Here is a 71,232-nt window from a genome sequence, read left to right on the forward strand (position 1 = left end):
TCATGAATTAACTTGTAGTACCGGAAAGCCGCTAGGCATTCGGAAATATCTAAGGATTAGGAAAGGCAAATGTGTAACCTGTCTTCTAAAAACAGGGAAATGAAGCCTTCGGTAATTACATGGGATTCATCTGTGGGATAAGGCAATTCAGTTAAACATAAGACAGAACTTCTTGAATGTACGGGTGTTTAAACACTAGATTGGGCTAGTGCTAGAAGGTTCTGGAGGAAAGCAGGAAAAAGCCAAACAGTGCGGATGGCCGTCCATCCTGGATGTTTTAGGTAGTTCCTTAACCGGTGGTAGAAGGTTTCCAGAGGTCTCCCCCACCCATCAGTCAATCAATCAATGGTATTTCCTGAGGACTTACTGTTATCCCTGTCACAGACAAAAGTCCAGATTGGTTGCCATTTGCCTGACCTCGCAATGGCATTGATGTTCCCAGCTTTTCCGTGAATAAATATCTCGGAGGTAAGAGTGATACTGGCTTTGAATAACGTACACAGGTGAATACATAAAAACCAGACAGACAAATGAGTCTGAAGTTAGCTAAGGGGACGGTATGACCGGGAATGTGAGGTGAATTACGGTTTGAATAGATGACAGAATTTGCCTTTTGTTTCCTTCCTAAGCCTTTTGTTTCCTGTGCCTTTTCTGATGGTGCTCAGCAGGTTGTTGGCCTCTTTAGCTGTTGCCCCACCCTGAAAAGCAAACACATATCAGGTGGGCATCCTTACTCGGGCCAAGCTCACCCTGTGGAGACCCCTGCGTATACCAGGATGAAGCTAGGCTTATCCACTTTCATTCATTCGCCCCTCTCTGTTAGCTCTTTCTGGCGTGGGAAGAGTGGGGGATCCAGTACTCCAGTTGGAGCAGCAGAGTGGAAACCTCATAAGATGATGGGCTGGAGGAAACGCCAGCCACGTCTGCAAGTAGGGAGGCCCGTGACCAGTCGTGACCCCACAAGTCCAGTTTGGATGAGGTAGGAGCTAAATCCAGATATAATTAATATTTATTCAATCGTATTTATTCATTCATCCATTCAATCGTATTCATTGAGTGCTTACTGTGTGCAGAGCACTGTACTAAGCGCTTGGGAAGTACAAGTCGGCAACAGATAGAGATGGTCCCTACCCAAGAGTGGGCTCACAGTCTAGAAGGGGGAGACAGACAACAAAACAAAACATATTAACAAAATAAAATAAATAGAAGAGTAAATATGTACGAGTAAAATAGAGTAATAAATTTGTACAAACATATATACAGGTGCTGTGGGGAGGGGAAGGAGGTAGGGCGGGGGGGGTGGGGAGGGGGAGAGGAAAAAGTGGGCTCAGTCTGGGAAGGCCTCCTGGAGGAGGTGAGCTCTCAGGAGGGCTTTGAAGGGAGGAAGGGAGCTAGCTTGGCGGATGCGCGGAGGAAGGGCATTCCGGGCCAGGGGGAGGACGTGGGCCGGGGGTCGACGGCGGGACAGGCGAGAACGAGGCACGGTGAGGAGGTTAGCAGCAGAGGAGTGGAGGTGCGGGCTGGGCTGCAGAAGGAAAGAAGGGAGGTGAGGTAGGAGGGGGCGAGGTGACGGACAGCCTTGAAGCCGAGAGTGAGGAGTTTTTGCCTGATGCGTAGGTTGATTGGTAGGACCTGGAGGTTTTTGAGGAGGGGAGTAACATGCCCAGAGCGTTTCTGCACAGAGACGATTCGGGAACCGGCATGAAGTATAGATTGAAGTGGGGAGAGACACGAGGATGGGAGATAAGAGAGGAGGCTGATGCAGTAATCCAGTCGGGATAGGATGAGAGATTGAACCAGCAGGGTAGCGGTTTGGATGGAGAGGAAAGGGCGGATCTTGGCGATGTTGCGGAGGTGAGACCGGCAGTTTTTGGTGACGGATTGGATGTGAGGGGTGAACGAGAGAGTGGAGTCGAGGATGACACCAAGGTTGCGGGCTTGTGAGACGGGAAGGATGGTAGTGCCGTCAACAGTGATAATTAATAATAATTAATAATTGATCATTATTAGATATTATTATAATTATGGTACTTGTTTAGCACATACTATGTGCCAAGCACTGTTCTAAGCATTAGGAATGATACAAGTTAATCAGATCGGACACAGTCCCTGTCCCACATGGGGCTCCCGCTCTTATCCCCATTTTACAGATGAGGTAATTGAAGCACAGCGGCGTTAAGTGACTTGCCCAAGGCCACACAGCAAACATCTGGCAGAGCCAGGATTAGAACCCAGGTCCTTCTCACTCCCAGGCTCATGCTCTATCCGCTAAGCCACGCTGCTCCTCATCCTACACCTGTCGTCCCGCTCTCAGCCTACACCTCTGCCTGGATAGGACAGGCCAGGATGGGAAACTGCAATATGTGCAGATATGTAGTGCACTCAGGAAGCTGGCGGATGTTCCCCCGCCCCCAAATTCACCAAATTCCATCCAAACCTTCAAGCTGCTGGGGGATGAACTGTTACTCTTCCGCTTGAGCGAGAATATTTTGAACCGATTGGAGACAGAAGAAGTCTTGTGGTTGCATAAGAGGACTGTAGACCCCAGTCTCTGCTAAAGGAAGATGAGGCCTTCAGCCTCGCCTGGCCAACGCCTTCTTCCTTAAGGACAGCCCCCGGGCATCGCTCACGGGAGCCCTGCCTTCTTGAGCGGTTCTGTAACAAGGCCACCCCTAACCCAGACCGGTTCTGTTGTAGCAGTGGATTTGAAGGTATTTTTGAATGAATAAAAAATGCTTAAGGAAAGAAATTAATTTTGGTGTGGGGCACCCTTTTCGGAAGGTTAATATCTTAATCTTTTGGGTTTTTTAAAATCCCTTTTCTATTTTCTGCAAAGAGGATTTGGGATTCTTGGTCCCAGTTGGAAATCCAAATGAGGCAGAATGATACGCCTCTGTTGGTTCTCCCTGCAGAGTTGTGGTCCTGGACTCTCTTCCTCGATCCTTTAAAGGTGTCTGAGTGCCTGATATTTGGGTCCTCTCCCTGACTCAGCCGCTGACTCACTGAGCCAAATGGGAGATTCACACGCTCACTCTGTGCTTCAGCTTTCCGTTCTCCCTTTATAGGACCAAGGTATTATTAAGGTAAAGGAATGAACCCAAGCAAGTGGGTTGGTCCAAAATGCATTTTTAAGCGAATATTCTCACATTCTCTGGCTGGGGCAAACCGAACGGTGACTAATGAAGGTTTGCAGTGAGGGCTTTGTTCTCTTCTCCCAAAGATTTTCTGTCAGCTTCACATCTCCCTCGAGCAGCCAGCCCAGCCTATAGCAGAACCCCACCACCCAAATGGTGCCTCTGGGCCAGAATTGGACTCCCAGGGTTTCTGCAACCCCAGGGACTCCTGAAACCAAAGCAGGAATACAGACCGAGTCACCAACAGGCAGAGAGGAGCGAGGGAAATCCAATATTGTGACATTTCATTTTCTATATATATTTCGCTTACACTGAAAGAATCAATGTGGCAAGATTGTTAATATAAACAGACGGATCCCCCCCACCACACCACATCAGCATTTTTCAGAAAATGGTGTGGCCCATTTTGCCCTATAGAACACATTTCCATATCTCGTCTATCTTTTTTTCTACCCCCCAACCCCCAGCTAGTTGCAGGAGGAGAGAGTCGGTCCCAGGCTTTCCATTTCCTAGTTTTTCACTTCGCCCTTGAGAAAGGAAGAAGGGAGGCCAGAGGAACTCTTTCTCCAGCTCCCACTTCCCGAAAAGTTTCTCTGGGCCCAGTGGGGCTGGACTGTCCAGAAACCCCAGACAGGCTGCATCGCTCACGGATCTTATAATTCAATAATAATTATAATTCAGGCTGCCCCTCCTGATGGCTGGAAGTGGCTGATTAGACATAATTGCTTTGCCTGGAGAGTGCTACCTGCTAAACAGGATCAGCTCTCACTAATTAGCCTGCTTTGGGACCATTTCCCTGAGGTCCTTGATCTTCAGCATTGTTGCTGGATACTACCCAGCGTGGCCATCTGGACTTGTGTGACTCTGTCACTTTGGGAGGGTGATCTTGGTGTACTTGCATGGGTGATCAAGCTTTCTATGAGTGTGCTGGAGTCTGGTTGAGTTTACATCGATTTCTTTTTGAGCGCACGTCTTTGTGAAGCGGGAGAGAAGGCGCTACAGGTCAGTCAAGTGGAGATGGAGCAAAAGAATTTAAGACCTGCCATTCCCCAGTTAACATCCCAAGCCAAAGGCCCTGATGGGGATCACTCACATGGGGTCTCCGTGGCAAGGTGAATGGTGCAGTGGGACCAAAAAGGAAACTGACACACACACTAATGGATGGGCCAATCAACTATTTACAACCTCAACATAGAGGGAGCCATGACCACTGGTGATATGCATTATGAATAAGTAGTAGGGTTCCACAGTCAGGCCGAAGGCCCTACGTGAGCTCGAGAAAGCCTGCAAGTCCAAATCAATCATTAGTGTGCATTGAGTGCTTACTGTGTGCAGAGCACTGTACTAAAGCGTTTGGGAGAATACGCTACAAAAGAAGAGGTAGACCGAGGAAGCCAAGCCCCCCACAACTAGGTGAGTTGAAACAAAGTCGAATGCAGGTAGCTGCAGGAGATCTAAGTGGAATCTAGCCAGTATCCAGAAGATTAGGTCAGCAAACTAACAAATGCAAGAGTTTTAAAAGGAAATTACAATAACGATGCCCCGTGGGATGCAGGGAAATCGAGGGAGAGAGAAAGAAGAGTAGATGCGTGCCATTAACAAGGCCGGAAAGGCTCTTTCCCTAGTCACTTGCACCACCCACTTCTAGATCAAACAGAAACTCCTTTCCATTGGCTTTAAAGCACTCCAACAGCTCGACCCATCTTACCTCACTGATTTCCTACAACAATCCAGCCCCCACGCTTAGCTCCTCTAATACTAACCTGCTCACTGTACTTCAATCTCATCTGGCTCATCACCAACCCTCTAGCCTGGTGCCCCCCACCCCCTTCATATATGCCAGACCACAACTCTCCCTACCTTCAGATTCTTATTAAAATCTCATCTCTTCCAAGATGCTTTCCCCAGCGAATCCTTCATCTCCCCTATTCCCTCTCCCTTTTGCATCACCTGTGCCCTTGGCTCCTGTAACCTTTAACTTGATATTCACCCACTCTCTCCCCTCAGCACTTATGAACGTATCTGTAATTTATTTGAATGTCCGTCTCCCCCGCTACACTGTAAGCTCTTTATGGAAAGGAGACATCTATCAGGTCTCCCAAGTGCTTAGCACAGTGCTCCGCACACAGTATGCATTCAATAAATAACTAATGATTGATTGCTGGATTGATCAATAGATGGATGGATCTGTCCTGGGTTCAAAGGTGAGTTAAAGCTGTCACTGCCTAGTCTCCAGGGAGTCTGGTTCCAGGCCTGGTTCTCTCCCTGAGATTAAGCAAATTTCTAATTATTTCTTCTTGGATTTTTTTTCTTTAACTCTGAGCTTGCCTTTGATTTATTTATCAATCTATTACTGATAAAACCATTTTCCCCTTTGGGGTTTCTGGGTGAGTTATTTTTAAAACAGTTGAATCATGAAAATTCTTCAGGAAATAACTCTTGATCCCCTGGGGCTGTTGTCATTTTCATTCATAACTGGAGTGACAGTTAGTCACCAAGATGATGCTCAAGGGACATTATCCAAACAGTGGGAAGAGGTGGGGCAGGGGGTAAGCAAGTGGCTCAGTGGAAAGAGCACGGGCTTTGGAGTCAGAGGTCATGGGTTCAAATCCCGGCTCCGCCAACTGTCAGCTGTGTGACTTTGGGCAAGTCACTTAACTTCTCTGGGCCTCAGTTACCTCATCTGTAAAAATGGGGATGAAGACTGTGAGCCCCCGGTGGGACAACCTGATCGCCTTGTAACCTCCCCAGCGCTTAGAACAGTGCTTTGCACATAGTAAGTGCTTAATAAATGCCATCATTATTATTATTATTATAAGAGGAGAGAACCTGGGGCAGTTTCAAGGCATCCAGCTAGAGCTCGTCCTTGAAGAGTTGCCTAATTGGACCCTCCCCACTCCTCCTCCTACTTTGAAAACGAGTCTCTATCTGCAGAATAAAGACAAGAGTCCAGCACCTTAGTTGGGGGCCAGGCTCAAAGAGGAGGTGTGGAGGAAAAGGAGTATAACCTCTGGGTTAGGGGAAATGATGGATGTAATACATGTGCCTTCCCCAAAGTCACTAAGAGGGAAGGAAGGAGAGCTTGCAATTAGAGAAATAGTACCGAGACAAGGTGCAATAATTTTAAAGAACCTAGGGTAGGGTGTTTTATAACCTCCCTCAGATGACCCATGTCTTCTGATTTTCATGAAGTAAGTTCCTTATGCGTAACCTGCATCTCTCCAGCTGCAGTTTCGGGGTCCAAGGAGGTCTCCGGCCTCAGGCCTCGCAAAGCCCGTTCCGGCTCTCAGATTAGCAGGGTGGAGTTCAGGCTGGCGGATACATCCCCTGTAAGTGGGGTGGGATTGGAGGGTGCCCCCTGACCAGCACGGTGACTTTAGTGTTCCTAGACATGCACCGAAGGATCATGTGTGTGGTGAAGGGCCTCACCCACAAGACTGCAGGGTCACCTGTGCACATAAGCCGCACTGGGCATCTACTGCCCCATTTGTCCCTGAAAGGGAAGCAAGGACACACCAGTTTCATTCAGAACTCCAGGCCGAGGATGACTGGATTCCTGAGGTAAACCTCAGACAGTCTCAGGTCCCCGGGATTCTAGCTGGGGCAAGGGAGAAATCAATCAATCAACCAATCGATCAGTGGTATTCATCGAGTGCTTGCTGTGTGCAGAGCACTGCACTAAGAGCTTGAGAGAGTACAGTACCACGGAGCTGGCAGACACGTCCCCTGCCCAAAACAAGCTTACCGTCTAGAGCGGGAAAGAGACATAAATATAAATAATTTATTATATATAACATTTAGATATAAAGCTGTAGGATGAAGAGTTTGGCTCGTGTGAGAGCCCTATGCGGGTGAGGACTCAAAGGCCCAATTTACCACAGTCCTGGCCTGGCTCTAGAGCAGGTAAAATCCAGATCAGAGCCTCTGCAGAGAGCTGGGGAACTATCTGCCATGACCCAGGCCCAACCTGTGCAGAGCTTGATCTGTTGGCCAGATCAGAGCCTGGGCGCATAAGAGAAACCATCTACGACGGTTCTTTAAATGTCCACCCCTCTGAGGTTTGTTGAAGGAGCATTAGAGTGGGACTACCCCAATCTGCGGGGGGCAGGAAAGATGGTGAGCAATCAGGACGGCCTCTTTCTCTCCCGGCACCGACAGTAGATTCTGGCTGATCTGGGAGAGAGATCCTTGGTCCTATACCATCCTTGCTGCTTCCTTCCACCACTGCCCCTGCCTCAGAAAGGGAGAGTTTGGGGAAAAAGGAATGTTGAGGAAGAAAAGTCAGTCAGAGAAGAAGGTGGGGAATAACAAGAACGGAAGGAAGAGAAGAAAGTAGACGGGCTAAGAAGGAAGAAGAAAAACTAAGTTTTGTTTTCAGCCACACTCCTAATTATCAGTATTTAGCAAGATTGTGACAACAACCCGACACGCTCATCTGCTTCTGTCAGAGGTTTGGCAACAATTGCTCTGAATGGTTTAGGGTTGAGGGATTTAGCCCAGGATGAGAGTCGCACTGGCCCTAGTACGAAGCTCACCCCAGCCTCGATCTGTCACTGATCACAGCCAGCTGCTTTGGTTTTGCTTGCCAGCTGCTAGGTGGGAATTATAATTGCCGCTGTTCCTGCATTACACCGCGGCTCCCCGGAGGGGCCTTCCAAACTCCCCTTTGGTTTCTGGCTCGCTCCCAGGAATCCCCTGGCCATCGTTTGGCCTGGTTGGCTATTTTTCCACGCCACCCCCTCACTCATACCCAAACCTCGATTTCTTCCCATCCCAAATCCCCCGGATCTCCGTTCCTTTGGTCCCACTCTCTGGCTCCGTGCACAGGGCAAAACCACGGCTCATTTGGAGAAAAAAAATCCTGAACTCACACCTTCCTTAATGGTGCAAGGGAAGACGGCTTCGCTTTGACTGAAACAAAAGGAAGATTTGCAACTCGTTCTTTTGACATCCATTTTTGAGGTTGGCAGGATGCCAGTTGTTTAAGCCCATTCAGGCAAGGTTTATTGGCTGCCTGATTGCATCCTTGTGCTTGCCTGAAAATCTGCTTGACTAATAGCTGTTGTGTAGGACTGCCTGGAGCGACGGGATGAGTCTGCCCAGGCTCTAGGGGCTGTTGTGAGGATACCAAAGCGGCCCTGAAAAGAGGGGACAGAGCTGGGGGCTGGAAAATACCTGAATTGCTACCTATGATAAGTAGGTATTCTGACATTTAGATGTCATGGGCTTAGGGAGAGGAGTGGCTCCCAAACCATTATCTCTGTCTGCCCTTTAAGCATTCTCTCTGCAAACCTTCACCGGTGCTAACGGTTGGATTTGCACTGTGCAGATTTCCAGTGGAAAAAATATTTTCCCCAAATGATCCCGCTCCAGGCAGATGTGGCCCAGGAGGACTGACTCTAAAGCAGCTTCTGCCTCTGGGAACCCCTTCCAAATTCATGCAAGTCTTCATGAATTTCCAGAGACATTCCCCCACAGGTTAAAATAACTCTGCTAGTACCCAGTGAGTCGGGTCCATCCTAAATCACCACCACCACATTTTTAAAAAAATGAATCTGTGAAGTGCTTACTATGTGCCAGGCACTGTTCAAAGTGCTGGAGTAAACACAAGGTAATCAGGTTGGGCACAGTCCCTGTCTCACATGGGGCTCACAGTTTTAATCCCCATTTTACAGATGAGGGGACTGATGCACGGAGAAGCTAAGTGACTTGCCCAAGGTTACACAAAAGACAAGTGGCAGAGCCGGGATGAGAACCGAGGTCCTTCTGATTCCCAGGCCTGTGCTTTATCCATTAAACCAAGCTGACCTCTAGGTCTTTCTTCAAGGATCTCAAGAGCCGACATACGCTCACTTTCTGCTTTGCCCATCTTTAACCCTCTAGACTGCAAACTCATTGGGAGCAGAGAATGTGTCTACCAACTCTAGTGCATCGTACTCTCCCAAGCGCTTACTGCGGTGTTCTGCACACAGTATGTGCTTGATAAATATCACTGATTCACTGATTGATCGATTGATTGATTTACCAGAGACACGGCCATCGATGAATCGAGTAATCCCCCGGTTGCCTTCATCAGTGTCTTCTGTGTGCAGGACACTGTACTGAGTACTTGGGAGAATACGGCAGAAAGAAAATACACGTTCCCTGTGCTCAAACAACATACGGTGGCTGCGCTTGTGACTGTAGATTCTGAGCCGTGAAGATCCTGAAATTCTGCTCCTCCAGCTACCGTACCTTACTGATCTTTGTTTTTGTCATTATACTGTCTTGGTAGCTTTTTTCATCTGTCTTTATGAGTTTATAACCCTCTATAACTTCTGCCCCTTTTCATTTCCAGATGGTAAGGCCCCTGAGGGACAGGGACCCTTTCTGATTCCCACCTGTGTATTCCTTCCCAGGGTTTAAAACAGTGCTCTAACGATCTCACAGCTCCATTTCCACCTGATTAGAACCCACAGCTGTCCTGGGGCAGCAAGTCAGGTTGAGTAGGGGAGAGGGGAAGGGAAGAGTAAATCACCCAATGGATCAATCAGTGGTATTTACGGCGTGCCTACTTTGAGCAGAACAACATACAATATACTTAGTAGAGTACAATAGGAGCGGTGGATTTATGCCCTTAGGGGTTTCTAATATAATGGGAGAATTCAAGAGAATTACAGATAGAAGAGAGTCAAGAGGGTATAAAAATACGACCATAAAATGCTACAGGGTGTTGTGAGTCCTTAAATGTTTAGGTGGTGAGAAAGTTCTGGCATGAGAATTTGGGCATATCAAGTGGGTGGATTAGAAACGAATTGGGAAGGTCTCCTGAGGGAGGTGTGATTTCAGAAGGGCATTAAAGATGGGAGAACTTTGGTGTGTTGGATGTGAAGGGGGAGGAAGTTCCTGATAGGGAAGTAGGGAGGAAGAGGTTGGCAGCAGGAGAGATCCGGGCAAGGCAAAGAGAGTAGACTAGCTTGAGAGGGGCTTTTTCTCTGTGTCTGGGCCTCCTAAGGTTCCCAAGAGAAGTCCCAGATTCCCCGCCACCTCCCCTCCTACCTCGGCACTTTCCCGCCCAGCATCTCTCAATCAGCCAGGACTATCTGGCAAATCTGTGGCATTCTTGAGCTGTCCGGGAGATTTTGAGGCAGACCCACATGCCTAGTGCACTAGACGAGGGCTGCTTCTGTGTTCCTGACCCCAACACAGTCCTTGGCTTCTGCACAAGCTTCAGTTTTCTGCCACATGACCGATGCTTCCCTAGGAACCAGCAAGCTCCTTCCCATTCACTCCGATCGCCCCTCCCCTGCACACCCAGGGGAAAACGCGGGCAAGGGGGAATCCAGGGCACATGGAAAGGAAAGGCCTGTCCGGGCCAAGGTCAGGCCTGTTGCTTAACCTACTGAGTTTGGGAGCTGAGTTTGCCCTGGAGAATACCATTATTATTATTATTATTATGGGAACGGGGACTTCTGGGGGCCGGGGGGTGAGGAGCGGGGGGAGTTGGTCGAGATCACTCCCGAAACCTGTAGTTGTCACCCTACCAGTGTCTCTCCATCTGCTGGCCAGGGCAGGTGCCCCTGCCAGATGGGCGGAACCACGTGCTTCGGAAGAGGAAAGGCAATACAGATGACTGAAAATGTGGTCCCATTCCGCTCCCCCCCTTCCCCGGGTACCTAATGGGTGTCAGAATATTTTCCGATCAGGAAGGCGGGAGGGAGAATGAGGACGGAGGGGCAGGGAAGAGCGCAGCATTTCGTGAATGCCAGCTTGTGTGTACTCGGGGCTGAGGCTCTGGGTGTATCTGTGTGTGAGGGAGGGAGAGTGAGAAAAGGAGAGGGAGGAGAGAGAGAGAAAGATTGAGAGAGAAAAAAGAGGGAGAGAGAGAAAGATAGGGAGAGAAAAAAGAGGGAGAGAAAGATTGAGAGAGGTAGAGAGGGAAAGATAGAGAGAAAAAGAGAGGGAGGGAGGGAAAGAGCGAGATAAAAAGAGAGGGAGAGAGAGAAAGCTAGAGAGGGAAAGACAGAGAAAGAAAAAGAGGAGAGAGAGAAAGATAGCGAGAGAGAGGGAGAGAAAGAGAGAAAAAAGAGGGAGTGAGGGAAAGATAGAGAAAGAAAAAGAGGAAAGATAGCGAGAGAGAGGGAGAGATAGAGAGAAAAAAGAGGGAGCGAGGGAAAGAGAAAAAAGAGGGAAGGCGAGAAAGGGAAAGATAGAGAAAAAAGAGGGAGAGAAAGAGAGACAGGCAGAGGGAAAAATGGAGGGAGAGAAAAAAGGGGGAGCGAGAGAAAGATAGAGAGAGGGAGAAAGATAGAAACAGAAAAGAGAGGGAGACAGAGAAAGACAGAGAAAAAGAGGGGGGAGAGAAAAAGAGAGGGAGAAAGAGAAAGGTAGAGAAAAAGAGAGGGAGAGAGAGAGAAAGAAAGATAGAGAAAAAGAGAGGGGGATGGAAAGAGAGAGGGAGAGAGGGAAAGCTAGAGAGAGAGAAAAAGAGGAAGAGAGAGAAAGATAGGGAAAAAGAGAGGGAGAGAGAGGGGAAGATAGAAAGAGAAAAGGAGAGGGAGAGAGAGGAAGATAGAGAGAGAAAAGAGAGGGAGAGAAAGAGAAAAGAGGGAGAGAGGAAAAGCTAGAGAAAAAGAGAGGGAGAGGGAAAGCTAGAGAGAGAAAAGAGAGGGAGAGATGGAGAGAGAAAGAGAGGGAGAGAGGGGAAGCTAGAGAGAGAAAGAGAGAGGGAGAGATAGAGGGAAAAAGAGAGGGAGAGAGAGGGAAAGCTAAAGAAAAAGAGAGGGAGAGAAAGACAGTGGGAGAAAAGAGAGGGAAAGAGAGAGGGAGAAAGAGGGAGAGAGAGGGAAAGATAGAGAAAAAGAGAGGAAGAGAGAGGGGAAGATAGAGAAAAGAGAGGGAAAGCTAGAGAGAAAAAGAGAGGGAGAGAAAGAGAGAGAAGGGAGGGGGGAGAGTGTGTTGCTTCTGTCTCCCTCCGTCCCTCCCTCCCTCCCTCTCCCTCCCTCTCTGTGTGTGTGTGTGTGTGTGTGTGTGTGTGTGTGTATGTGTCCCCTTCCCCGCCTCCCCGTGCGCGTCTCCCCAGTCCTTATTTGGGCGGGCGGAGCGAGAGGCGGGCGGGCGGGCGGGCGGGGAGTCCGGGGAATCCGGGGGGCCGGGGGGCCGGGGGGCCGGGGGGCCGGGACCGGGCGGCCGGTGCTGAAGGGACAGCTCCCCGGCGGGGCGGGCCGGGGCGGGGCGCGGAGGAGGAGGGCGGAGGAGGGCGGAGGAGGAGGAGGAGGGCGGCGGGCGTCGCGGAGCCATGCCCCGCGGGGCAGGGCGTCGGGGAGGATGAAGCGGCAGAACGTGCGCACGCTGGCGCTGATCGTGTGCACCTTCACCTACCTGCTGGTGGGCGCCGCCGTGTTCGACGCGCTGGAGTCGGAGGCCGAGACGGCCGAGCGCCGGGGGCTGGAGCGGCGCCAGCGCCAGCTCCGCGCCCGCTACAACCTCAGCCGGCCCGGCTACGACGAGCTGGAGCGGGTCGTGCTCAGGCTCAAGCCGCACAAGGCCGGCGTCCAGTGGCGCTTCGCCGGCTCCTTCTACTTCGCCATCACCGTCATCACCACCATCGGTAACCCCTAAAAGGGGGGGCGGGAGCGGGGGCGGGGGACGAATTGGACTTTCCGAGCGCTTAGTACAGTGCTCCGCGCACGGGGGGCGCCCGGGAAAGGCCAGGGAACGGGTGCATGAGTGAAGAGACGGGGCCCGCGGGCAGGGAGGGAACCGGCACCCCCGGGGTGGGCAGGGACCGTCTCTAGCCGCCGCCGCCGCCGCCGAATTGGACTTATCCAAGCGCCTAGCACAGTGCTCCGCGCACGGTGGGCGCCCAATAAATACCATGGATTGAATGAGTGAATGAGTGAAGAGATGGGGCCTGGAGGCAGGGAGGGGACCGTCTCTAGCCGCCGCCGAATTGGACTTATCCAAGCGCCTAGTACAGTGCTCCGCGCACGGTGGGCGCTCAATCAATACGATGGATTGAATGAATGAATGAGTGAAGACTTATAGACTGTGAGCCCACTGTTGGGTAGGTACTGGCTCTGTTGCCGATTTGTACTTCCCAAGCGCTTAGTACAGTGCTCTGCACAAAGTAAGCGCTCAATAAATACGATTGATGATGATGGTGAAGAGATGGGGCCTGGAGGCAGGGAGGGAACCGTCACCCCCGGGGTGGGCAGGGACCGTCTCTAGCTGCCGCCGAATTGGACTTATCCAAGCGCTTAGTACAGTGCTCCGCGCACGGTGGGCGCCCAATAAATACCATGGATTGAATGAGTGAATGAGTGAAGAGATGGGGCCTGGAGGCAGGGAGGGGACCGTCTCTAGCCGCCGCCGAATTGGACTTATCCAAGCGCTTAGTACAGTGCTCCGCGCACGGTGGGCGCTCAATCAAGACGATGGATTGAATGAATGAATGAGTGAAGACTTATAGACTGTGAGCCCACTGTTGGGTAGGTACTGGCTCTGTTGCCGATTTGTACTTCCCAAGCGCTTAGTACAGTGCTCTGCACAAAGTAAGCGCTCAATAAATACGATTGATGATGATGATGAAGAGATGGGGCCTGGAGGCAGGGAGGGAACCGTCACCCCCGGGGTGGGCAGGGACCGTCTCTAGCTGCCGCCGAATTGGACTTATCCAAGCGCTTAGTACAGTGCTCCGCGCACGGTGGGCGCCCAATAAATACCATGGATTGAATGAGTGAATGAGTGAAGAGATGGGGCCTGGAGGCAGGGAGGGGACCGTCTCTAGCCGCCGCCGAATTGGACTTATCCAAGCGCCTAGTACAGTGCTCCGCGCACGGTGGGCGCTCAGTAAATGCCATGGATTGAATGAGTGAATGAGTGAAGAGATGGGGCCTGGAGGCAGGGAGGGGACCGTCTCTAGCTGCCGCCGAATTGGACTTTCCGAGCGCTTAGTACAGTGCTCCGCGCACGGTGGGCGCTCGGTAAAGGCCACGGAGTGAATGCATGAGTGAAGACATGGGGCCTGCGGGCAGGGAGGGAACCGTCAGCACTTGGTGGGGAGGGACCGTCTCTAGCTGCCGCCGAATTGGACTTGTCCAAGCGCCTAGTACAGTGCTCTGAGCACGGGGGGCGCTCAGTAAATGCCACGGAACGAATGCATGAGTGAAGAGATGGGGTCTGGAAGCAGGCAGGGAAGCATCAGCCCCTGGGTGGGGAGGGACCGTCTCTAGCTGCCGCCGAATTGGACTTTCCAAGCGCTTACTACAGTGCTCCGCGCACGGTGGGCGCTAAGTAAATTCCACGGAATGGATGCATGAGTGAAGAGATGGCCTGGAAGCAGGGAGGGAACCGTCACCCCCTTAGTGGGTAGGGACCGTCTCTAGCTGCCGCCGAATTGGACTTTCCGAGCGCTTAGTACAGTGTTCCGCGCACGGTGGGCGCTCAGTAAATGCCACGGAATGGATGCTTGACTGAAGAGATGGGGCCTGGAAGCAGGGAGGGGACCGTCTCTAGCTGCCGCCGAATTGGACTTTCCGAGCGCTTAATACGGTGCTCCGCGCACGGTGGGCGCTCAGTAAAGGCCAAGGAACGGATGCACGAGTGAACAGACGGGGCCAGCGGGCAGGGAGGGAACCGTCAGCCCCTGGGTGGGGAGGGACCGTCTCTAGCTGCCGCCGAATTGGACTTTCCGAGCGCTTAGTACAGTGCTCCGCACACGGTGGGCGCTCAGGAAAGGCCACGAAACGGAAGCACGAGTGAACAGACGGGGCCTGCGGGCAGGGAGGGAACCGTCAGCCCCCAGGTGGGTAGGGACCGTCTCTAGCAGCTGCCGAATTGGACTTTCCAAGCGCTTAGTACAGTGCTCTGCACACGGTAAGAGCTCAGTAAATACAATGGATTGAATGAATGAATGAATGAATGGAGTGAATGAATGACTGAAGAGATGGGGTCTAGAGGCAGGGAGGGAACCGTGAGCCCGTTGTTGGGTAGGGGCAGTCTCTAGCTGCTGCCGAATTGTACTTTCCAAGCGCTTAGTACAGTGCTCAGCACGCCGTAAAGCGCTCAATAAATACTACTGAATGAATGCATGAATGAAAACCTCCAACTCATATCATAATCATCATCATCGTGGTCTCCGTTAGACGCTGCCTCTGGGCCAGGCAGTGGACTAAACGCCCGGGTGGATGCAAGCAAATCGGGTTGGACCCAATCCCGGCTCCACCTGGGGCTCGCAGGCTTCATCCCCGTTTTACAGATGAGGTAACTGAGGCCCAGAGAAGTGAGGGGACCTGTCCCCCAGCAGACAAGTGGCGGAACCGGGATTAGAACCCGGGACCTTCTGACTCTCAGGCCGGAGATCTAGCCATTCATTCATTCAGTCGTATTTATTGAGCGCTTACTGTGTGCAGAGCACTGTACTAAGCGCTTCGGAAGTCCAAGTTGGCAACATAGAGAGACGGTCCCTACCCAACACCGCGCCACGCTGCTTCCTACTGTCCGGGATATGGCAGGGAGGGACAGGAGAGAGCCAGCCTTCCCTCCCGCCTATCCCGGGAGCACGGGGAATGCAGGGCCCTCTCTCCCTTCCATTCCCTGTGCTCCCACCTCCCTTCGCTCCTCATTTCCCGTTTCGTGGAGTTTGGAGGGCCCCTTCTGGGCTGGGATACCGAGGCGGGAGAAAACAACTTCCTTCAGCTCCGGGGAAAGCGGAGCTCTTATTCCGGGACTCAAGGTCTGTCTCAGCTCAGCCCTGTTCGAGGCAGTGATGAGGTTCCCAATTAACAGGGGAGCGCGCGCGCGCGCGTGTGTGTGTGTGTGTGTGTGTGTGTGTGTGTGTGTGTGTGCGCCTTCCCCACAGCACCTGTATATATGTATATGTTTGTACATATTTATTACTCTATTTTACTTGTACATAGCTATTCTATTTATTTTATTTTATTAATATGTTTGGTTTTGTTCTCTGTCTCCCCCTTCTAGACTGTGAGCCCACTGCTGGGTAGGGACTGTCTCTATATGTTGCCAACTTGTACTTCCCAAGCGCTTAGTACAGTGCTCTGCACACAGTAAGCGCTCAATAAATACGATTGATTGATTGTGTGTGTGTGTGAGAGAGAGAGAGAGAGACTGAAAGGGAATGGACAGAGTGAGAGAGGAAGGCAGAATCACTGTGCCCTGTATGGCTCTGAAGAGGTGTGAGTTCAAGTGTGGTGTTGTCTACCGAGGGAGACTTTGGATCATTGTCTCTGTCACAGTGTGTAGAAGGGATGTCTCTCTGTCACTCTGTTCATGCCCCTCCTTGCACCCGAGATAGGGAGTGACTGACTGTGTATTGGTGTCCCTGGGACTGCCCAACCGAGAATGCTTCTGAGTCTGAGTCCTGTTCTGTAAATCAGACAGAGAGAGAGAGTGTGTGTGTGTATACACACACACGTTTTTAAGGACAGTGGTTACAGAGTGGTTCTTAGGGTCTCTGGCCAGAGACCGCCTCTTTTCTCAGGGCAGGGAAGCGCAGCGGCAATTCTTCACCTGACCCTGCTCCGTGAACCTCCTCTCCCGCTGTTTCGGGAGAGCACAACCCCCCTCTCCAGCGACTGGCAGACCCCCCAAGAAGACAGACGCCTCCCCTGGGGGCAGCTCTGGGAAAACAATCTGCAGCAGCAGCAGCAGCAGCAGCGCCCAGCGGTTCTTGAGCTGGGTCTGCAATGCAGTGCCAGGGGCTGTAAGAGGAAAGAAGGGGGTTTCTTTAGGTTGGGAGGGGAGAAAGGAGAGGGGGAGGGCCCTGCATCAGGTCTGGGAAGCTCTCCCTGGCCACCAGCCATAACCACTGGAAGGATAGAGGCTGAGGGCCCAGCCTTCGGATTGAGGTGGGGAAACTCCATCCTTTGCATACAAGCTCCCCATGCTCCCCTCACCCCCAGAAACTGGATCTCCCCACCACCGTCCTCATCCCCTTCCCTTTTCCCCAGTTCCTAGTCAGCTCTCCCAGAGCTTACTTCCTCTTGGATCCTGCTCTCGGTGGGTTGGGGTGTTTTTTTTCTGGGGATTAAATGGAGATGCAGCGTGCCGTGGTGAATAAAGAGAAGGGCTAGGACCCTCTTTCCTGAGGTCCGCTCCCAGCTCTGCTTCTCACCTGCACTGAGGCCTCGGGCAAGCCCCGGTGCCTTGGTTTCCGCCCCGAGGGAAAGAGTGAGCCACTGAGGTCTTCCCAGAGAGAGGAGTTAGGGAAATATGAGGAATATATCCTTTCCTCACCAGAACCCCCATCATTTGCTACAGTGAATTTGGTTCTCATGGAAGCAAAAGACTAAAGCGGTGGGAAGGAGGCAGACAGTGTGTGGTTCTGCAGATTATTTATTTATAAGGCTCCGAGCAGTAGGACACACAGCATCTGGGCAGTATTCCCGCTCCGCTGACACCTCTCAGTCCCTCGTACGGTCTCTGCTTTCCTGTCTTAGGTCCCCCGAGCCCTGCTCCTGCCCCGGACTCCTTACCCCCGGCCACCTGCCCTTCTCATCCGGACTGGAAACTGATTCGTGCCAAGCCGTCGAGCGCTTAGCTAGATTTCAGTGCAGTCTGTAGGAGGTTGCAGCAGCAGCCCCTGATACCAGTATTCCCAGCAGGATCTGGGTCTGGGACGATGTAAAACTCAATGGCAGCTAACAAATTTGATTTAAAAAAAAACCCGTTTGGCCCGCCATCTAAAATACTAGGGGTCAAAATTATTACCTGAGCAGGATGGTCAGGGACACCCAATCCCGGCCCCTTTTCACGATGGATGCGATCGAGCCTTGAACGTGGGCCCAAATTTGGCCGGTCAGAGGTCATTAGTTCCAGCTTTTGTGGAGCCTTTGGGCTGCCCCGCTAGGTGGAAAAGTCTTCCAAAAGCCTCCAAGAGACTCCGTGGGTTTCCAGATCAACCACAACTAAGCCATCCGAGACAGAATTCCGGGAAAAGGGATTTCCTGCCTTTCCTCAGTAGCCTAATGCATTGTAACCTATCACAAACCCAGCGATCAAACTGGCGGTTACGTGTCATGGAAACTGTATTGTTCAGTCATTGCAAATTATTAAATGACTTGCTTGAGGGTAGGGCCGGGGCAGCCAGGTGCTCAGTTGACAAGCGTTCCGCCCGTCCCAACCTCCAGCGTATTCATTCAGTCGTATTAACTGAGCACTTACCGGATGCGGAGCACTGTACTAAGCGCTTGGAAGGTACAATTCGGCAACAAAGCACCTTCCCCTCTGGACTGCAGCGCTAAAGTGCTTAGTACAGTGCTCCCCACACAATAAATACCACCGACTGAATGACTGATTGGTTGGTATCAGATTGGGGTGACTGGCACAGTCACCCAGAGTTCCACTGTCACGGGGGTTCCAGGGAGCTCTGAGTAGTAATTATGGACCTAGCGGTCCAAGGGAAGCCCTGCCCCTAATCACGTCTCGGACATCTCTTCCCTCGGGCCCGACCGCATTTATAGCCATAGTAGAGCGGACCTCCTGACCGCTGCTTCTGAGGCTACTAAGGAAGTCGGTGTGGTTACTGAAAGTCCTCTTCAGTCCTTGCAGTGGGTGATAATTGGTAGAGTAATGTTGCTGTTAGAATGGCTAAGGTGCTAAGCAGAAAGAAAAAAAAATGAGTGTGGTTTCTGTCCGGGGCTCCCAACATAAGCACAGAGATTGAGCATTAACCTAACGGGAAGGAGGAATGGATCAAGGGGCAGTGGCTGAAAAAAGCGAAGAGGCCTGGTGCCGGCGGATTCCCCTCGCCCTCCTCTCTTTGTCCTGGGTTTGCCGAGAACTGTTCGGTGAATTCCCTGCACTGGCTGCCATTTGGGCAGCCAGCCCCTCTGGTGCTTTTAGCCCCTTTCTTTAACAGCTGCCCACCACTCTCCAGCTTGGGCCAGCTCTGCTGCTGGCTGTTTCCTTTCCCCAGCTTTGTCCTTCACTGAGATTTCTCTAGGTATTTGGACCTCCATCATTCCCCCAAATGAACCCATCTGATTGCAGCCTTCATCTTCACAGCTGTGAGCATTCTCCCTTTCCTGACTACAGGATGTGCTCTGCTCCCCTCCCTTCCTCTCACCGCCACCCAACCCTGGGACTGTCCCTGTCTCCCCAGCTTTCTGCAGCTCCTGCCTCACAGTGTACCCTGGGCTGAACCGGGACCCTCGTTCTCTCTCCTTTGAGCCCCTCCCCTCTCGCCCTCCCTCCCCCGGGTCACACGGAGCTCACTGTTCCTCAGAGTTTGGTTGAGTTTGTTTATTCTCTCTCCCAAGAGATCCCTTATTGAAACAGTATTCGTGATAGAGGATGGGGGAGCGCTCTGGCTTTGAGCGGGGTGACCCCCCTAGAGGGAAGCAAGGTTTAGGACTGCGATACTATCAGGACTGGCTCTCCAGATTTCCTCTCCTCAAGACATCCAGGCTCGGGATGCTGGGGGGGCGGTTAACTAGGGACCGCCTCCTTCCTCCTCCTCCTCCTCCTCTTGCCCCCATGAGAGTTGTGCTGCGGCCATTGGCCCCAGAAATAAGGACCGTCTAGAACTGAGACAGATGGGGTGGCTGGGTTGTGTGTTACCTGACGGGCCCCTAGGGATTTACCCTAAGGGGCAGTATGTATGTGGCCGTGGGAGAGAACAGCGTCAGAGAGGCGCCCTGGGGAGCCACGGTTCAGAGTCTGTGCTCAGAGACGTGGTGGACATTGGACGTGGTGTGAGCTGAGGGAGAATGGGCCTCTTCTGGCTACAGGCTCTGCACTTATCCTTACCTGCCCCGGGCAGGGCCTGGGGCTGCTGTAGCAACCAGTCAATCAGTGGTATTTATTGAGTGCTTACTAAGACTAAGGAGTTTGGAGCCCAGTTAACATCAGGAAGATGTGTTAAGCTTGGGCTGACAGGAGCTGGACCGAATGCATACACAAGGGCAAGGGATTTTTGCTGCCTCTCCCACTGCGAAGCCAGAGAGCGTAGGGCTAGAACCCTGATAAGGCGTCAGCGGCTGGTGGTTTCAAAAAGGACCGCAGGGAGACGGAGGTCTCTCCGATACCCCTCCCCTAACGACTGGCTCAGGGTCCGCTTTGAGGCTTCAGCCTTAGAAGGCCTTGGGGCCAGACTGCCCCTCAGAGCTGCTGCCCCGGATCCGTCCCATCGGAGTCTGGCCCCACGCAGGCCCACCCCAGTAGCTGCGTCAGTGATGGACCGGGTTTAGACTTGAGCAAGGTGAATGCCATCTGTCTTCCTGCACTCTTCTCGCTCGACGGGTCCCGGCCAAGCCTGAAGCAAGCCTGTCCCAGAGCCCCGATGTCCTCCTACTCACCCACCCGCAATTCCCCTCCCGTCACATTTAATTTCTTGAGGCGGGAATCCGAGGGGAGGGTGTGTCCTGCTGGTTGGGAGATGGATCTGGCTGGTCCTGGGCTGGGCCCAGAAAGGAAGCTGTCACTCAGATGTTCAAAAAATTATTTCGCTTTTTTTTTTCCATTGCCTCCCCCTCCACCTAAGCCCTGCCCCCTGTTTCTGCTGTTGAAGTAGCCCCTATCTCTGTTCTAAGTCCCGAGGCTTGGCATGGACACAGCGTCCCAAGCCAAGAATGTGCTGGGCTTTGCATGACCGAGACTAAGGTTCGGAAATAACAGCATCAGAAATATTTAGGAAAATCACATTTTGGCCTTGCCCGGGGGGGTGGGGGGGTGTACGACTATCCCCTAGAGCTTCCTGAAGGCCTGCGGCTGCAGGGGCAGGAGGCTGGGGAAAGCTTTTCTGGTCAAAGAACGGGAGGGACACCCCTCCCGGAAGACGGGCGGCCCCCTACTTTTTAAAGAACTAGGCTGCCCTTGCCCTTGTCTCCAAGAATATGGCAGCTCCAGTTTTCAATCGCCTGACCTCGGAGGCCTAAGCGTCTCCACATGGCTTCTGGCTATTCTGAGGAGCAGGGAGGAGATTGGCCAACGTCATCATCATCATCACTGCCTCCTGAGCCCCCACTGCAGACGGGCCCTCGAGAATCTTATCGTGCAGAGGCCACTACTCGGGCACACCCAAGCATATATCCCTGTCTAGACAAACAAGCCGGCTGAGCTTCCCTGTCTTCCGGGATAGGTGCTGGGCAGGTAACTATCAGAGCCCTTGAGAAGACAGCACTCAGGCTCTCGTCTTCAGATCAGGATCTGGATCTGGTCTGGAGTTGAAAAGGTGCCCCGGGGAAGGGAGGAGGGGAGGAAGGAGACTCTCCACCGCCGGTACTTTCAGGTGGCACCTGGGCCTAGGCTCCCGATGGGTAAGCCCAGGGGACAGATTTCCTGCTTATGAGCCTTCCCAGCCCCTAGTCCTTTTCTAAAAGAATTAAGAAGCAGCACGGTCTGCTGGAAAGGGCATAGGCTTGGGAGTCGGACACCTCAGTTCTAATTCTGGGTCTGCCATTTTCTGCCGTAGGACCTTGAGAAAGTCACTTAAGTTCTCTGTGCTTCAGTTTCTTCATCTGCAAGACGGGGTCTCCCTCCTGCTTCGACTGTGAGCCCCAGGGGGGATTCTCTGTGCTTCAGTTTCTTCGTCTGTAAAACGGGGTCTCCCTCCTACTTCGACTGTGAGCCCCAGGTGGGACCTGAGTATTTTGTGTCTTCTCCGGCACTTACTATAGTGCTTGGTACATAGTAAGAGCCTAACGAGTACCGTCAAAAAATCATTTTCTCCCCTGGGGAGGCTAACAACTTTCATTCAACTCTGAACCCGGGGGCTGTCGGGTTCTTTGGGCCCCTGGAATCAGTGGTTCTTCCTGAAACATATCCGGGTCCAGAAGGGGAGAGGAGTCACACACTTACTTATAGGAGGCCGAGGGAATCTTTCTGTGCAAGGGAAGATTCAATAGCCGTACCCTACGGACCACGTCAAGAACCGAGCCTCCCTGCCTTCCAGGTCGAGGGGAGGAGAAGGGGGCACGATCCAGAGAAGGCCCCTACCCCCTCCATACCATCTGTCCCTTCGTTTCAGCTTGGTTCTCACAGCCCGTCCCCTTCCCAGGTCTTAAGCTGGGAAGGGGACTGCTGGGCCTGTGGTGTGAGATGTGAGAGCTGCTGGCTTGGAACCTAACAGATGGAAAGAAACTTGGCACAGAAGAGTTCAGTGTGACCCGCTCACCCGGACGCTTTTGATTCATGGATTTTCCGCTTTAAAATCCGGGAGATCAGAGAGCGGCCCCACCTCGCATGTTCGGAGGAGAGGGGCCTTGGTTCCCACACTCGAGGCCGCGTCAAGGGGAGGGATGTGAGGAGCTAGGCCTTGGGTGTCTCTCTATAGGATCCAGTTCTGTTTGATCCATTTCCAAGAGCGCTTTGGGGCACAGCTGAGCCTCACTGCCTGCCCCCTTCCAGAGTGAGTATCAGAGTCAGAAAGTGACTTAGTAAAGCCCCAAAAGACTTTACCGGTTCTCGTCGGTTTTCCTTGTTTAGTTTGGAATAGCTAATTGAATTTCCCACGATGTACACACCAATCTCTGTATCTTGTCCTGGGGAAAACCCCAGGCCTCTTTCCGAAAAGCATCCAGACCCATTTCCCCTGAGTGGGTGGGGTTGAGCAGCCCTCTTCCGCTCCCTCTTCTTCCTGAGCAGAGCCCAGGCCAATGGGGACTAATCCCTGATCTCTCTCCCTCCCGCTCTGATCTCTCTCCCTCTCCGCAGTCTCGCATTTCCTCCTGCCTTCAAAACATCTCTACTTGGATGCCGTCCTGTCACTTCAGACTTAATATGGCTGAAATTGAATTCTTTGTCTTCCGACCCAAACTCCGTCCTCCCGCTCACTTTCCCGTCACTGTAGATGGCACCATCATCCTTCCTGTCTCACAAGTCTGTAACCTTGGTGTTATCTTTGACTCCTCTCTCTCATTCAACCCACATATTCAATCACTAAATTCTGTCAGTTCAACCTTCACAACATTGCTAAAATCCATCCTTTCCTCTCCATCCAAACTGCTGCTACCTTAATCCAAGCGCTTATCCTATCCCACTTTTATTACTGCGTCAGCCTCCTTGCTGACCTTCCTGCCTTCTGTCTCTCCCCACTCCAGTCCATACTTCACTTGGCTGCCCTGATCATTTTTCTATAAAATGTACAGTCCGTGTTTCCTCACTCCTCAAGACCCTCCAGGGGTTTCCTACCCAATTCTGCTTTAAACAGAAACTCCTTACCATTGGTTTTATGGCACTCAGTCAACTTCCCCCCACCCCACCTCACCTCGCTACTCTCCTACTACAACCCAGTCTGTACATTTCGCTCCTCTAACGCTAACCTTCTCGCTACACCTCGATCTCATCTATCTCACCACTGACGTCTCGCCTGTGTCCTGCATCTGGCTTGGAATTCCCTCCCTCTTCATATCCAACAGACAATTACTCTCCCCACCTTCAGGGCTTTATTGAAGGCACATATTCGCCAAGAGGCCTTCGCCTTCATTTCTTTTTCTCCCACTCTCTTCTGCGTTGCCCTGCCTTGTTCCCTTTATTCAGCCCCCCTCCCAGCCCCACGGCACTTATGTACATATCTGTAATTTATTTATTTATATTAATATCTGCCTCCCCGCCCCCCAAACTGCAAGCTCACTGTGGGTAGGGAATGTGTCTGCTATATTATTATATCCTACTCTCCCAAGTGCTTAATACAGCAAACTCAATAAATACGACTGAATAAATACAGTTGATTCCCCTTGCTCAGACAGAGTGGGAATAAGAGATGGGGCACTGTTTGGATCAGATTCCTCAGGATCACGGGAAAAGAACCTGGGACTCCCTACCTTCCATCCAGGATCCCAGAGTTGCCAACACTGAAAGGAGAATAGGTCCAATGACAACAGAGAGAGAGCTCAGTCATTTCCCTATCGGCAGTTCCCCTTACGGGGAAGCCTGATCCCTCCCATCCCGGCACGTCTCGCTGAGCCTGGGGTAGAGGAATTTTGGCGGCTTCCAAAACTCAGATCACTCCCTTTACGTTTTTGGCTCATGAGAAGCATGTGCCCCTTAACTCTGGGGTCTGCTCCATTTCCTGGCACTGCCCAAAGCAATAGCTGAGGCTGAGGTAAAAGTGGGGGTGGGAGGGTGGTGGGAAGATGGTCTTGATGTTTTCTTTTAAATTTATTTAATGGCATTTGTTAAGCACTTTGTATGTGCCAGGCGTTGGGGTAGAGAAGCAGCGTGGCTCAGTGGAAAGAGCACGGGCTTTGGAGTCAGAGGTCATGGGTTCAAATCCCGGCTCCTCCACTTGTCAGCTGTGTGACTTTGGGCAACTCATTTCAACTTCTCTGTGCCTCAGTTACCTCATCTGTAAAATGGGGATTAAGACTGTGAGCCCCCCGTGGGACAACCTGATCACCTTGTAACCTCCCCAACGCTTAGAACAGTGCTTTGCACATAGTAAGTGCTTAATAAATGCCATTATTATTATTATTATTACAAGCTAAGCAGGATGGGCACAGTGCATGTCCCACCTGGGGCTCCCAGTCTTAATCCCATTTTATGGATGAGGTAACTGAGGCACAGAGAAGTTAAGTGGCTTTCCCAAGGTCACACAGCAGACAAACCCAGGCCTGAGCTCCTTCAACCAGGACTTGCTGCTTCTCTGGGTTCCCCTAACTGTACCAGGGCAACTAACTCATCTGTTCTCCGACTCACGTGGCCCCACCTCCCGGTTTCCAGGATACAGGGGAATCTTCAGGGTTGTGAGAATGGCCTATAATGAGAACCGCTTTTGAGAGGAAATGAAGGGACCGAGAAACCCTAATCCATGACCTCCAAGGTATAGCATTCGTTATTACCGTCTGTTTGGGAATTCTAAAAGTTCTCACCATACTGAGGTTTCACCTCGAGTCCCAGGAATGAAGAACACATATATTCCAAACAGATGAGCACCTATCCTATTGTAATGTCCTCCTGAGGGGATTCCACCCTTACTCCCAACCTCGCCCGCCTCCCTGTACAGGCTTTTGAAAGCCGCACCGTCGCGACTTTCTGCCTTTATCTAACTTGACTCTCTTGACCCATTTATTCAAGTTCGGTCTGCAGCGAAATGGGAGAAGAGCTGCAAATGCTCATGGCTATGTAATAGAGGAGGCTTAGAGTGAAGAGTAGGTGCTTAGAAATATCGACAGTCAGAATGGGAGAGCAAACAGCCTAGAAAAAGCTAAAGGGAGACGGGTTGGCCTGTCATAGCCACCAACAAACCACTGTTTTGAGTCTCCCACTCTAGTCTCTAGGACCATCACTATCCAGTATTCATAGTACCTCCTCCCTCCCAACCTCGGCCACGCTTGGACCCAGATATCGAAAGTTCCGAGTCTTTTTTTTTGAAGTGAAAACAGCTTTGGCGTCTGACTGAAGACATTATTAAGCCATCAGTCAGCTCTTTCTTGTCTAGACATCACAGTTCCAGTTCCCTTCATCTTTCCTCCTAAGTGCGGTCTTCCAACCTTTAATCATCTTTTAGGCTCGTCTTTGAAATCTAAGTCCGCTGAGTTTCTCCTGAGGGGTGGAGTCCGGTGTTGATCAAAACCCGAGGGTCTGAGTCATGTTGGGGGAAAAAAAAGGCATCTAGCTGACATTAGAGGCTGTCATACTCACTAGAACACAAGGAGCAGGGGAATGGCATGTCTAGCTTCAGCTCTCGAGCATATGCACGTCCATGGACCAATCCATTTTCTGAGATGATACTGCCTCCATTCAATAGAGGAATGGCCCCACTTCCTATTTATCTTTACATATCTGATCACATCAGTGCAGCTGTAATGCACATTTAAACCCAGGGCCCCTCTCTGCCTTCAACCACCTCATGAACTACTGCATGCAGACACGGGCACCCCGCATCGTGGACGTAGTGGACGGCACCCCGGATGGTGGGCACAGAGGACAGGCACCCCGCATAAGGTCCCGTGCACAGCTAATGAGCCTGCTGGCTGCCAGCCACCATCCGAACATATAGAACCAAGGAATCAAAGGAGTCAGAGTCACCGGACTCTAAACTAGGTGCTTGGAAAAGTACAACAGAGGCACAATAATAATAATAATAATAATAATAATAATGATGATGATGGCATTTATTAAGTGCTTACTATGTGCAAAGCACTGTTCGAAGCACTGGGGAGGTTACAAGGTGATCAGCTTGTCCCAATGGGGGGCTCACAGTCTTAATTAATCCCCATTTTACAGATGAGGTAACTGAGGCCCAGAGAAGTGAAGCGACTTGCCCAAAGTCACACAGCTGACAAGTGGTGGAGCCGGGATTTGAACCCATGACCTCTGACTCCAAAGCCCGGGCACTTTCTACTGAGCCATGCTGCACAAGACACATTCCTGACCCGAAATAAGTTTACACTAGAGAAGCAGCGTGGCTTAGTGGAAAGGGCATGGGCTTTGGAGTCAGAGGTCATGGATTCAAATCCTAGCTCCACCAATTGTCAGCTGTGTGACTTTGGGCAAGTCATTTATATGTACATATGTTTGTACATATTTTTTTTTTACTCTATTTTATTTGTACATATCTATTCTATTTATTTTATTTTGTTAGTATGTTTGGTTTTGTTCTCTGTCTCCCCCTTTTAGACTGTGAGCCCACTGTTGGGTAGGGACTGTCTCTATATGTTGCCAATTTGTACTTCCCAAGCGCTTAGTACAGTGCTCTGCACATAGTAAGTGCTCAATAAATACGATTGATGATGATGATGATGATGATGATTTAACTTGCCTGGGCCTCAGTTACCTCATCTGTAAAATGGGGGTTAAGAATGTGAGCCCCCCATGGGACAACCCGTGATCACCTTGTAATAATAATAATGGCATTTATTAAGTGCTTACTATGTGCAAAGCACTGTTCTAAGCACTGAGCACAGTTCTAAGCGCTGAAACTCCCGCGCTTAGAACAGTGCTTTGCACATAGTAAGCGCTTAATAAATGCCATTGTTGTTATTATTATTATTATTATGCTGTAATGGGGGAGACAGACAGAAAAATATATAGAAACAGTGGAATCAGAATAAATAGAGTGTCCAATCAAATATACATATATCCCGGTTGAGCACCCTTTCTTTTCCCCAGTGCTTAGAACAGTGCTTTGCACATAGTAAGCGCTTAATAAATGCCATCATTATATACACAAGTACCGGGGATGGGTAGACATAAATTCATATGCTCTAAAAGTGTTTGTTGGGTTACTGTGACTCAGGATATTGGTAAATTAGTTGAGGAAGGCTTGTCGGAGGAGTTAGGGCTTTGAAGTTTGCGGGGGGTGTTGAGATGGGGAGAAGGGAGTTCCATGCCAGGGGGACAGGGTGAATAAAGAGTCAGAGGAAGGTGAAATGAGAAAAGGGTATCATTAGGAAGATAATTGTATCTTGATACAATTGTATCTTGATAATTGTACAAGTAAGATACTTGTACATATCTATTCTATTTATTTTATTTTGATAGTATGTTTGGTTTTGTTCTCTGTCTCCCCCTTTTAGACTGTGAGCCCACTGTTGGGTAGGGACAGTCTCTATATGTTGCCAATTTGTACTTCCCAAGTGCTTAGTACAGTGCTCTGCACATAGTAAGTGCTCAATAAATACGATTGATGATTAGGAAGAGGGCTTGAGAGGCAGGAAGAGTGCATTGTGTGCTTTTGCGGAGCGGGGATGGTATCAGGTAAAGAAAGTCGATTGTAAAACGAGGGCAGTTGGTGGAGAGCCTTGAAACCAATATTAAAGCATTTTTTCTTGATGCAGAGGGAGATGGGCAACCACTGGAGGGTCTGAGGAGAAGGGATCATATCTACCTCTTCTACTGTATTGCATTTTTCCCAGGTCTTACTGCAGTGCTGTGTGCACAGCACTCAATAAATACCATTGATTGATTGACTAGGGTGCTGAATGACATTTCAGAAAGATGATCTGGGCAGCAGTTTGGAGTATGGCTTGAGTGGGGAGAGGCTCGAGCCAGGGAGATCAATCGATCAATCAGTCATGTGTATGTATCGAGCACTGACTGTGTGCAGAGCACCACGGTAAGTGCTTGAGAGAGTAAGTAGATGTAATACCTGCTCCCAAGCAGCATACAACCCAGTGGACAGTTTGGAGATTGATCATGATAGGGCCAATAGATACATACATCATCAATCGTATTTATTGAGCGCTTACTGTGTGCAGAGCACTGTACTAAGCGCTTGGGAAGTACAAGTTGGCAACATATAGAGACAGTCCCTACCCAACAGTGGGCTCACAGTCTGAAAGGAGACAGAGAACAAAACCAAACATACTAACAAAATAAAATAAATAGAATAGATATGTACAAGTAAAATAAATAAATAAATAAATAGAGTAATAAATATGTACAAACTTATATACATATATACAGGTGCTGTGGGGAAGGGAAGGAGGTAAGATGGGGGGATGGAGAGGGGGACGAGGGGGAGAGGCTCAGTACACCCAAAAAGATACTCCCATGCCCCATTCAAGCTCTTCCCTAAAGCCTGGCATAATGAAAACGTGCTCAGAAGTAATTCCATCTTGGTTATACCCGGCAAGCCAACCTACTCACCGGGCCTCATTCTCGTTTCTCTCGCTGTAGACCTCTTGCTCACATCCTCTAGAACAGTGCTTTGCACATAGTAAGCGCTTAACAAATGCCATCATCATTATTATTATTATTATCCTCCTTCCTGCCTGAAACTCTCTCTTCCAAAAACACTTCCAAAAGACCAACACTCCCCCCATCTTCAAAGCCCTTCAAAGCAAATCACATCTCCTCCTTCCCCGATAACTCTCATTTCCCCACATCCTCTGCCTTCTGTGTCACCTATATATTCCCTAGGATATATGTTCCCTAAGCACTTGGCTAGTCCCCTGGATTAGGGCATATGTACGTATCTTTCAACTCTGTTGCTTCCCCCTACCTCTAATTACTTTAGTGTTTGTCTTCCCTGCTAGACTGTAAGTTTCTCGAGGGCAAGGATCACATCTACTATGTCTACTGTACTCTCTCAAAAGCCTAGTACAGTGCTTGGCCCAGAGTAAGCACTCAGTAAACAGTATTGAGTCACTGATTGCCATGGCACAGAGTCAGGCCTGTGAGTCCCTCAAACTGCACGCGCGTGCAAACACACACACACACACACACACACACACACACACACACTCACTCGGGAAGCCCTTGGGTCACTCCAGCTCGTGACATGAATGAGGGCACAGGTGACTCAACCAGGAGTCGGGGAGGAGGACGGACGGAAAGCCGGAGAACTGTCCTTCTCTGCCCGGCACTCCTGACCCAGGTCTGCAGCAGTAATGAACTCCTCACACCTCCCCAGGATATTTTTAAACACTGTCCTTTCCCGGTTTATTTGGAAAGTGGAAGTGGTGCGTGGCTGGGTTGTTGCCCTTTTCAGTTGCCAGATTTAATTTAGATTGGAAACAAGCAGGATAAAGGACTCCCCCTTCCAGCTCCCGGGCTGCCACCCACGGCCTCCAGCGTGCCAGTCCAGCTGCTGCTGCTGCGCTGTTCAGTTGATTTATCAAAGTGGTGTGATTCCAGGCAGCGGAAAACTGCGGCAGCGGGAGAATAGAGGGAGGAGCACGCACCAACACACACACACACACATATATGAGGCAGCTGTACTCACATACTGCTCACCTCTTGAAAGCAACCTCCTTGTCTGTCCCATTATACCAACAGTGTCCCAGTGGCATTGTCAGCTCCACCGCGGAAAAATCTCTGCCAAAGAGGCAGCCAGTCCACAGCCCCCACGGCCCCGCACCTCCCGCGGGCTCTTCCTAATGGCACAGTCCCCCCCGTTGACCTCCTCAATCGTCCACGCTCACTGCCAATCTGATGCGACACTCACTATAGCCCGGCTCCCTCCGTGGTCTTCTAGAGAAGATCCAGCAGCCGCCCCGACAGGTGTGGAAGAGAGCAGACAGGGCCTTTGGGCGGCATCTGGGCAGACCAGTGACGGAAGAAAGCCTGCCAACTCATCCCTGGACTCCGTCTCCCACTGACTCAAAGACCTTTCAGCCTATCAGCTGAAGTTTTTAGGAGTCCCATAAAAAGGGGAAGATTTAGGGCCCCTCTCAGAAGTAGACCCAATTCCCCATTACACACGGGTGCGGCTTTGCGTAGGCCAGCCCCGCTGAACGGGCCTCCAAGAGGGAGCGGGAGAGAGCTCCATCTGCTCTGGGACTCCCGTTTGCCTCCATCTTATGTAACTCAGAAACGCTGCCTGCTGATGGTGCTAATTTCTGGCCAGACTGCTCGTTTCTGGGCCAGACTTCTCTTCCATCAGCACGGGCGTGCTCACACGTACCCTTTCTCCAGTATCCTCCCGGTTTCCAGAGGCAAAGCGTCCCAAAGTGAGGAAGATGCCAGGGGGAAAAGGGACCGCCGGTGGGGATTCAGGAGGAGCCCTCTGAGGCCACTGCTGAGCTGGGAAGCGTTCAGAAGATGATTAAATAGATGAAAAATTAACTAAAGAGAGAAAGAGAGTGATTAAATAAGTGATTGAATGAGAGAGAGGGGGGGATATTGTGTATATGTTTGAATTAATGATTAGCAGGGAGATGGATGAGAGAACTGGGGGAGGCGAGAGAAGTCATGTACAACCTGCTCACAGTGTCTCTCCAACAGTGTCTCTCTCCACAGTGTCTGAGGCCATGCTGGGCTCAGAGACTGAGCACTGCTGATGACACCTTATCCACTGGGAGTTTCGATCCTGGGGTCAATAGGATGATCCTGTCTCAGTTCCCATCCCAGAGGTCTCTGGGAAAGAAGGGGCAATTTTCCATCACTGTTGACCAAGGGATGCCCAAAGAAAAATCAGATTTGACAAAACTTCTGAGGTCAGTGTGGGCGGAGGACACCCTTCTCATCCTCCAAAGGGTTACAGACTTGAGATAATAATAATAATAATAATAATAATAATAATAATAGTGGTATTTGTTAAGCACTTACTGAGAAGCAGCATGGCTCAGGGAAAAGAGCCCAGGCTTGGGAGTCAGAGGTCATGGGTTCTAATCCCAGCTCCGCCACCTGTCAGCTGTGTGGCTTTGGGCAGGTCACTTAACTTCTCTGTGCCTTAGTTACCTCATCCGTAAAATGGGGATTAAGACTGTGAGCCCCACGTGGGACAACCTGATCACCTTGTATCCCCCCCAGAGCTTAGAACAGTGCTTGGCACACAGTAAGCGCTTAACAAATACCATTATTATGATTGTCATTATTATTACTATGTGCCAAACACTGTTCTGAGCACTGGGGCAGATACAAGGTTATCAGGTTGTCCCACGTAGGGCTCACAGTCTTAGTCTCCATTTAACGGATGAGGTACCTGAGGCACAGAGAAGTTAAGTGACTTGCCCAGAGTCACACAGCTGACAAGTGGCGGGAGATGCTCGGCCGTTCTACTTAATTATAACCTACCGGAGCCAGCCAAGCCACCTTACCACAAACTGCCCATCTGATCCATGCTACCTACAAGTGTCATGTACTCATGACTGACTGAAACCAGAGACCTCTCACCTCTCATTTTAATCAACAGTTTTCTCCTCCAACAAACCTTTAGGAACTTCTTTGACTTTCACCACCTTTCTTCTCTCCTGGTCTCCTGCTGAGGGCAGTGCACTTGGATAGAAAATGTCTAACTGGAAGCAACAGGAAGGGGATAGAGCACCCCGGGTCAAGAATGGATGTGAGAAAACACACCCAGATCGGCAGAGGCATGGCACCTACAAGGCAGATTAGGGAGAAGAGGGGGGCCGATTGATAGGCAATAAAGAACAGAGCTATCTTGGTTTTATAAAGAAAAAATCCTATCAGACTAATCACCTTCTGTGACACAGAGTGACCTTAGGTAGATCAAAGGGAAACAGTAGCTGCAATCTAGCTTGATTTTTGCTCTTGACTAGGTGACCTATTCATCAACAAGCCTAGAAAATATGGCCTAGACAAATGGTTCTTACACTTTTTCATACTGCCACTTTTTCCCTCCTCCTCACTTCTTGGGATGGGGGAAGTGACAAGAGGAAAAGGGGTGAGAGGAAGGTTGGGGGTGGGGTGGAGGGACATTGGGAGGGTGGGAGAAGAACAGAAAATGGTGGAATAAGATAGAAGATACCTGCCAGATACACTTTTGGTAGATTTAACATTTGGGACCATTATCCATGTGTGTTTCTATGGGCTTGAGGAAGGATGGGAGAAAGTGAAGTGAGAGAGAGAGGGAGGAGCAGAGGAAGTAAGTGAAGATAAGACCTGGAGGGGAAAAGGAAGCAGGGGACAGGACAGAAGGAGAGCCTGGAATGAGATGGGGGAGAGTACAAGGTATGGGGAAGGGGAGGAAAACAGACCGATTATAAGCTGCCGCTGTCCCCGCTGCCACAGATAAACTTTTAGTTCTGTTCTCCTCCCTCCTTCATCTTCTAGCGGTGCTGACTCTGCTCCGGAGGAAGAGGAGTGGGGGTTGCAGGGAGTGGAGAGAAAGGAGGAGATGAAGCCAAAGCCAAAGCAGTTCCTTGGGAGAGTTCACACGGAGGTGCCATTTGAACCCCCTGCGGTCATATCCTCTAGTTTGAGAACCAGTACTGTGACCCCCTCTCTGCCTCACCAGTTTCACCCAGACCTATTAATAGCCATTCTCTAAATATACCCTCCAGCCACCACAGCACCCACCTAGCAGTCAAAAAGCCTAAAGGGAGGGCCACTTCCCTACGAGGTTGTTCAATTTAGTTTCCTCGTTAGACTCTTTTGCTTTTAATTTTCAGTCTTGGTTTTTATTTTATTTTCCCCCTGGTTTTTGCAAAGGCAAACTGAGAAGATCCTCTCTTGCCACACTCAATGACAGCTTGGGAAAAATGGGCAAGAGGACAGCAGATTGCACTGCTGCTGCGGGTTTACAGAGATATTCTGTTTCACGTTCAGAGGCTGGACCCAAGTATCCTTGCCAGCCAACTCACAGTGATCCACAACACGGGCCATTGGACAAGAGAGTGTGGATGGCTCAGTGCAAACCCTCACCACTTCTGCAAAAATAAAGCTACAGCCTGACCCACTGGTGGTAGAAAACATACTTTAGCCTTCTTCCAGCCCTAAATTAAAGTCCTATGAAATATAGGCCATTCCATCCTGATCTCTTTTCAGGCAGGGCAGTAATACCGTTTAATTATCTGGGATGCAGCGCTCATTGTAAATGGACTGAAGCCAAGAAATGTACCCCGATGTATTTTCATGGGTTCAGGAAGAGATTGTCCCTCAATGGCCTGCGCAACAGAAGGGTCACCTTTAAATCTGAAAGACAGTAAAGAGCACGGGCTTGGGAGCCAGAGGTCATGGGTTCTAATCCTGGCTCCGTCACTTGTCAGCCGCGTGACTTTGGGCAAGTCACTTCACTTCTCTGTGCCTCAGTTACCTCATCTGTAAAATGGGGATTAAGACTGTGAGCCCCACGTGGGACAACCTGATCACCTTGTATGCCAACCCAGTGCTTGGAACGGTGCTTCACATGTAGTAAGCGCTTAACAAATGCCATCATTATTATTACATATGTTGCTTTTCAGTCTGGAGAAGTGGAATCCCCTTCTCGGTGGATCTTGAAAAATAAGGTAGATTCTCATCTGCCTAGGTTAGTCTGTGTGGTACTGCCTGAAGGCAGAGATGTGAACTAGATAAGCATCTCTCAAACCAGGGATTAAAGAAATCAGAGCAGCAAAAACCCAAATGACTCCTTTGTGGGACCAGTGGGAGCTGGATTACGTGCATGGGGATAGCCATTTCCTTCAGCTACCCAAAACAGATTTGGTAGTGATATCTTTAAATTCTTTATTTATATTAATGTCTGTTAACCCCTCTAGACTGTAAGTTTGCTGTGGGCAGGGAACATGTCTGCCACCTCTGTTCTAATGTACTCTCCCAAGCACTTAGTAGTGTGCTTTGCACATAATAAGCACTCAGTAAATACCATCGATTGATTTATTGATTGATAGACCTGTAAGTTGGGCTGGGGGTTTCTGGTTTTGGAGGGTGGGGGGCTTCAAAGGAGTGGTACTGCAGGGGACATGGGAGCTGGCAGGGGAGCAGAGTGTAGAAATGAAAAAGTTTGAGACCCAGACCCCTTCTTATCTTAGAAGTCTATGTCACCCGCTGCTCTCTGAGGCCCAAGGGCTTGGTTTATCAATCAATCAAGCCATCATATTTGTTGAGTGTTTGCAGTGCACAGAGCTTTTGAGAGTGCACTATAACAGAGTTGTTGATTCCCTAGAGTCTCTGGTCCTCTCTTCCATGGACAGTGGAATTTCTGAATCTGTCAGAGGGGTTGTTACTCCCTCTACCAGCCCCTCTCTGGTCCTCACTGGCAGAAATGGTGCCAAGTAACTTTTGTCAAAGGGGGAAAGGACCCCTGCACTTTAGCAAGACCTCACCCATCCACTTCTCTTGAACTCTGTGTCCTTCACTCCCAACCAGAAAAACTGCCCCGTTATTGGCAGGAGAAGTAGTGCCCTGGCTGTATCTGCAGGGGACCAATCAATCAATAAATCAATGGTATTTATTAAGCGCTTGCTGTGAGCAGTGCTGTGTACTGTACTAAGCACTGGGGAGAGTACAATACAACAGTGTCGGTAGACACGTTCCCTGCCCACAAGGAGTTTACAGTCACATTTTCTGAGGTGCAAATCTCTAGACATTTTCAGTTTTGACCGAATCGGAGGAGTAATGTTAATATTAAGTGTCAACCTAATGTTAGGATTTTGCCGTGCACACAGAACCATATGTTTGGCCTTCTGGCTTCCAGTCCTGTGGCTGTGTGCCTCCCACCCCCGCCTTGCCCCCATCTCTAGATCCTTGGGGTCAGCACCCCTACTTGCTTGATAAGCTGCAGATCAGATTCCCCCACCCAAATCCTGCCACCCAAAAGTGCAGCCCCGCGTGGGGGGAACCTCAGACAGCCCGGAGAGCGCAGGCAGGGTAGCAAGTGTCAGGGGGGAGCGTCAAAGCCACCAACACCCCTGGACAGCAACCGCTTAATGGCAGCATTAGGAAGCAACCGCGGGGTTACAGTCTCACAGTGAACAACACCCTCTGCACGAGGATAGCCTACTGATTTTCGGTCCTTCCAGGATAAATTGGAACAGAAAGTCCAATTCTCTTATCGGTAGTATCATTAGTATCAAATTCTCCTACCATTAGTCAGCTAATGAGTCTGATATCACCAGCTCCAGTAAGATTCAGGGGCAATCTGAGGAACTTTTCCAGCCCATGGTTAGGTTTGTTCCACGCGCACATGGGTCTGAGGGGTCTGAACAAACACCCGACCCGTAAGACTAGAGGCGATGCCATAATTGGATCCCACCAGTGATTCTTCCAGCCAGGGGGTCTGCCTGCAAGAGGGATTTTGGAGAAACGTGTAGGGATAATCCTTGTAACATCACTAACTTTCCATCAGGGGCCACTGGAACGTGAATGTAGCCAAAAGCCTACTGAGAATTTGGGTCTGCACAACATCCCGGGTTAACACATTCCACAGGTTTACAACCTGTTGGGTGAAGAAATGTTTCCTTTCGCTGGTTTACAACCTATGGCTCTCAAGCTTCAGTGGGTTTTTCCTCATCCTTGGGTGACAAGATTCAGAAAGCAGCAAGTCTGTGTTCACCCGGGCAAGCCATTTCATCCCTTTTGTGCCCCCTCTCTGCTTGTCGCTTTCCGGACGGAGAGCCTCAATCTTTTCTGTCTATCCTCTTACTGAAGCTTCTTCATCCCCGTTCGTCTCCTTTTCATTCCTCCTCCAACTTTATTATATACTTCCAAAGCTGAGGAGACGAGAGCTGCCACAGGATTCCAGGTTGAGAGGTGCCCGGCTTTTATAGAGTGATAAAACATGGCCTTTTTTTTTCTTTTTAACTGATGTTTCTGACCCAATCTTGCCCATGCGCTGTGCTCTGGACGCCCCAAGACATTGAGTCCCAGCTCTCTCCCCCGACAAGGTACAAGGCTCCGTGCTGGGCTGAGCATCGTGTTGGCACGTTAAAGGAGAGCTGAGGCCATGGACACAGGAAAGAACGAACCCTGTAGGCTATCAGGGTAGAATGCTGAAAACTGACAGACGGCCACGGCCCCTCCTGGAATTCAGACGTGCTTGGCCGGCCAGGCTAGCAGCTCCTTTCTTTCTCCCTGTGCAAATTCCCAGCGCCTTTCCAGCCCTGACCTCCAGCTTCCCCCGCTGCTTCCGGAAGCCCCTCCGGTCCAGAAAATGCCTCGAGGACTTGGCCCTGACCCTGACCTGCCAACCCCTCTCCCATCAGTCCCAGCTGCGGGAGAGGGTGATGCCCTTCATTAAATCATTCCCAGAGATTACCGCGTCGGCCGAGTGGGAGACCAGGGGGCCCTGGGGCTGAGGACCTGGAAAGGAGAAGCCATTTAATCCCTGGGCTGATCGGTGAGGCTCCAAGGGACAGGGCGCTTTCCCCTCGGAAGTATCACTCTGGCTGGAGCTGCTCAGGGACAGGCGTCTTTTCTGAACATAATTCCGTAGTGGAAAATCCCTCTTCTGACCCAAATCTGCACAAGGCAACTCTAACCTTCGGCTCCAAGCTGGAATTGCAGTGGAAGACGCTGAACCGACACTGGCATTTAGAGGGTCACGTATCTTTGCAGGCTCATACCAGTAGAGATCCGGAGCCTCTGGAGCCCAGGCGGGCGGGGCTGCGATGGAGGTGGATGGGAAGTCTGGCTCCTGGCCCGTTATAGGGTGGTGCAGGTCCACCGGCAACATCCTGTTGTTGCCACTGCCCTGGCGGAATCCGATTCTAGCCCCCAGCCCACTATTTGCAGCTTCCCATTGCTACCCACTTTGGCGACCTCTCCAGCCTGAGGTCCCACGTAGCTGGGGAAGTGGGTGGTACAGGAGGAAACCCAGCCTGAGATGTCTGAGGAGACCACAGCACTACACACTTAACCAGGCCCCAGGGCAGTGCTGCTCCCTGGTAGGAGCCCTGGACCTGGGCCAGAATAGTAGGGGTGCAGTAGCATAGATTGCACAGTGGCACAGTGGAGGGATGGGAAGGCGGGAGGAGGAGGAGGAGGCCCCGCACAGTAAGCCCTTTTAATTTTTCTTTCCCCTCCCCTGGTCGATTTATGTTGCTTCCCCTCCTTTTTTTCTTTAAATCAAATCACCTTAGACTGTGAGCCCGTTGTTGGGTAGGGACCATCTCTATATGTTGCCAACTTGTACTTCCCAAGCGCTTAGTACAGTGCTCTGCACACAGTAAGTGCTCAATAAATGCGATTGAATGAATCCCCAGCCCCCACAGACCTCTCCAGTCCCTCCCTGTAACAATAATAATAATAATAACAATGGCATTTGTTAAGCGCTTACTGTGTGCGAAGCACTGTTCTAAGCACTGGGGGGATACAAGGTGATCAGGTTGTCCCACGTGGGGATCACAGTCTTAATCCCCATTTTACAGATGAGGTAACTGAGGCCCAGAGAAGTTAAATGACTTGCCAAAGTCACACGGCTGACAAGTGGCGAAGCCGGGATTAGAACCCATGACCTCTGACTCCCAAGCCCGGGCTCTTTCCACTGAGCCACGCTGCTTCTCTTGTAGGAGCCCCAGCAGCAGTTCTGGAAGCAATTTCAAGCTGGCGGGGTCACCTCAGCTAGCACAACGCCTCACTTGGCACAAGCCTAGGGCAATTGCTTCAGTTGTCTTCCCTCTTCCTCTGGCCCTGGGGAGAGGACCAGGCCAGATAGGAGGCTGGAGCCGTTTCCTGGAACTGCAGGAGCTGCTGTTCTCGCTTCTGCTCTTTTCCCTAGTGCAGAGCAGCACCGTTACCAAACAAGACTTCCCTTCCCATAAGCCCTGAGTGCCGAGGGCTTCTTGGATGCTGGTGTATGGAGCCCCGCAGGATCGGCTACTAAATGGAAAATCTTTCCAAATCCTTAATGGACGAGAGCAGAAAAATAGGCACTTCCAGGCAGCAGCTGGAAACCAGGAGGATCCTCAGACCAATTAAGAGTCGACTTAAGGATGCCCTCAAACCAGGAAGAAAAAAACCCTGTCAGCATGACTTCAACTTAATGTTTTTCAGTATTTTTCAGTGGATCTGTGACATGCAACATTAGCAACAAATCCCTCTTCAATTGGCTGATAGAATGAACCCATTAGCCCTACCTCTTCTCTTTCCCTGAATGGCTGTGGAAGCTCAATTCAGTCAGCTGGGATTATCAGGAGGCTTGCACAAGGATGGAGTATCGTGGGAAAAAAAATCCTGTCCACACAACCTTAGCATGTTTGGGTCCTAGATTGCTGACTTCGGGACAGGAACACCATTATCCAATCTTCCTAACGTTAGCTGACTTTCAAGTGAAATATCATCTGAGCCACTACGAAACTGATGGACTCTATATAACATTTTTCAACCAGCCATTAAGTTTCCCTTCTTTACTTTGTCCCTGATTGGATGGGGCCGGCTTGGTTTGTCTGGTCTTAGTGAAAAGCAAGTTTCAACTTATTCAACTGAAATAGGTTCTTTAGACTGGTGTCCCGCACAAGCCCTGGGTGGACTGAGGAAATGTGGGGTGATCTCCTAAGGCTAGAGAAGACCACAGTACTAGATAAGCACAGGGGCTGTGGAATTGTCCTTTGTGGGTAACAAATCACATGGGCTCAGACATCCCTTTCCTAGCAGCCCATAGGGGCAGTCATCCATGTACCATACCTTCCTCTTCCTCTCCTCTCCCGTCAGAAGTGAGGTCAGGCCCAGCTGACTGCTGAGCCAAATCAATCAATCATATTTACTGAGTGCTTACTTGCATGGAGCACTGTGCTAAGTGCTTGAGAGAGTACAATATAATAGAGTTGGTAGACACGTTCTCTGCCCAAAAGGAGCTTATGGTCTACAGGAACCCAGAACCCAGTTTTGTGGTTTGGGACAGACTACGCTGGGCCTAGACTGGATTGGGCTGGGCCCTCTTGACCAGGAGATCCTCAAGGAATCAGCCAACCATCCCTCTTTCTCTCTATCCCCTCTCTCAGCCTGCCCAGAGACCAGGCTCTGTTTTCTTCTTCTTTCTGTCAGTTTCCCTGTCGGAGCATTTGCCATCTGTTCCTCTTTCCAGTGTCTTTAGGGCTAGAGCAGAGTGGCACGCATTGGGCCAGAGCCAAGCCTCCTTTATCTCCCTATCTAAATCACTTCACTGCTTTCCTCTCCGTTCTCCCCTCTACTTGTTTCTCCCCTGCTTAGAACCAAGAGGCCCTTCTGAAAATATTGTGCTGCGCTGCATATCCCAAGTTGCTGCTACACCCACAAAGAAGGATGTGGCCAAGTGGAAGGGAAGATCAGCTATCCCACAGACTGAGCTCCCTCACTTGCCACCTGTAATTTATTTTATGACTGTCTCCCTACTAGATTTCTAAGCACATGTAGGGGTGGGGGGGGTGGGTCAGGATCCCTAAGCATGTATGGGTGTGAATCTGCGTGCCTGAGCATGTGTGCATCTACCTGCCTGGGAATGTGTACTATATGTCTGTGCATGCTGGGTGGTAACTTCATCATTTTCATCACCATCCTCATTCGTGGTGCTTACTGAGCACTGACTACTGACTGCAAAGCACTGTACTAAATGCTTTGGAGAGTACAATAGAAGAAAAGTACACATTCTCTACCGTCACAGAACTTACAATCCAATGCAGGGGAGACAGACACAAAAGATTTACAAATAGTGGGAGCAGGAGGGAGAACTAGAGAGTAGGAGAGAAGGTGTGACAAGGTATTATCTACTTTTGGTTATTATCTCCACTACTGCACCTCAGTCAGTCAATCAATCAGTGGAATTTACTGAGCACTTATGGTGAGCGGAACATCACTAAGTGCTTGGGAAAGTACCCTACAATAGAGTTGGTATACACTGTCCCTGATCACATGAAGCTTACAGTCTACAAGGGGAGACAGATATTAAAATAAAATAGAAATAGCAGAAATTGTACTGTATATGATATGTACGGAGTGCCGTGGGGCTGGAGAATCAAAGTTCTTGAGTGGTACACAGGTAAGTGCATAAGTGACACAGAGGGGTGGGAGGAGAGAGGAAATGAGGGCTAAGTTATGGAAGGCCTCTTGGAGGAGATGAGATTTTAGGAGAGTTTTGAAGGTCGGGACAGTGGTGGACTGTGGCAGGTCAGAGGGAGGAGATGGACAAAAGGTCGGGGGTGAGAGAGAAGAGATCAAGGTAAAGAGAGTAGGGTGGCATTAAGCGTGAGGGCTGGGTTTAGTAGGAGAGCATGAAGTAAGGTAGGTGGGAGAGAGCTGATTATCTCCACTTCCATTAGTGTGGAAAATCAAACTTGCACTGTAATTTTTAAAAAATACATTCCTACCCCGGAAAATGTAGCCAAAGGAAAGCTTGATGGGGTGTGGGATGAATGTTGTTGTAAGGACCCCAAATGAATACAGTTAGCTGGGTAGGTCTCCCCAAGGTGTGAGACAAGGCTGTCCTTTTCCTGACAACCATTATATTCCTTTCTTCCTGGCCCTGTCTGTATAACTTTTCTTATTTTGCAACCCAAAACGTTTTAGCATCTCCTACAGTACTTGCTAGCAGGCTACTGGCTCTAACAGATGACAGGCATAGATATTAGCCCCAGCCCCTGCTCCGCCCATCTGCTGGACACCAGGACATTTCTCACCCCTCCTCCCTCCCCTCCAGTTGCCTTTAGGCCCTTGGGGAACAGTTCTTATCTGAGCCGATCTGAACTCACTCTGGAAGTAAATAACTCTTTGCTTGCACTACTGGGCTAATGTACACACACCCAGAGTAGCTTCCCGCTCCCTTCTGCCCACATAGTCTGTCCTTCTGTTGAGCCAAGGCTAGCATCCTGGCCGAGAAGGATGCTACCACCTCCAGGGTGTCCTGGGCCTGCAGACTGGGATCTACTTCATTGGGAGGCAGCCCAGCTCTGTGGTCATGCAATCAGGTCAAATGTGACAGAACAGCACCCTACATGGTGGGCTGTGAGGGGGAGTAAATAACGTCCCCTTTTTCACGTTCGCTGCTGTGACAGACAGAGGGGTCATAGGTCTATCCCTTACAGTCCAGCCAGAATCCCAACAGAAGGGCCGCATGTCCACATCATCAGTCCCTGGGGCTTCTGGGGATCTTAGGCCTTTGAACCAAGGCAAGATCAGGAGTATCCTCTCTGGCACAGACCCATCTGCCTAGAGTCATTCATCCCAGGCCTAGGTGATCAGTTCCTAGAACTTCAGCCCAAGCCCACAGTCCAGGGATAACTGAAAATCCATGTGAATCAAAGCTGAGGCAACCCCTCCAGGGGTCCCAAAGCTGCCCCAGCACTCAGAATTGCAAGTTAAGAGTCTTCAAAGGCCGAGTCCCCACTGTGGGGCTCAGCCAACCCATGGGTAACAGCGCCTGGGCCAGGATAGCTTTCCTGTCCTGGGAGGGTCCTAGAGAAAGTGGCCTCTGAGCTGGTTTTCCAGGTGCCCGAGGGTGAAGAGGGAAGTGGTACCGTGTAAAGCCCGAGGAATGGGCGTTGGCCAAGAATTTTTTATTTTCTGCTTGGGGTCCAACAGGCAGTGATGAAATTATTATTTTTCCCCAAGGAAATTGCATCCTCTCTTAGCCATGGATACACCCCGGGCTCCATAAGGACCTTCCTCTCTGGGGTGGGTTTTGAGAAAGTTGCTTCCTGGCTAAGCTGTGGCAACTTAAAATAAGCCAAAGAGAGGAAAGGAAAGGGCCACAAGACTCACCCTGACAATCTGAAGGCTCTGGAAGCTAACGGCCCTCTCACCTCCATTATAGGGTTTATGTGTCCGGGACTTTGCCCATGGACAAAGGGTTATGGGCGGCTATGTGGGGGAACTGAGAGAGGCATGGCGGGAATGACAGAGTTGAGGTGAGCAGGAAAACCTGTAGAGAGCTCTGAAGCCTTACCTGAGAATCTTGTAGGGAATGTGGGGGATAACTGGGGCCTTTGGAAGATATTGAATGAGAATTTGTGTTATCAGGCAACAAAGAGGGATGTGAATATCCCTCAGATGCAAACTGTAACATGATGTGCGCTAAGGATTCTTCCCCTTTGCTGTTTCCCAAGAGTCTGGTCTTGCAGCCTACTTAGTCTGGGTGTGCCCAGGGACAGACCTCAGAACTGTAGGATTGGCCCAACAAAATCCTAACCCGTGGTGTAATATTTTGCCCTAGCCTTTGAGCAGAGGCAAGACGGCACTTGCACAACTGGTCTCCTGGAGGCTCCCAGTGTAGGGGACCCACGGAGGCTGCCTTGGACCCCACAATATGACTCTCATCTCCTTTCTTGGGTGACTAAAACCACTGCCAAGTTTAGACGCGGGAAATGAAAAGTAACCCTGAAAGTGTGACACAGAAGTATAAACTGGGAGGTATAGTTGCTCCACAGACTGCAGGGTGGAGGGGGCAATTGTCTGCAATGGTTCCCCGTAATCCTGGTACAGGGTTTCTAAGCGAATCCATTCCATTCTGACTCTGAACCCAGACAGCTCCATCTTCTCCTGTGATGGCTTCTATTGTGTGGCCCCACAATTCCACAGTCCTGAGGGAGCCTGCAGCCAATGTTCCCTGGCGTGACTGACTGTCGAAAGGCCCTCCCATAGCAAGGAAAAAAAGAACAGTTCTAGGAATCCTCCCTAATCCCCCCAAGACCCCAGGGAACAGTGGGCTGTCAGGGTGCACTGTGGTAGTGGCTTTTGTTCAGAGTAGGGGGCCAGAAGGAGGCTTTCTGAGCCGAGCCTGGAGAAAAGTCCTGGAAGGGGCTAGGAGGAGGGAGTTTGGGCCTGGCCTTGGGCCAGACTGTGTCTACAAACCCTGACCTTGGCTGCTGCAGGGATTTTCCATGACACTAGCACCTTCCCCTTCCCCACCCCCTTCCCCAACCCAGCAAAGGAGAGGCGGGTGGGGAAAAGCTGACCCACAAAGTAGGCCTTTCAGGGTCCTGTGGAAACTGGGCAAGGGAGGACACAGGGAAGCTAGGGAAGAGAGCAACAGGAGACCAAAGAGGAGAGGGATAAGAGAATGGAAGGCTGGAGGAGAGGAGAGGGGAAAGGGAATGGGAGAGAGCAGATGGGACATGAAACTGCAAGTGGGACAGAGAAGTGGGGGGGAAAGGAGATAGGAAAGTGGGGAGGAGAGGCCTTGGAAAGGGATAAAGAGTTGCAGGAGGGAGAAAGGGAAGAGAATGGGGATGGAAGGCACCAGGCTGGGAGCACTTTACCTCCAATCAATCCATCAGTGATTGATTGCAGAACACTTACTGAATGCAAAGCACTGAATTCAGCACTTGAGAGAGTAAAAGAGAAGCAAGGGACACATTCCCTGCCCTCAAAGGGATCACAATCTAACTGGGGAGACAGACAGAAGAAAATGATTTAGAGAAGAAGCGTGGCTCAATGGAAAGAGCACAGGTTTGGGAGTCAGAGGTCATGGGTTCTAATCCTGGCTCCACCACTTGTCAGCTGTGTGACCGAGTAAGTCACTTAACTTCTCTGTGCCTCAGTTACCTCATCTGTAAGATGGGGATTAAGACTGTGAGCCCCACGTAGGACAACCTGATCACTCTGTATTCCCCCCCAACCCCGGCACTTAGAACAGTGCTTGGCACATAGTAAGCGCTCATCAAATACCATTATTATTATTATTATTATTATTTACAAGTAATATTTGTAGGAGAATATGAGGAAGTAATTCAAGTATATTAAGATGAAATAGAACCATAAGTAATCCAATATACAAATAAGAATCTAAATAGAAATATATGTGTACAAATGATATATTTATTACTATATAGATATATATTTTTATATAAATACTGAGCATTTAGAAGTCAGAATACCTTGAGGTACTGAGGAGAAAACCAAAATGAAATCTATAAGTGCTAAGGGTGTCTGTTGAGTTAATGCAACTTGGATGATATGAATTAGTCAGGGCAGGTTTCCTGAAGGCAGGGGGATATTACAAGGGCTTTGATATTGTGAGAGCTGGAGAGAGGGGAGATTATAGGGTGAAAGATGTTCCAGGATGGAGGTACAGCATGAGCTAGGGGATGAAGAGTCAGTTGGGAGGAACCAATAGAAGCTTAGCTTGCAAGGACAAAGAGGTAAAGAGGGCTAATATGTAAGATAGGGCAAATTGGGAAAGAGCCTTAAAGCCAGCTGTGAGGAGTTTCTGTGTGATGTAGAGAGGAAAGAAAAGCATTAGAGTTTTGAGAGTGGAGAGATGTGTATCGAGTAGAGCTTCAGGAAGAAGATCCGTGCAGCAGGTGTGAAAGAGATTGGTGGTGGAGAGGCTGGAGGCAGGGAGAAAGCTGACTACTGTGGTCTAACCGTAATACGACAAGAGATTAGATCAAGATGATAGCTGCCTGGATGGGCCTGGGAAATGTTCTGTAGGAAGAGCCAGTATGATTTAGCAGTAGATTGAATGGAAGAACTGAAAGATAGTGAGAAGTTGAGGAGGGCATCAAACTTTGGCCAAGAAGAGCTTAAAAGAAAGAGGCACCAGAAGCCAAGGCCGGACCTGGTGCCCTCAACCACTTTGCTCTGATGGGGGAAATGAATACAAGGATTGGAGGTGGGAAGGGGAGAGGCACATAGGACTGGAAGAGAAGCAGCATGACTTAGTGGAAAGAGCACGGGTTTGAGAGTCAAAGGACGTGGGTTCTAATCCCAGCTCCGCCACGGCTCTGCTGTGTGACCTTGGGCAAGCCGCTAACTTCTCTGTGCCTGTTACCTCATCTGTAAAATGAGTATTAAGACTGTGAACCATACGTGGGTCAACCTGATTACCCTGTATCTACCCCAGCACTTAGAACAGTGCTTGGCACATAGTAAGCGCTTAACAAATACCATAATAATAATAACTATTATTATAATTATTACTGGTAATTTCACCTCCTCCAGGAGTCCTTCTCGGATTAATTTTTCTTCTCCTCAGGCAAAGCCTCCCAACTACCCCCATAACACTAATAATTTTCCACCATCCCCATATTTATGCATTCACAATCACTTCTGAACATGTAGACTTGCACACTCTACTATTTAAGCACTTATCCTCATATTCATTTACCCATTTTCTTTATCCCCCTATCTGTAAAAATTGCATGTCTGTCTCCCCACTAGATTGTAAGCTCTAAGAGGGCAGGGTTCTTGTCTTCTATCTCTAGTGTACTCTCCCAAATGCTTAATACAGTGCTACATCCAATAGATGCTCAGTAAATAGTACTGATTGACAGACTGACTGTAATCCTGCCATCAGTCAAGGAGGCAGGGGATTGGGTTGCTTGGTCTTCCAAGATCCTTTCACCTGTGACAAGAAGGAGACTGCTCTCTGGAAGAAGCCCTGGATCTCAAGCACTTCCTTAACTCAATCAATCAATCAATCATTTTTATTGGCACTTTATTCTGTGCAGAACACTGTACTAAACACTTGGGAGGGCAATAAAAATAATTTTGGTATTTGTTAGGCACTTACTATGTGTCAAAACACTGAACTGAGTGCTGGTTTAGATACAGTACAATCAGAGCAGACATAATCCTTAAGCCAAATAAGGTTCACAGACTAAGAGGGAGGGAGGAAATCCCCATTTTACAGGTGAGCAAACTGCAGCACAGAGAAGTTAAATGATCTGCCCTTGGCTACACAGAAGACAATTGGCAGAAATGGGATTAGAACCCAGGTCTCCTGACTCCCAGTTCTGTGCTTCTTTCACTAATGCACAATACTTCTCAATAGAGAGTAGGAAAGAGGTAATGGACACGAAGGAGCAGCGGCAGAGTGAAAATGGACTGGAGAGAGAGGAAAAGCTGGAGGCAGGGAGGTCCGTGAGGGGGCTGGTTGCAGAAAAGGAGTTGCTAGAGAGGGAGGAGAAGAACCAGACTAGAACTGTGTCAGAGAGAGCAAGGTTGCGTATTTTTTCCAAGAAAGGGGTTGGTGTGCAATGTCAAAGGCTGCTGAGAGGTCAAGGAGGATTAGGAAGTCGTAGAGTCTGTTAGATTTGGCAAAGAGGAAGTCATTGGTGACCTTGGAGAGATCATTTTCAGTGGAATAGCGGGGGTGGAAGCCAGATTATAAAAGAGGGTTCAAGGAGGGAGTCGGAGGAGACAAAGTGGAGACAGTGAGTGTTTACAAAACTCATTCGAGGAGTTGGACAGGAAGAATAGGAGGAAGATGGGGTGATAGAGAGTGCAAAGGGGTTGAGAGAGGGGTTTTTTTTAGGATAGAGGACATGTGGACATTTTGAAAACTGAGGGAATGAGAGATCAGAGGATGTCCCAGCCACGGGTCCCTGCCACACGCAGATACAGATAAATCAATCAGTGTTATTTATTGAGTGCTTATTGTGTGCAGTATACTGTACTAAATGCTTGGGAGAGTAAAATGTTACAGAGTTGGTAGGGAAGCTCATTATGGGCAGGAAAGTGTCTGCTAATTTCTCTTGCATTGCATTCTATTCTCCCTAGCACTGAGAACACTGCTGTACACACAGTAAGTGCTCAGTAAATACAGTTGATTGATTGATTAATACATCAGAGTGAATACTACTACTACTACTAGAAGAAGAAGAGTGATGGTTTTGGTTAAGCACTTACTATATGCCAAGCACTGTTCTAAGCGCTGGGGTAGATGCAAGGTAATCAGGTTGTCCCACGTGGGGCTCACAGTCTTAAGCAGCGTGGCTCAGTGAAAAGAGCCCAGTCTTGGGAGTCAGAGGTCATGGGTTCTAATCCCGGCTCTGCCGCTTGGCAGCTGTGTGACTTTGGGCAAGTCCCTCAACTTCCGTGCCTCAGTTACCTCCTCTGTAAAATGGGGATGAAGACTGTGAGGCCCACGCGGGACAACATGATCACCTTGTATCCTCCCCAGCGCTTAGAACAGAGCTTTGCACATAGTAAGCGCTTAACCAATACCATCATTTTTATATCCGTAGTCCCCTGGTTCTAGGCTCTAACCTCTCTGTGGGCAGGAAAAATGTCTACCAACTCTGTGGCATTATACTCTCCCAAGCGTTTAGCACAATGCTCTGCACCCTGTAAGCACTCGATAAGCATCACTGATTGACTGATAATGGTCTCGGCTGTCTGCATGTCAGTCCTCTACAACAGGGGCCTTCCTCGAGCCCCCTGAGTTCACAAGGGAAGGGGCAAGAAAAGCCGCTTGCGGGGCAGAGAAGAGCCAGGGTCCAGTTTCATCAGCCGGAGTCCCAGGGGGCTTACCTCCTTACCTCCTTCCCTTCCCCACAGCACCTGTATATATGTATATCTGTTTGTACATATTTATTACTCTATTTATTTATTTATTTATTTATTTTACTTGTACATATCTGTTCTATTTATTTTATTTTGTTAGTATGTTTGGTTTTGTTCTCTGTCTCCCCCTTTTAGACTGCGAGCCCACTGTTGGGTAGGGACTGTCTCTATATGTTGCCAATTTGTACTTCCCAAGCGCTTAGTACAGTGCTCTGCACATTGTAAGCGCTCAATAAATACGATTGATGATGATGAGGGGGCATGGAGCAAGGATTGGGCAAATGGATTCCCTAGGCCGCTTGCCGGAGGTCTCGGGTGAAGATGTGGCAAACTACAGGCCAGTTACCACCATCCTCTCAGAGAGTGAACGCATCCCTTCCTACCTCCTTTTGCTTCTCCCCGTTTCCAATTGCAAGCCCAGCCCACCGGATTGAGGGACGGGCCTCCATATTCCTGCTAACAAGTGCCCTTGGGTCCGGTGAGGGTGTGGTGTGCCTGGCAGGGTTGGGGCCCTAACTAGGGCTGAGGCAGTATGAGGGGCCGTATAAAAAGAGAGGACAGCCCAGAACTACCAGTCCCAACTTAGTTTGACAGTCCAACTGCAGCAAGAGAAGCAAATCTGTGCCGATGAAGGTGAAGAGCTGAGGTCGGGAGTAGAGGACCAGAGCCAGGTGGTGTTCAGAGTCAGAGAGCGACACAGACGGTTGACTTCTAGAAGCCAGGGTACCGGAGGAAAATAGAGCCATGCAGATAATGGAGAATATGGGCCAAAGAGCAGGCCCAAGATGAGATCCAAGGCGGTGAAAGACACCCGTCAGCACCGTCTTCCTCCAGAAACCCCAACTTTCTCTGAGGGGAGGCCAGGGAGGCATCTGGCCCTCTGGCAGCCGTGCCGGGTGTGTGGCGTTCCCAGTAACTTCCCAGAAGTTCCAGGGCTCCCTCGGGAGTAACTCGGCCCTTGCTGAAGTGTTGCCAAACTGTGAATGGACGTCAGTGGTTCCTTCTGGCCCTCCTCCGCCTCTCACCCAGTGACACGCAGGGGCAAACCCAGAGGAGCTGGGGGTCACTGACCTTAGCTCCTGCATCTGATGGAATGTCCCTTGGGGGCAGTTTGTCCAGAAGTTGTTGGGCCCTCTCTATTTAGCCTGAGTCAGGAGGACAGAAGAGAGTGGAGGGTCAGTGTGCAGGCAAGGTATCATGAGTGGCAAGGGACACGCTTGACGGTAACTCCAGGTGTTCACCTGGGTGAGGCCTCTCTTTTTTCTGCCCCCGTTTCCTTCCCTGGAGATGGCCAGAACGGCTGCCCTCTTCCTAGAGCCAAGACTAACCTGGTGAAACGGAGAACTGCTCGGAGGCCTGTATCGCTAGGGCCCCAGTGGGCAGTTGCTCATGGTGGGCGGGGGGTCACTCCAGTAGGCTCCGAGCTGAGAAGCCCCTCAGGACCAGGGAGGAGAGAGATGTGGTAGAAATAAAGGACTTTCCGCTTCTCACACCACCCTCCTCCCTAATTTAGCCCCGAAGGCCCCCAATTCGGCCCTGTTCCAGGCCCAGTGACCCCCTCAATCCGGTTCTGCTCCTTCTCTGATTCACAGGGAGAAGCAGTAGCTAGAGAAACACTGGCAGCAATTCAAGGGGAGTTGGTTCTCTTTGTATTTTAGCATTTCTCTGACCTTTGCCCTCTAAATCAGGACAATCAATCAAGGGTATTTATTGAGCGCTTACTGTGTACATGGACTAAGTGCTTTACACTATAAGAGCTGGCAGACACATTCCCTGCCCATAAGGCGCTTACAAGTCTAGAGCTTATACTTTACAAAGTAGCCCAGAGAATAATAATAATAATGGCATTTATTAAGCGCTTCCTATATGCAAAGCACTGTTCTAAGTGCTGGAAACAGCAAACAGCAACTCTGGCGGGATTCGAACCCACCACCTTTGAATGGCCTCCTCCACGCTAGAAGTCCAATGTGCTATCCATCGCGCCACAGAGAAGAGAAGTGATCTTCATGGGAGACCTACTGCGTTCCCTGGGATGGAAACCAGGCTCATCCCATGCCCACCAGGGACACCCCGTTGATCTCCACATCCTTCCATCTCCATGGGAGTAGAAACCCCGGCAGTGGCAGCTGCTGAGTTCCCTCCCTGTTGTGAGTGCAAAAGCAGTAATAGCAAAGCTGCCATCTTCTCAGGTAGGAAAATGAGATACAACATGGCCTAGTAGAGATGAGATGAGATGATGAGAAGCAGCATGGCTCAGTGGAAAGAGCACGCGGTCATGGGTTCAAATCCCCGCTCCGCCACTTGTCAGCTGTGTGACTTTGGGCAAGTCACTTAACTTCTCTGGGCCTCAGTTACCTCATCTGCAAAATGAGGATTAAGACTGTGAGCCCTCAGTGGGACAACCTGATCGCCTTGTAACTTCCCCAGCGCTTAGAACAGTGCTTTGCACATAGTAAGCGCTTAATAAATGCCATTATTATTATTAGTAGTAGTAGTAGATAGAACACGGGCCTCCCTGGGAGTCAAAGGGACCTGGGTTCTGAAAATGACTCCGTCACTTGTCTGTAGCTGATTAGAGAAGCAGCGTGATGTAGTGGATAGAACATGGGCCCGAGAGTCAGAGGGTCATAGGTTCTAATTCCGCTCCACCTCTTGTCTGCTGTGTGATATTGGGCAAGTCACTTCACTTCTCTGGGCCTCAGTGCCCTCATCTGGAAAATGGGGATTGAGACTGCGAGCCCCACCTGGGACAGGGACTGTGTCTAACCCAATTTGCTTGCATCCGCGCCAGCGCTTAGTACAGTGCCCGGCACATAGTAAGTGCTTAACAAATATCACAAGTATTTATTACTATTTTTTCAGTAACTGTATCTACCCCAGCATTTAGTACAATGCCTGGCACATAGTAAATGCTTAATAAATGCTATTTTTTAAAAAAAGAGAATTTGTCTGGGCCCCAGGGTTTGGGATTAACTCAGATTGACAGGAAGAAGGGCACCAGGCCAGATGGTGAGAGTGTAGCAGAATCAGGAGCTGGGTGGGGACAACTGGAGAAGATACCACGAGAGTTCCCGAGAGGGCAGCTGTTGAAGACATGGTAGGGAAGTGGAAATTAGGAATTATAGGGTTGGCTTTGGAGGAAACAGAACAAGAAGGGAATGCAGTCAAGGGAGCAGGACAAAGGGGTTAAAGTGAACTTGGAGAGAGGTTAGGAAAGAAGGAGATGTAGGTGAGAGGAAAGATTAGGGTCACAGAAGGCAGGATATGAGGAGAGGGAGGAGGCTGTTAACTAATGAAACCTCTATATATTCTGGGAGGGCAGAGCCCTGTCATCTTCCCTGATGACTGACCGGGAGGAAACCAGAGGGAGAACTAGGGCTAAGAATTATTATTATTATCCTTGTGGTGTTACTATGGTATTAAGAATGTAGAACGAGGGAGGCGGCCAGAGGGGCTGGAGTTCAAAAAGACCCCCAATTTTCTCCTAGATCCACACATTCGAATAGCTGTCTGAAAGCTAAACCCTTTAAATGACGGAGCTGCATGCACGGGAGAAGGCTGGAGAGGGGTCAGAATGGGAACGAGCCTTTATTTGGCTTCGGCTGCTCTTGGCTGTCACTACCACTGTGAATTATGGCCTGGCAGATCTGGCTCAGGCTGGTGGGCACACAGCGTTCTCACCCTGCTCTGCTACAGATGTGCCGGGCAAGGAGAGCTGAGTCACTGATCTGGGTCTCACTTAGCAAGCCTAGACTACAGCAGCCACCTACTTCTTAAGAGTTTGGGGAACGATCGAGTCACCTCCAGACACCAGCCTCCGGCCTACACATCTGGTTGCCATCTAGCATTCTTCTGGCAGTGAGACTTCGGGGGACTTGGGATGCCCAGAGATCAGATGGCTTTAAATAGGGCTGCCCTTTGGTCTAGGTCCCACTGTAGGAAGAAAAAAGGCATCGCAGATAGGGAGACAGCTGAGAATGGCCTGAAAAAGTGGCAGAGCTGGAACCTCTCAGGGTCAACAATGGGTGACCTACAAAAAGATCCCTGGATTGCTTCAGAGTCAGGCAGAATTCCCAATTTATAGCCATTTGGTGGCTGGTTCACTCCTGGGTCATGTCAAAACACTGACACTTTCTTTTTCCCAAGTCCTCCTGAATGATTTATGACTTTCAAGCTGAGTGCGCAGTGTTTACAGTCTCGCACGAGTCCCTGGCCAGGTCTGTACTGGGCAAACCTACTGGGGTACCAGGAAGAAAATCTGACTTTATGGACAGCGGTCCACCTTGTCGGGGAGGGTGTGAGGGGTTGTCCCTCCAAGGAGGGCTGTGGAGAAATGCACAGGGAGACCTCACCCTTCTGTCTTCTCCCGCTCCTCATTCCCCCAGGCAGTGTATGGGCAAAGCCATAGACAGGTCTCTCCCTCGCTCTGCTCCTCAGACCCACCACCGGCCGGGGGCCTCGAGGCTGCCTCTCCCCTTTCCCGTGGCGAACACCATTCAACTTGGCAGACACAAGGCAGAGCTTTGGAGGGGGGCGGGCCATGATGGGGGATGGAGGGAGCCACGGTCTGTCCTCTTTGTCCCTGCAGGATATGGTCACGCGGCCCCCAGCACAGATGGCGGGAAGGTCTTCTGCATGTTCTACGCCCTGCTGGGCATTCCCCTCACCCTGGTCATGTTTCAGAGCCTGGGTGAGCGCATCAACACCTTCGTGAAATACCTGCTGCACCGTGCCAAGAAGGGGCTGGGAATGCGCCGGGCGGATGTCTCCATGGCGAACATGGTCATCATCGGGTTCTTCTCCTGTATCAGCACTCTGTGCATTGGGGCCGCCGCCTTTTCCTACTATGAGCAGTGGACCTTCTTCCAAGCCTATTACTACTGCTTCATCACCCTGACCACCATTGGCTTTGGGGACTACGTGGCCCTGCAGAAGGACCAAGCGCTACAGACAAAGCCGCAGTACGTGGCCTTCAGCTTCGTGTACATCCTCACGGGGCTGACGGTCATCGGTGCTTTCCTCAACCTGGTGGTGCTGCGCTTCATGACTATGAACGCCGAGGACGAGAAGCGGGACGCCGAGCACCGTGCCCTGCTGACCCGCAACGGGCAGGCCGGGGGCAGCGTCCACACCACGGACACGGCCTCCTCCACGATGGCGGGCGGGGGCGGCTTCCGGAACGTCTACGCCGAAGTGCTGCACTTCCAGTCGATGTGCTCCTGCCTCTGGTACAAGAGCCGGGAGAAGCTGCAGTATTCCATCCCCATGATCATCCCCCGGGACCTGTCCACCTCCGATACCTGTGTGGAGCAGAGCCAATCCTCTCCCGGGGCTGGCTGCTACACCGACACTCCCTCCCGTCGCTGCCTCTGCACGGCGCAGCGCTCGGCCATCAGCTCCGTGTCCACTGGCCTGCACAGCCTTTCTGCCTTCCGTGGCCTCATGAAGCGCCGCAGTTCGGTGTGACCGGCGGGGTGGGAATGGGTGAGGCCAAGGGGCAGGCCCAGCCACCCTGCGGGAGAAGAGCCCGGGGGATTTATATTAGGAGTCTAAGCGAGAGACCAGATTGACTCGTCTCTCCACAGAGAGAGCTACAGACACTACGGAACCGAGTCAAGGGGGTAGTAGATGTATCCACAGATCGGGTGTGACCCCTCTCCCTTTCCCCCCATCCTCCAGACGGTTCCCGAGCTTGGGGCCCCTGGGCCTTCTCCAGAGGTAGACGCCTCTCCCTGTCGACACAAGCCGGCCCTGGCCTCGGGCCGGAGGCCCGTCCGCTGCGCTGTGCCGTCCCCTGACGGACTCCGTCCTCTGCAAAATTCCACAAAATGTGAAACTTGGCCCGGGCAGAAGGGACCGCTGGGAGCTTTGGAAATCTGTGGGGCTGCCCCAGGACCTGCAGACTAGCTCCTCCCCAGACCCCTCACCTCCGCGGGAGGGGGCTTCTTTGTGTTATGTGTATGTTTGCCTCTCTATTTATACCTCTCAGCGTCGGTTGGTGTCTCGTGGGTGTAGTTCTCCAATCATGTAGTTCTCGTTTCCCTCCCTTTGCTCAGCCGTCGTTGTGGCGTCCTGCCCACCTCCCAGCCCCCACGCCCAACCTGGACCCTTTCTCCCTGTCTTTGGCCTTGAGCTGAATCTCCTGAACTAGCTCCACTTCTTTCTTCAGCATGGCTTTGCAGATATTGGGATGGTTCAACCCAATAGCTGTGAGAGCAGGAGAGAAGGCAGGAGATGGAAAAGAGGAGTGGAAGGTAGACGGAGAAGGTGAGCGATGTTTCTCCACCCTCAAGCTGAACTCCAGGTTGAGTTTGGGGGAATTAGACATGTAACAAGATACTTCTCCCTTCTTCCCCTCCTACTTCCTTTCCCCCTCCCTTCCTGACCCTTAGTGAGTGGGCGAGGGCCTCCCAAGCACTCCACTTGCCTTGATGGTCCTATCTCCCCTTCTGAGTACCTCTGGTGAGGAGGAGAGTTTGCAAGGAAACCAGAAGTTAGGGGACAGGGGCGTAACCTGGAAGATGCAGCTAAGTCTCGGGGCATAATCAAGACCAAGGCGGTTATCCTGGACCGCTGCCTGCTACTGCCACCACCCTGAAGAACAGGGAGCTAATAACCAATAGGTAGGTGGTCCTCCGGCCTTGATCTCCCCAAATCGTGGTGTGGGGGATACTTGCAAATGTAGACACTCTATACATAAAGCTGCCGGGGGTGAACCTGAGAGGCTCCCGGCTGTTCCTGAATTTCATTTGCAGAGAAATCACCAAATCAGGAAGGGTTTCAAGAAAAGAGCAGGAGTCATGGAGGGGGAGGGTTGAGGGTTGGAGGAGCAGAAAAGAGAGAGATGAAAACCATCCACCTTGGGCTTTTTGTCTGGGACCAAACTCCTTAAAGCCAACAGCCTTCCTCTTGCCCCTGTGCCCCCATGCCCCTGTCTTGGGCCAGGAATGGCTGAGGCAGACAGAGGAAGGCAGGTGAGGAGATCGAGGAGATCAGAGATGGCTGGGCCCAGTGTCAGCCTCGGGCAAGATTGTGAATTGGCTAAGTTTGAATTAGAACCCTTCTGGTGTGGCCCATAGCCGATGCCCGCCGCTGGCTCCATTACTGCCTCCACCACTGCCCTCCCCTCTCTAATGCTGCCCCTTTGCCAGCTGAGCAGCGGCCTATGCCCGGGGTGCATGGAGGGGAAGTGGTGCTAAGAGGCACGGGGGAGAGGATGCTTTTCAGGTTATATCAAATACAAATCTGGCTTTGCTTTTGATGCCCCTTAGTTGTGGGGAGCACCCTGAGGCGGGAACTTATGTTGTCCACCGCAAGGACTGGCCTTGCCTAGCCTACAGTACAATGAAACCTACAAAAGCGGGTCTGGAAACTGGCTGACGGAGCCAGGTCAGACTTTTTATTTCCCTTGAAACTGTTGCTCTCTGGGTCATTTTTAGCTTTAACCCTTCCCAGCCACAACTGCCATGAGGAAGTGAGGGTCGGGACTCTTGAGAAAGGAAAAGGGCAGAAAGAAAGACAAATCCCGACTCTTCCTTGGCCAATCCAGGGATGCAGAAGGGGCCACAAGTCCATGAGGGGGAGGGGGATGACAAGGGGTGTGTATGTGTGTGTGTGTGTGCGTGCGTGCGTGTACGTGTGTGCTTCAGTTCTTCCCTCTCCAGGCATTGTACTGAAAGGAAAGGTTTTAGTCTCTGCCCCTGGATAGAAGTACATCTATCAGTCTGTGTCCAGTCGCTGGCCTCACTGGCTGTCTACATGTCTGTGGCATCTCTCCCGGGGGAAGCAATAACTAGGGGTTAGGAGGGGGTGTCGGCTGGCTTTCCAGAGAGCTTCCTCCCTCCGCCCTTGCCATGTCTGTGTATCTGTGGGGCTGGCTGTTTTCTGTCCTGTGTGTGACTCTGCAGGGGCCAGGCCCTGAGATGTCCATCCCATTGGCCCTGAGAAGCTGCTGCTGATTTCCTGCAAAGAGGAGCCCAGTGGGCAGGGAGCCATCTGCCGCAGCTCCGGGGCGATGATGGAGAGAGAAGCAGAACGGGATGGAGTGATTTGCAGGAATCAGAAGGCCACCTGGCTCAACACCGGATCTGATCTTGGGGCAAGAAAAACAAATGCTGCTCCTTTCTTGCCCTTGTCTCCGTTTATTTTCCTCCTGCAGGTGGCCTCTCTGCTTCCCCTTGGTGCCTTACCACTGGGCACGTTGCCACAAAATATGCAACTTAAGGGGGAGAAATCCTCTCCAGAAACGCACTGTACTCCAAGGGGCTGTGGGCTTCCCAGTGCCTCCCCGCAACCCTCCCTGCCTAGCTGTCTTCACACTGAGAATGGCACCTAATAAAGGCTGTACATAGAGACTGGGGCCAGGCTGCCGTGACTTCTGTAACCTCCAGGCCAGCTTTCCATCCAGGGAGGAGAGCACCCTTAGCCCCAGACCCACCTGTCAATTCTGGGCAGCTGCCCCAGGCCTCATTAGGGATCTGCCACTCTCTGTGAGAGGCAGAACCGCTTGGTCTGGGACCTCCAGATCTAATGCATCGCGGGTTCAGTCTGGGGGCAAAAATGGGCAGATTCAGCAGCGAAACTTCCAAGAAGTAGTTCCACTCCCCAAACACCTCTTCCTCTCCCCAACGCCCAAGGCCGTGGCCGGAAGCAACGGCCCTGCACCGCAACCGCTGACATTCAAGAGGAAAACAAACCAGGCCCAGGGGAGAGGAACGGTGTCCTGAAAGTGGCTCCCTGACAAAGGTAGGAAGGACCACACTGTGGCTGCAGGAGTTGGAGAGGAATTTACCCTGGAGGAGAGGTGGGGAGCTCACACAAGAGGGCAAAGGGGACAGGGATCCCCCTCCCAGCCAGCACCCCCACATTCCAATCCCCATTTCCCATCTGGGGACTGAATTGGCAATTCCCTGGGGGGTGGGATTGGGAGGATGGGGTGGGGGGAGTATGCGTGTGGGAGGGTGACCTTAATGGAGCCTACACCCTTAGTCCTTGCCTCCTCATCTCCTCCCGGCTGCTACCTCCTGTTCAACAAGAACAAGGAAGTCAGGCTGGGGGAAGAAGTACCAAACAATCGCCACCTTTAATTTCTCCACCTCCCCTTAGGCATATAAGCACCCAGAAGTAAAGGCCAAGTGGTTGAACCATGTGGCATGTGACCAGTTCAAATCAATCAATCAATGGTATTTATTGAGCGCTTACTATCAATGAATCAACTGTATTTATTGAGCACCTACTCTGTGCAGAGAACAGTATTATTAATTATTATGGTACTTGTTAAGCACCTACTATGTGCCAAGCACTGCTTTAAGCACTGAGGTAGAAGCAGCGTGGCTCAGTGGAAAGACCACGGTCTTTGGAGTCAGAAGTCATGGGTTCAGACCCTGGCTCTGCCAAATATCAGCTGTGTGACTTTGGGCAAGTCGCTTAACTTCTCTGTGCCTCCGTTGCCTCATGTGTAAAATGGGGATTAAGACTGCGAGCACCCCCATGGGACAACCTAATGACCTTGTAACCTCCCCAGCGCTTAGAACAGTGCTTTGCACATAGTAAGCGCTTAATAAATGCCATCACTATCATTATTACTATTAAGTACGATGGGGTCCCTGTCCCACATGGGGCTCAAACTCTTATCCCCATTTTACAGATGAGGGAACTGAGACCCAGAGAAATTGTGACTTAACCAAGGTCACATAGCAGACATGTGGCAGAGCTGGAATTAGAACCCAGGTCCTTCAGATTCCCAGGCCGTGTTTGGGAGAGCACAGTGCAACAGAATTAGCAGACATGTTCCCTGCTTATAACGAGTTTACTATGTGCAGAGCACTATATTACATGTTTGAGAGAGTACAGTTCAACAGAATGAGTAGCTGTGTTCCCTGTCCATAACAAGCTTACAGTCTAGAGAATGGGCATTTCTTTCCAAAAAGCCACAGGGGACATGGAGAATCTTCCCCAGAGAAGGGAGAAGGTTTCTCTATAGGGGGACCTTATGGTTGTCTTTGCCAAGAAATCGCTCAATCAACTAATAGTATTTTAAAGAGCATCTACTGTGTGCAGAGCACTACGCACCTAGGAGAGTTCAACAGAATTAGTAAACTGGATCTCTGCTCTCAGGCTGCTTACTGTGTGGCAGGAGAGACAAACAATAAAGTAAATGACAAATAGGAGGAAATAATAGAGTATAGTATGTGCATAAGGGCAGTAAGGGCAAGAAACATCCCCATCGTAATATTTTCCAGGGAAATTGTGACCCAACCCAATTTCTTGGGTCAAGCAGGTCTCTCAGTGGGGAAAGGCCACCAATCACTGCTCATTCTCCTTCAGCTCCTTCTTGAGAGCTGAATTTCCCTGGATCCAGTTCTCCCCAGGCTCCAATATTGCCATCCTTGGGGACATTGCTTTAGCCAGAGGCAAGTGAGCTGCGGCTTAGGGTGGTCAAAAACGGGGAGTGTTGGAGCTGCATTTCTTCCATTGATTTCTAGCCTGCTGCTTGCTTCCTAGCTGGTTTCCAACCCAAGCCACCATGGGCCAGGGCCCTGACTGGTCCCCAACTGTTAAGGGGCAAGTCAGGATTAGAACTCAGTCCCTATGTTTTCAAGTGGATTGCCCAAAATAAGCTGAGTTCCTTTTCCGTACTGCCCTGTAGATTGACTGAATGGTCATCCTAGCTGACCTCTGCATGGAGAGGGAGGTACAACCTCAGCGTGCACTGGACAGAAGAGGGGAGGGGAGGGGTTAGTATAAGTGGCTCTCCCTGTGGGCATCCCATCCCCAGCTCTGCCTTCCCAGTCCAAGAGACAAAAAGAAGGAAAACGATGGGAGCCACCCCAAAGTGGTGCAGTGCTAAGGTGGGACGCAGCCCCAGCCGGGCCCTGCCTCTCACTCGCATCAGTCAAGAAGCAAAAGAGAGACTGATCAAGTTCCAGAAAAGGAAGTCCAGCTTGGCCAAGGAGAAGTGAGGTGCTTTACTCAGGATGGGTCCCTGGGTCTGAGGCCTCCGAACTCCAGATAACAAGGCCCAGCCACATCAGTACCTGCTCTAAGACTGACCGGGTTTCTTCTAGAAAATATCAGCTGGCTGACACAAAGCCAGATGGTGGGGATACGGAGAGTGGATGGGAGGGACCCAGATTCAACTCTTCCTTGCTTCAGCTCTCTTTTCAACCTGCCTCCTTTCAGCATCATTCATCAGTTCGGATTTGCAGAGCACGTTACTATGTCCTGAATGAAGACTTGGGGTGGAATCGGCAAAGACACTTGCCCCGTTCTCAGGAATTTACAGACTGCAATGGACAGATTGAAAGTGACCCAGAAAAGATTTATCAGAGGAACGAACACCCAATGAGAAGGGCATTCTGTCAGCTCTGGACCCACCCTTCCCTCTGTCCCCACAAACTTCCCCACTCCCTTTCCAGGCTCCTGCTACCTCCTTCACTGTCTCAAACTCATCTAATGTTCCCTCAGAAAATTGATTTTTCTCCTATTATTATTGCCATTATCATCAGCAGCATCACTACCACTGCCACCACCACCAATAATAATAATAATAATTGCAAAAAAGGAACCCTGATGCTAGATTAAATTTAGTCAGGATACAAGACAGAAGGAGGTTTCTGTGTCGGGGCTACTGATTCTGAATGTTCCTGAAAATCTGAACATTGACAACCTGTTCACAAACAAATGGGGCCTGGCATTTTACCCAACCACAGCCAGGGGCCACCCTGGCTTGGGAATATGTCAGCGTCTCACATTGCTCTCATTCCCGGTAGGCCTGAAATGACCAAGAAACTGGAGGCCAGATCACATCTGCCTCTTCTTTCTGATATAAAATGTTCATCTCTAGGGGGTTGCTCTGACATAGCAATTTTTGGCATCAAAATCTAGGTGTGCAACCTAAGGAAGTTCCTGGGACAGAAAAGTCCTCTCCATAGTCTAAACAGAATCAGGTGCCTAATGATGGGGGATCTACAGGGAAGGCCAGTGGAGGCTCTGATAAAATTGAGGGAGCCCGGTGAGGAAGTCCCTCGAGGCTCCCCAAAGAACTGTTAACTCCCAAACTCCACTCAAGTGCAATGTCCAGTAAAAGGACAGAATCGCCCGTGGGTTGAGACAGAATTCACCAAGGGTCTAGGGGAATTTTTTCTTTAAGTGATTCTGGGATGACCTGAATGCCTCTCCCAAATCCCTCCCAATATCCACTGACCCCGCCGAGCTCAAACACTAGATGCCAACTTCAGAGGGCAATATAGACCATCACCTCCGTGGGATTGGGACATTCTAATTTTATGTTATAAACATAAAAGTCTAGGTATATTTATCGTAAAATCAAAGACAAATTAGGCTACTCACCTCCAGACAAGGGTTGGAGTTGAGGGTTAGGACTTGGATCGTGGTTTGGGATTAGGGTTAGAGTTACAGTTCAAGCTAGTGTTTAAGAATTTTTTTAATGATTTTGAATTTTGATTTTTTTGTGGTACTTATTAGGTGTTCGCTCTGTGTGAGCGCTGGGGTAGATGCAAGCTAATCAGGTTGGACACAATCCATGTCCCATGTGGGCTCACAAGTCTTAACCCCTTTTACAGAAGAGATAACTGAGGCCCAGAGAAGTTAAGTGATTTGCCCAAGGTCACACAGCAGATAAGTGGCAGAGCTGGGATTAGAACCTAGGTCCTTCTGACTCCCAGCCCCACTCCCACTCCCACCCACCAGACCACGCTGCTTATTTAAAGTTGCATTCAGGTGCTTGGAGGCACTCAACGGAAATAGCCTCATCTCTGACCCCAAGAAGTTTACAGTCTAATGGACAAATACATGGGACGTAAATTGCAAGCCTATACCTGGCAAAAGAGTATGGACATAGAAACAAATGATAAAAAAACAAAAGGAAGGGAGACGATGAACACATGGCTGACGGAGTGACATAATCAGCGCTTAGTACAGTACTCTGCACACAGTAAGTGCTCAATAAATACGATTGAATGAATAATCAGGAAGGTGGGGGTTGATCAGGGAAGCGTGCCTTTTCCCACTGGGATCTGCTAAGCTTATTGTTTGTCCTCTTATAGGGTTAGTTCTTCCCTCTGCAGTCTACTAGTACACACCTCCAAAGATAAGTTTTGAGGTACTGTTTGGTTTACCCTGATTTCACAAGTATCAGTCTCTGCAATTTATTTTGAGAACCATCCTGGTGGAGTGGAAAGAGCCCATGCCTGGGAGTCGGAAGGTCACGGGCTCTAATCCCAGCTCCACCACTTGTCTGCTGTGTGACCTTGGACAATTCACTTCACTTCTCTGTGCCTCACTTATCTCTTCTGTAAAATGGGGATTGAGACTGTGAGCCCTACAGGAGACAGGGACTGTTTCCAGCCCTATTTGCTTGTATCCACCCCAGTGTACCCGGCACATAGTAAGTGCTTAAAAATACCATAATTATTATTATTTTGCACCTAATCCATAATAATGATAATTTTATTTTACTAATTTTGGCAAGCCAAGCACAGCGTGATGAGAAGCAGCATGGCTCAGTGGGAAGAGCATGGGCTTTGGAGTCAGAGGTCATGGGTTCAAATCCCGGCTCCGCCAATTGTCAGCTGTGTGACTTTGGGCAAGTCACTTAACTTCTCTGTGCCTTGGTTACCTCATCTGTAAAATGGAGATTAAGACTGTGAGCCCTCCGTGGGACAACCTGATCACCTTGTAACCTCCCCGGCACTTAGAACAGTGCTTTGCACCTAGTAAGCGCTTAATAAATGCCATCATTATTATTATTAATATGGATACAAAATAATCTGAGGGCTACAGTTTGCCCCACACGAGTCTCATAGTTTAAGTAGGAGGGTGAACATGTAGGTATTGAATGCCCATTTTACAAAGGAGGAAACTGAGGCCCTTAGAAGTTAAATGACTCGCCCAAGGTCACACAGCAGGCAAGTGGCAGAGCTAGGTAACCCACAAAAGGGAGTATCGGGCCTTATCCTCAACGATTTTCAGTCTAATGGGGTAAGATGATCAAATAGAAAACATGAAATAAATTCATAAACTAGGAAAGGGGCACGAGTGCTGCGGTTATAAATACTGGGTGGTTTACACCAAGGCTGGGGAGGTGAATTGGAATTAATCAGAGGATGCTTCCTTAGATGGTGGCTTTTAAATAAGGCTTTGAAGGAAGAGAGGGTCATAACAGAGCGAAGCTAAATGGGGAAGAATCCAGATAGGTGGATGAGTGGGCAGATGGAGTGAACAATGAACAAACTGACTGGGGTAAAGCGTAAGAGTGGAATAGAAGAGGCAGGACGATGCTGGGTTGGGGATAAATAAGGGCGTAAAGAAGCAGTGTGGGCCAGTGGAAACAGCAAAGGCTTGGGAGTCAGAAGACCCAGGTTCTAATCTGAGGTCTGCCACTTTTCTGCTATGTGACCTTAGGCAAATCACTTAACTTTTCTGTGCCTTAGTCACCTCATCTGTAATATGGGAATTACTACTTTAGCCCTATAAGGGACAGGGATTGTGTCCTACCAGATTATTCCTGTGTAGTGTCTGGCACATAGTAAACGCTTAACAAATACCACTTTAAATAAAAAAAAGGAACTAACCTGGACCAACACAGCAGCAATCAGCTTTGTGCCTGCCGACTGGTCAGGAATAGAAAACAGCCCAGTGAAAGGCTTGATTTCTTCTGAGCCGGTAAATTAATGAAATGTTAATTTCCTCTGTAAACATTGGCACACTCTATCCCTACCACCTTTGCCCTGCTGTAAATCTCTGCCCTAAAATAGTAGACTTCGTAAATGCCCCAAACACGTCCCTATCTGTTTTCTACTTCATTTTCACCCTTGCCAAAGGAATGTATTAAACAAAGCGGGCATGCAGATGGATTAAAATAATTCACTTCATTAGATTAATCCTGGCTAAAATCCTTTCATGGGTCCAGAGAAGAGCACCAAAAATAAACAAAGGGATGAAAAACAGGCCCTCAAAATTCACACATGGTCATGCTTGCAGAGGAACAAACAAGAGGGAATGAGTTTCATTGCTTCCACTGTAATAATAATAGCGGTGGTATTTGTTAAGCAGCTACTATGTGTCAAGCATTGTTGTAAGCACTGGGGAAGATATAGGATGATCAGGTCAGACACAGTCCCAGTCCCACACAGGCCTAAAAATCTAAATAGGAGGGAGAACAGGTACTGAATCCTCATTTTACAGATGAGGTAACCAAGGCACAGAGAAGTAAAGTGACTTGCCCAAGGTCACAGAGCAGGCATGTGAAAGAGCTGGGATTAGAACCTAGGTCCTCTGATTTACCGGGCCCATGATCTTTCTATTAAGCCACATTGCTCCTCCAATTGAATATTAAAGCATGCCTTGCCAGGCAGGGTGTTAAAACACTGAGGCTACTGACAGGGATTATCGAGTTCCTACCCCCAGATATCTCCAAAAGGGAAGTTTTTTTGAAGACTAGTAACCAACTATCCTGGGCAGTTTAATGATTTACCTGCTTGGATGTAGTGGGGATGAATCAGATGACTTCTAAAAGCTCCCTATCAAATTTTTTATTCCTTAGTCACAACTGTGCAATGATGTCCATCAGTTAGGTCATCTTAAAAACACTGAATCACATGATACCTGTGGAGTTCCAGGTCTCCCAGCACACAGAAGGCTGGATATTCTACTACTCTGGAGTTTTTCAACTGAGTGTTGTTGGATTCCACTTCGAAACACCAGCTCCCAAAAGAGGCTGACTAGCTTGAATCTGTTTTCGACTTCACTATTTCTCTGTGCATTCTTAGACAGTGGGGCTGCTTTGATAACAGAAATCAATGACCATATTCTACTCTCTGTCGCTACTGAAAACCTCAGATTGTGGGCCACACTGGGCTTAGGACAGGCAAACCACCTCGGTCTTCTTCTAACTCATTATTAGAACTTGAAGCTTTGCTGATTCTACTAGGCAATTCATAATTATTTGTAGGTTTTCCTGTGACTGAGTGCTTCCAGATATCAGTGTATCACAATTTTCAGATGATGGCTTCAAGGGTTGTTGATGATGTTCATTGTCCACTGAGGTTGAAGTCTTAGAGCAAGTGCTGTACAAGCGCTTAGTACAGTGCTCTGCACACAGTAAGCGCTCAATAATAATAATAATAATAATGGCATTTGTTAAGCGCTTACTATGTGCGAAGCACTGTTCTAAGTGCTGGATAAATACGATTGATTAGAGCAGCCTTTACAAGACTGTGGCCCCTTCATAAATGTTCCCTGTTGGATTCAGGGAGTGCTGGACTCAGGCAAGGCTGAGGAAATGGCTGGACCAGATAATAATAAAAACTGTGGCATCTGTTAAGAACTCACTATGTGCCAAGCACTGAGTTAAGCACTGGGACAGATACTAGATACTCAGGTCCCTCGTGGGGCTCACAGTCGAAGCAGGAAGGAGAACAGACATAGAATCCCCATTTTGCAGATAAGGGAACTGAGGCACAGAGAAGTTAAAAGACTTGCCCAAGGTCACAAAGCAGGTATGTGGCAGAGCTGGGATTAGAAACCAGCTCATCTGACTCCCAAGCCGGTGCTCTTCCCACTAGGCCATTATGCCTCTCTATTAGATCAGGACGGACCCGAAAACACCAGGTTGAGCAGAACTCTAGGTCCCAAGGTGAAAGTTGCAGGTGCTGGGGATGGAGAGGAGGAAGGGGTGGGGGCAACTGGGTGCCTCACTCCAGGAAAAGAAGGCTAAGAGGGTTAGGGTTGGTGCAAATCTGCTTCCGCGGTTGTGATCAAAGGGAATTCTCCTCTTTCCCCGGGCAGCGGGCTTGTCACACTCCTTGTCCTCATCTCTTCTCACTGTAGGTTGCTTCCAGCTGCTGGACCAAGGCCAGCCTGCCTGCTGCAGAGATGGGACTCGAGACCCGGCCGGATCGAACCCTCTAGTGCGCTGGGGCCGATTAAGGAAACCTCCGGCCACGTAGGGAATGGTCCCAATCCCCCTCAGAACGGTGTTATTGGGTGCTAATCCCAGGATCAACCTCCACCGAGCAAGATTTAAACTTGGACAGCTGACCCCTCCCCCTACAGAATGGACAGCTGGCCCAACCCCCTCGCTGGCAACCCCCTGTTTAAGTAGGGCACCGATGCTGCTACTGTGGACACTGGGAGCACATGGGTCACGGAGAGGAGAAGGGCAGCCCAGCTGTCCCCAGCTGGGACCAAACAGGGGCAGTTTGGGCAAAGGCACCATACTACACTCTATGACCCGTGTCGCACTACGGGCAGAGCCAACCCAGGGGAATCTGAGGGTGGCAGTTTTGGTGGGAGTCCCCCATCCACCCACCCCCAGTTTGGCCCAAAGCTCCCCAGATCTCAAGATTTGGCCCAAGATCTCCCTTTGATGGGCAGGGAGAAAGCGGGGAGAAGGGCAGGATAGGGAGAGGGAGGGAGAGAGAAAGAGAGTGTGTGTCCAATGGGAGCAATCCGCTAGGCACTCAGCATCATTAAAGGGCCTGAGTCAGGCAGCTGCAGTGTGAGGGGGAAAAGCACAGCCCAAATCAGCACCTGTCTTCCTCCAAGCCCCAGCTCGGTCTTTAAAAGCTTTTCCTCCTCCCTGCCAATCCAGCTGGGAGGGAAGCGGCTGTCCTCAAATGTGTCGGGAGACCAAAAGCCCTCGCCCCATTCTGCCGCAAGTGACACGGGGAGGGTCTCGGCACGAGGCAGTCAGAAGTCCCAAACTAAGGGCCTGCGGCCGCCCGTCTGGTGCTTCAGAAAATGAGAACGCTCTGTTTCCTTGGTAAGCCAGGGAGCAATTGGAAAGGGAAAAAGCTTGTCATGGAAAATCTCCAGCTCCCTCCTAATCTCCTGTCTGGCGCTGCTGCTTCAAACCCACAAATCAGATTAGCCAGCAGCTCTGTTTCCTGGACAGGAAGGAAGAAGGAGGGCGGTAGAGGAGGCGGGGAGAGAGGAAAGGAGACAAACAGAACTGAGCGTGGCGTTGAAGAGGACTGCAGCCAGGCTGTAGCTTCAGGAAGTAGGGGTGGTGGAGGGAGCAGCGGAGAATGGGGACCCAAGAGAAAGAAGTTGTGAGGGGTGGGAGGATGGGGACTGAGGCCCCTCCTGGAGCTGGCTGTGTGCTTCCCAGAGCACCCTGAAGAGGCACGCCATGGCGTAAGGAAAATGCTGGCCCTCATCAAAGGTACAAGGGTGGAAAAGTAGGAGTCCTGTGGATCTGTTGAATAGTCTCCTTATCGGCTTTGAACCTCTGAGAAGGTGCCTAAATATCTCAGTACCTACCAATCTCTGCCTAGGGATTTTACTGATTCTCAAAATGACGTCCCTCCTCCTCCTGCCAGATCAGTTAGCATTTCACTGCCTTTCACAGCCTGATACAACTCACCCCCCCCCACCCACCCCAGCACAGGCACACATCTGGCAACATGGAGTCAATCAATCAATCGTATTTACTGAGCGCTTACTGTGTGCAGAGCACTGTACTAAGCACTTGGGAAGTACAAGTCGGCAACACATAGAGACAGTCCCTACCCAACAGCGGGCTCACAGTCTAGAAGGGGGAGACAGAGAACAAAACCAAGCATACTAACAAAATAAAATAAATAGAATAGATATGTACAAGTAAGATAAATAAATAAATAAATAAATAGAGTAATAAATATGTACAAACACATATACATATATACAGGTGCTGTGGGGAAGGGAAGGAGGTCAAACTGGTACACTGACAAGCTCTGAACTCTCATTACACCTTGACACCCACACCCTCCAATAATCATTCACACCCTAATACCCACTCACTCCAAACTAACACATTCTCCCACACCCGCTGACACATGGAAATTGATATCTGCACACGGACGCACCTCAATACGTGACACATGTTTGCCGTCTACTGTCTTTTGTCTAGCGACCTACAGACCCAATCTAGGCAGGGCTGGGAGGGGTTTGTAGTGACGGGACCTACCGGCCAAAGGGAACTGGGGCCCGGTGAAGCCTCGGGCTGGTTTTGCCGGTCAGGCCCATTGGGACCCAAAATGAGAGAAAAAAGCATTTGCAAAATCATATGAAGCTAGGTATACCAGATTTTTTTTTAATTTGGTATGATCTGATTTGCAGAGAAGGCACATGAGTTTTCAGGTATGTAAGAAAATAAAATTAATCCCTGCAGCTCCTGATATCCATATTCAAACCCAGGGTGTGGGATCCTGGAATAAGTAAGATTTTTAAAGTGCTGGGTTTAGAAGAAGAATGGCAGGAGAGAAGAGGAGGTCCTTTAGAACGTAGAGGGTGGCATAGTTGTCTTAGCCAAAATACAATAATATTACTAATAACAACAATAATGGTATTGGTTAGGTGCTTATTATGTGTGCCAAGAACTGCATTAAGACTGAGGTAGATAATCTTGTCAAATCCAGCCCCCACCCTACATGGGGTTTACAAACTAGGGAGGAGAGAGAACAGGTATTTAATCCCTGTTTTACAGAAGAGAAAAGTGAGGCACGGAGAAGTTAAATGACCTTCCCAAGGTCACACTGCAGGCAAATGGTAGAGCTGGGCTTAAAAGTCTTCTGACACCCAGGCCTGTGCTTTTCCCACTAGGTCTGGCTGCTTTTCTAATCCCACGGGGGAGGTGGGCGGCAGATGGTTAACCAACCGGGGACTGCCATGAAGCGGCTACCCCCGCCCCCCACCGCCCCGAGCTTCAGCCTGCCTCTGAATTAGGCTGAGCCAATTTCCTAGATGTCAGGCCATTGCCCACACCTTCCTGAGAGGGAGTTACAAAATGGCATAAACAATCTAAACCCAATCTGGAGAGCTCTGCTCAGGGACCTCAACGTTTCCCGGGTGAGTGACTACGAGTTTTGGCGGCTGCTTGTCCTCCCTCTGCTCCGTCACCTCTTCCCACTCCCATCCTCCTCTGCCTTGGGCTCAAACCAGAGTTAGCCCCCAAACCCAAATCAGTTCATCTGAGATGAACTTTAGAATAGCATCCTGCCTTTGTGACAAACATACTCAAAGTGAAGATAACAGAACCCTACTGAGACGTCCAGCATATTCAATTATGTGTTATATTAAATGGGTCACAAAGACCCATAATACCAGTGAAATTCTATTTTCCTTGAATTACCTCATGGCATTAGAGAATGTCACTGGAGTATATGGATTTGGCCTGCACCAAGAAAAATAAAATCCACTTTATCTTTTGGCTTGTCACGTGGGAAACTTGAAGTACCATGTAAATACCCAGCCAATTCTTCCCTCCGCACTTAAGACGGCCACTACAGGCCTTTGAGCCGGGTGGTGGTCGAAATCCACCCTGGGCCCCTTATCCTGGACTTCCAAGGTGGCCAGGCCCATTATCAACTGGCAGACTCGATTAATTGCTTGGCTCTCCCAGAACCGACCTCCACCTAAGGCAGCTAAGAAAAGTCCCTGTGTTCTTGTCCTGAAGAACGGGACCAGACATGTGACTACTGGGGTAGAAGGGAGGCATGGAAATCATCTCTGCATTCGCCACCCACTCCACCCTGGACCTCGGCCAAGACCAAACATACTAAGCAACACTAGAAACAGTCAGGCACAGTAGCGTTCTGGAAAAATCGATAGTCAGAAAACAACATCCTCTTTCCCTCATACCTAGCACATGGAGGAAAGGAGAAGTTAGGTGTCCCTGGTCCTACGCAGGTCGACGATACTTATCAGAGAAGAGCCAGGTGACCCACCTTCCAAGCCCAATATATGGCTAGAAAAATTGTGAATCGTTCTGGTTCCTACCTTGTCAGTACAAATGTGATTCTGCAATCAAACGTTGCTCAGGACTGTGCCGACGCTACCAGAGGCAGAAGGGAATCCTGTGATTCTAGTTGCCGTGTTGACACTGTAATGCAAAAAGGAAAAGCCTAAGAGGAGCTAAATAAGAGGAAGACAGAAACATCTTTAGATATAACAATACCTGCACTTAAAAAAAAACCCCACTAGGTTTCTGGCTTGGCCAAGATTAGAGAGACGGCATAAAAAAGTTCAGTAATGAATATTGCAAGGACATGCCCTTCTCTAGAGATTTCTTCAAGCTCTTCAAATGTATTCCTATTATTGTTCATAGAATATCAAAGATTCACATAATTCTAAGATTACATACTTGAAGGGTGCATCTTATATCCCTAAGATTGAATTTTTTTCACCTTGTTACTGTGAACAAGACTTTTACCCAAGTTATAATGGTTTTCAAAATTCCAGTTAGATGGTACATCTTTGCAGTTTTTGATGCTGTTTTCAGATGCTGAAATGTATAACTGTGAGGTCAATTTAGAAAAGAAGCAACCCACTCTCTGGTCTCTCTGAGGCTCTCTTTTAACTTTTCATTTTAACAGCAAGGAGACTGTTAAGTTTAATCCTGGGAGCAGGAGCTAAGGTCCCCATGGTGAAACTACAAGCTTTAGCCTGTCTTAGAATGCCTCTATCACTCAGAAATTTTGCCGAGTGCCGCAGGCAAGTCAGGCCCACTCATACCACAGGTGTCACTTAAGGAACAGCCCTGGTTTGCATTTATTTTTATGTGAGTCTGTTGACTTTGTTAATGAACAGAACATATATCGTTTGCTAAACCCTCAAAACAAGAATACCCTTCCCAAAACAAAACCTTAGCCCCAACAGCAGAAACACCTACCTAAGTGCGTTTGGGCCTGTCCCTGAAGCTTTGACCGGCCTTTTCAGGCAGCATCAAAGCTAGCAGGATGGCCGTTGTGGGCCCAGAAATCGCTCCAGGCCCCGATCTAGGGAGTGGAGGTTGAGAGAGCAATCTGTAGCGCTTTAAATGTGGGCCCCACATGGGACAACCTGTTTACCCTGTATCCTCCCCAGCGCTTAGAACAGTGCTTTGCACATAGTAAGCGCTTAACAAATGCCAATTATATATATATAAAGATCCTGAACTGAGCCCAGGAGGCCTGGATCCCGGCTCCAGCACTGCCCTGGACTCAGCCATGAGAGGGAACGGTTTAAGGGGTGGAACTGAACCAGCAGTACATAGTTCTGTCTTTTCAAACTACTCCACCACTGAGGTGGAGAGAGAGGAGAAGCCTCACGGGGCTTTCCCGATTCGTGGAAGGGAAGGGGGTGCTGAAATTGCCTACTTCACCCACGCTCTAACAACAGACCACAGAGTTCACTTTTCTTCTCATTGAGAGCCCCTATTCATGTACACTACTACGTCTATAAGGTGGCCTCTTCAGGCCCCAAGGTGCCTGCATCCTGCCCGCTGCAGTCCTGTCTTCCGGGGGGCTACAGCGATAGGAGCGCTTAGGATAAGCACTTAGTACAGTGCTCTGCACACAGTAAGCGCTCAATAAATACGATTGATGATGAGCCAGGCGGTCTGTTCCCCCTCTTCCCCTCAGCCATTCACCAGGTCACTGTGGCTCCAGTTTGGAAGCAGAGAGCAGAGCACAGCAACCAAAGTAAGAGCCTTGGTCCCCTCCCATTCATGTCTTTACTCTCCCTTTCCTGAGGATTCCTACACCCGCCCTTCTGGGCCTCAGTTTCTCCTCTTCTGGGTGAGTCTTCCAGCCTGCAAATCTGTGACTTTCTGAGCCTCTTCCCTCCATGGCCCATTCCTCCTCTAAGCCTCCTTCCCCCTCTCTGAATTCCATTATCAGTAACTACGCGTCTGTGTCTCCCCGTGACTACATATATGTCCACCAAACAGAAATTTTTTTGCTCGTAATTTATATTTTCTAACTTGGCTCTTGAGCAGCCCACCTTCCTTTGGTTTTGACATCTCTACCGACTCTTACATTGTACTCTCCCAAGCGCTTAGTATAGTGTTATTATTACTACTACTACTACTACTAATAATAATAATAATAATAATGAGGCATAGTTAGAAGGGGAATAGCAAATATTGAAAGCCCATATGTAAGAAGGGGAGAGTTGGAGGCAAGTCTTGAAACCAGCTGTAAGAAACATGGTCTCGTGGAAAGAACAAAAGTGTGTGTGTCAGGGGACCTGGCTTCTAATCTCAGCTTTGCTGATAGCCTACAGTGTGACCTTGGTCAAGTCACTTAACCATTCTGTGCTTTAGTTTCATCTATAAAATGGGGAGAAGATACCTATTCTCCCTATTTTAAACTGTGAGCCTTGTACAAGCCAGGAACTGTGTCTGATTTGCTTATTTTCTATCCACCCCAGGTCTTGGCACATAACCCATGCTTAATAAATACATAATAATTATTATTAGTTTCTGCTTAATGCAGAGGAAAATGGGAAGCTATTGGAGGATTTTGAGGGGCAGACAGACGAATGACAAGCAATATTTTAAGAAGATCTCACTAAGACTGTTATCTCCTTAAGGACAGAGGTCGTGTCTACAAAATGTATTGTACTGTACAAACGTAGAGAAGCAGCATGGCTCAGTTGCAAGAGCCCGGGCTTGGAAGTCAGAGGCTCTGGGTTCTAATCCCGGCTCTGCCACTTGTCTGCTGTGTGACTTTAGGCAAGTCACTTCACTTCTCTGTGCCTCAGTTACCTCATCTATAAAATGGGGATTAAGACTGAGCCCCATGTGGGACAACCTGGTTACCTTGTATCTACCCCAGTGCTTAGAACAGTGCTTTGCACATAGTAAGCATTTAATAAATGCCATTATTATTATTATTACTCTCCCAAGCACTTAGTACAGTCCTCTTCACACAGTAAGTCCTCAGTAAATGCCACTAATTGATTTATGACCCAGGGAGCAGCATTTAATTAATCTCTGCAAGGGCACAACTCTACCAGCATAGATAGGAGCAGGGCCAGCCCAGACCCTGAGGTACAGAAATTTTGGCATTTA

At 49.9% G+C, this 71,232-nt stretch overlaps 1 protein-coding gene and 1 long non-coding RNA gene across 2 annotated transcripts; one reads left to right on the forward strand and one right to left on the reverse strand.

Annotated features, from left to right (window-relative positions):
- The first annotated feature begins 12,440 nt into the window (after positions 1 to 12,440).
- KCNK3 (potassium two pore domain channel subfamily K member 3) lies at positions 12,441 to 54,383 on the forward strand. The gene is made up of 2 exons (XM_038750834.1): positions 12,441 to 12,723; positions 51,985 to 54,383. The coding sequence occupies exons 1-2, from the start codon at positions 12,441 to 12,443 to the stop codon at positions 52,860 to 52,862; spliced, it is 1,161 nt and encodes a 386-aa protein (XP_038606762.1). The 3' UTR covers positions 52,863 to 54,383.
- Positions 16,518 to 30,511, reverse strand: LOC119932021. Its single transcript, XR_005452278.1, has 2 exons — positions 30,424 to 30,511; positions 16,518 to 16,834 (listed from the first exon to the last, which is right to left on the reverse strand). It is a non-coding gene; the product is annotated as an uncharacterized LOC119932021 (long non-coding RNA).
- Positions 54,384 to 71,232: the final 16,849 nt, after the last annotated feature.

The sequence above is a fragment of the Tachyglossus aculeatus genome, chromosome 9 (genome assembly GCF_015852505.1).
Source record: "Tachyglossus aculeatus isolate mTacAcu1 chromosome 9, mTacAcu1.pri, whole genome shotgun sequence".
Taxonomy (NCBI): Eukaryota; Metazoa; Chordata; class Mammalia; order Monotremata; family Tachyglossidae; genus Tachyglossus; species Tachyglossus aculeatus.

Bases quoted from the DNA above. Each gene is read 5' to 3' on its own strand.
- KCNK3 (XM_038750834.1), top strand. From the start codon at position 12,441: ATGAAGCGGCAGAACGTGCGCACGCTGGCGCTGATCGTGTGCACCTTC. The intron at 12,724-51,984 runs GTAACCCCTAAA...TTGTCCCTGCAG, and splicing joins CACCGTCATCACCACCATCG to GATATGGTCACGCGGCCCCC.